General features: G+C 51.0%; 3 protein-coding genes across 9 annotated transcripts in view; all 3 read right to left on the bottom strand.

The window, feature by feature from the left end:
* Nucleotides 1–31,983: 31,983 nt before the first annotated feature.
* On the bottom strand, nt 31,984–38,463 carry LOC140404814 (histidine N-acetyltransferase-like). The gene is made up of 4 exons (XM_072493551.1): nt 38,178–38,463; nt 36,714–36,875; nt 33,407–33,619; nt 31,984–32,648 (listed from the first exon to the last, which is right to left on the bottom strand). The coding sequence occupies exons 2-4, from the start codon at nt 36,744–36,746 to the stop codon at nt 32,067–32,069; spliced, it is 828 nt and encodes a 275-aa protein (XP_072349652.1). The 5' UTR covers nt 36,747–36,875; nt 38,178–38,463; the 3' UTR covers nt 31,984–32,066.
* Nucleotides 38,464–50,595: 12,132 nt separating this feature from the next.
* On the bottom strand, nt 50,596–58,269 carry LOC140404701 (histidine N-acetyltransferase-like). Of its 3 annotated transcripts, none has more exons than XM_072493375.1 (5): nt 57,998–58,269; nt 56,497–56,590; nt 55,323–55,484; nt 52,028–52,240; nt 50,596–51,260 (listed from the first exon to the last, which is right to left on the bottom strand). In XM_072493375.1, exons 1-5 carry the CDS (start codon nt 58,024–58,026, stop codon nt 50,679–50,681), a joined length of 1,080 nt encoding a protein of 359 aa, XP_072349476.1. In that variant the 5' UTR covers nt 58,027–58,269; the 3' UTR covers nt 50,596–50,678. The 3 variants fall into 3 exon arrangements, with proteins under 3 accessions (XP_072349476.1, XP_072349477.1, XP_072349478.1); XM_072493376.1 differs by having other exon boundaries at nt 56,497–56,750; nt 57,998–58,268; XM_072493377.1 differs by lacking the exon at nt 56,497–56,590 and having other exon boundaries at nt 57,998–58,268.
* Nucleotides 58,270–70,356: 12,087 nt separating this feature from the next.
* LOC140404700 (histidine N-acetyltransferase-like) overlaps nt 70,357–71,207 on the bottom strand; it is a 15,520-nt gene continuing 14,669 nt past the window's right edge. For all 5 annotated transcript variants that reach the window (XM_072493371.1, XM_072493368.1, XM_072493373.1 and 2 more), the window contains one exon: nt 70,357–71,021. In XM_072493371.1, the coding sequence (XP_072349472.1) occupies nt 70,440–71,021 (582 nt within the window). In that variant the 3' untranslated portion in view covers nt 70,357–70,439. The remainder of the gene's footprint in view (nt 71,022–71,207) is intronic.

The raw sequence follows: 71,207 nt of genomic DNA, 5'->3' as shown, positions 1-71,207 counted from the left end.
CTCCTCCACAGCTCACACCACCACTGCTTAGCCCTGTTGTGGATTCTCCTGGAGCTCACACCACCACTGCTTTGTCCTGTTGTGGATTCTCCTGAACAGCTCACACCACCACTGCTTTGTCCTGTTGTGGACTCTCCTGACCAGCTCACACCACCACTCCTTTGTCCTGTTGTGGATTCTACTGGAGCTCACACCACCACTGCTTTGTCCTGTTGTGGATTCTCCTGAACAGCCCACACCACCACTGATTTTTCCTGTTGTGGAACCTCCTGAACAGCTCACACCACCACTGCTTTGTCCTGTTGTGGACTTTCCTGAACAGCTCACACCACCACTGCTTTGTCCTGTTGTGGACCCTACTAAACAGCTCACACCAATACTGCTTTGTCCTGTTGTGGATTCTCCTGAACAGCTCACACCACCACTGCTTTGTCCTGTTGTGGAATCTTCAGGAGCTCACTGCACCTCTGCTTTGTCCTGTTGTGGATTCTCCTGAACAGCTCACACCACCACTGCTTTGTCCTGTTGTGGATCCTCCAGGAGCTCACACCACCACTGCTTTGCCCTGTTGTGTATTCTCCTGCACAGCTCACACCACCACTTCTTTGTCCTGTTGTGGAATCTTCAGGAGCTCACACCACCACTGCTTTGTCCTGTTGTGGAATCTCCAGGAGCTCACACCACCACTGCTTTGTCCTGTTGTGGATTTTCCTGAACAGCTCACACCACCACTGCTTTGTCCTGTTGTGGACCCTACTAAACAGCTCACACCATCACTGCTTTGTCCTGTTGTGTATTCTCCTGAACAGCTCACACCACCACCGCTTTGTCCTGTTGTGGATTCTCCTGAACAGCTCACACCACCACCGCTTTGTCCTGTTGTGGACTCTCCTGAACAGCTCACACCACCACTGCTTTGTCCTGTTGTGGACCCTCCTGACCAGCTCACACCACCACTCCTTTGTCCTGTTGTGGATTCTACTGGAGCTCACACCACCACTGCTTTGTCCTGTTGTGGATTCTCCAGGAGCTCACACCACCACTGCTTTGTCCTGTTGTGGATTTTCCTGAACAGCTCACACCACCACTGCTTTGTCCTGTTGTGGACCCTACTAAACAGCTCACACCACCACCGCTTTGTCCTGTTGTGGATTCTCCTGAACAGCTCACACCACCACCGCTTTGTCCTGTTGTGGACTCTCCTGAACAGCTCACACCACCACTGCTTTGTCCTGTTGTGGACCCTCCTGAACAGCTCACACCACGACTGCTTTGTCCTGTTGTGGATTGTCCTGAACAGCTCACACCACCACTGCTTTGTCCTGTTGTGGATCCTCCAGGAGCTCACACCACCACTGCTTTGCCCTGTTGTGTATTCTCCTGCACAGCTCACACCACCACTTCTTTGTCCTGTTGTTGAATCTTCAGGAGCTCACACCACCTCTGCTTTGTCCTGTTGTGGATTCTCCAGGAGCTCACACCATCACCGCTTTGTCCTGTTGTATATTCACCTGAACAGCTCACACCACCACTGCCTTGTCCTGTTGTGGATTCTCCTGGAGCTCACACCACCACTGCTTTGTCCTGTTGTGGATTCTCCAGGAGCTCACACCACTGCTTTGTCCTGTTGTGGACTCTCCTGTGCAGCTCACACCACCACTGCTTTGTCCTGTTGTGGATTCTCCTGAACAGCTCACACCACCACTGCTTTGTCCTGTTGTGGATTCTCCTCCACAGCTCACACCACCACTGCTTAGCCCTGTTGTGGATTCTCCTGGAGCTCACACCACCACTGCTTTGTCCTGTTGTGGATTCTCCTGAACAGCTCACACCACCACTGCTTTGTCCTGTTGTGGACTCTCCTGACCAGCTCACACCACCACTGCTTAGCCCTGTTGTGGATTCTCCTGGAGCTCACACCACCACTGCTTTGTCCTGTTGTGGATTCTCCTGAACAGCTCACACCACCACTGCTTTGTCCTGTTGTGGACTCTCCTGACCAGCTCACACCACCACTCCTTTGTCCTGTTGTGGATTCTACTGGAGCTCACACCACCACTGCTTTGTCCTGTTGTGGATTCTCCTGAACAGCCCACACCACCACTGATTTTTCCTGTTGTGGAACCTCCTGAACAGCTCACACCACCACTGCTTTGTCCTGTTGTGGACTTTCCTGAACAGCTCACACCACCACTGCTTTGTCCTGTTGTGGACCCTACTAAACAGCTCACACCAATACTGCTTTGTCCTGTTGTGGATTCTCCTGAACAGCTCACACCACCACTGCTTTGTCCTGTTGTGGAATCTTCAGGAGCTCACTGCACCTCTGCTTTGTCCTGTTGTGGATTCTCCTGAACAGCTCACACCACCACTGCTTTGTCCTGTTGTGGATCCTCCAGGAGCTCACACCACCACTGCTTTGCCCTGTTGTGTATTCTCCTGCACAGCTCACACCACCACTTCTTTGTCCTGTTGTGGAATCTTCAGGAGCTCACACCACCACTGCTTTGTCCTGTTGTGGAATCTCCAGGAGCTCACACCACCACTGCTTTGTCCTCTTGTGGATTCTCCTGAACAGCTCACACCACCACTGCTTTGTCCTGTTGTGGATTCTCCAGGAGCTCACACCACCACTGCCTTGTCCTGTTGTGGACTCTCCTGTGCAGCTCACACCAGCACTGCTTTGTCCTGTTGTGGATTCTCCAGGAGCTCACACCACCACTGCTTTGTCCTGTTGTGGATTCCCCTGCACAGCTCACACCACCACTGCCTTGTCCTGTTGTGGAATCTCCTGAACAGCTCACACCACCACTGCTTTGTCCTGTTGTGGATTCTCCTGAACAGCCCACACCACCACTGATTTTTCCTGTTGTGGACTCTCCAGAACAGCTCACACCACCACTGATTTTTCCTGTTGTGGACTCTCCAGAACAGCTCACACCACCACTGCTTTGTCCTGTTGTGGAATCTTCAGGAGCTCACAGCACCTCTGCTTTGTCCTGTTGTGTATTCTCCTGAACAGCTCACACCACCACTTCTTTGTCCTGTTGTGGATTCTCCAGGAGCTCACACCACCACTGCTTTGTCCTGTTGTGGATTCTCCAGGAGCTCACACCATCACCGGTTTGTCCTGTTGTGGATTCTCCAGGAGCTCACACCACCATTGCTTTGTCCTGTTGTGGACTCTCCAGAACAGCTCACACCAATACTGCTTTGTCCTGTTGTGGATTCTCCTGAACAGCTCACACCACCACTGCTTTGTCCTGTTGTGGAATCTTCAGGAGCTCACTGCACCTCTGCTTTGTCCTGTTGTGTATTCTCCTGAACAGCTCACACCACCACCGCTTTGTCCTGTTGTGGATTCTCCTGAACAGCTCACACCACGACTGCTTTGTCCTGTTGTGGATTGTCCTGAACAGCTCACACCACCACTGCTTTGTCCTGTTGTGGATCCTCCAGGAGCTCACACCACCACTGCTTTGCCCTGTTGTGTATTCCCCTGCACAGCTCACACCACCACTGCTTTGTCCTGTTGTGGAATCTTCAGGAGCTCACACCACCTCTGCTTTGTCCTGTTGTGTATTCTCCTGCACAGCTCACACCACCACTGCTTTGTCCTGTTGTGCACTCTCCTGCACAGCTCACAACCCCACTGCTTTGTCCTGTTGTGGATTCTCCTGAACAGCTCACACCACCACTGCTTTGTCCTGTTGTGGACTCTCCTGAACAGCTCACACCACCACTGCTTTGTCCTGTTGTGGATTCTCCAGGAGCTCACACCACCAATGCTTTGTCCTGTTGTGGATTCTCCAGGAGCTCACACCACCACTGCTTTGTCTTGTTGTGGATTCTCCTGAACAGCTCACACCACCACTGCTTTGTCCTGTTGTGGATTCTCCTGAACAGCTCACACCACCACTGCTTTGTCCTGTTGTGGGCTCTCCTGACCAGCTCACACCATCACTGCTTTGTCCTGTTCTGGATTCTCCAGGAGCTCACAACACCACTGCTTTGTCCTGTTGTGGATTCTCCTGAACAACTCACACCACCACTGCTTTGTCCTGTTGTGGATTCCCTGAACAGCTCACACCACCAATTCTTTGTCCTGATGTGGATTCTCCTGGAGCTCACACCACCACTGCTTTGTCCTGTTGTGGATTCTCCTGAACAGCTCACACCACCACTGCTTTGTCCTGTTGTGGATTCCCTGAACAGCTCACACCACCACTGCTTTGTCCTGTTGTGGAATCTCCTGGAGCTCACACCACCACTGCTTTGTCCTGTTGTGGATTCCCTGAACAGCTCACACCACCACGGCTTTGTCCTGTTGTGGATTCTCCAGGAGCTCACACCATCACCGCTTTGTCCTGTTGTATATTCACCTGAACAGCTCACACCACCAATGCTTTGTCCTGTTGTGGATTCTCCAAGAGCTCACACCACCACTGCTTTGTCTTGTTGTGGATTCTCCTGAACAGCTCACACCCCCACTGCTTTGTCCTGTTGTGGATTCTCCTGAACAGCTCACACCACCACTGCTTTGTCCTGTTGTGGACTCACCCGGAGCTCACAACACCACTGCTTTTTCCTTTTGTGGACTCTCCTGAACAGATCACACCACCACTGCTTTGTCCTGTTGTCGATTCTCCAGGAGCTCACACCACCACCGCTTTGTCCTGTTTTGGATTTTCCTGAACAGCTCACACCACCACTGCTTTGTCCTGGTGTGGACGCTCCTGAACAGCTCACACCACCACTGCTTTATCCTGTTGTGGACTCTCCTGGAGCTCACACCACCACCACTTTGTCCTGTTGTGTAATCTCCTGAACAGCTCACACCACCACTGCTTTGTCCTGTCGTGGATTCTCCTGAACAGCTCACACCACCACTGCTTTGTCCTGTTGTGGATTCCCTGAACAGCTCACACCACCACTGCTTTGTCCTGTTGTGGAATCTCCTGGAGCTCACACCACCACTGCTTTGTCCTGTTGTGGATTCCCTGAACAGCTCACACCACCACTGCTTTGTCCTGTTGTAGATTCTCCAGAAGCTCACACCATCACCGCTTTGTCCTGTTGTATATTCAGCTGAACAGCTCTCACCACCAATGCTTTGTCCTGTTGTGGATTCTCCAGGAGCTCACACCACCACTGCTTTGTCTTGTTGTGGATTCTCCTGAACAGCTCACACCCCCACTGCTTTGTCCTGTTGTGGATTCTCCTGAACAGCTCACACCACCACTGCTTTTTCCATTTGTGGACTCTCCTGAACAGATCACACCACCACTGCTTTGTCCTGTTGTCGATTCTCCTGAACAGCTCACACCACCACTGCTTTGTCCTGTTGTGGATTCCCTGAACAGCTCACACCACCACTGCTTTGTCCTGTTGTGGATTCTCCTGGAGCTCACACCACCACTGCTTTGTCCTGTTGTGGATTCCCTGAACAGCTCACACCACCACTGCTTTGTCCTGTTGTAGATTCTCCAGAAGCTCACACCATCACCGCTTTGTCCTGTTGTATATTCACCTGAACAGCTCTCACCACCAATGCTTTGTCCAGTTGTGGATTCTCCTGGAGCTCACACCACCACTGCTTTGTCCTGTTGTGGATTCCCTGAACAGCTCACACCACCACCACTTTGTCCTGTTGTGTATTCTCCTGCACAGCTCACACCACCACTGCTTTGTCCTGTTGTGCACTCTCCGGCACAGCTCACAACCCCACTGCTTTGTCCTGTTGTGGATTCTCCTGAACAGCTCACACCACCACTGCTTTGTCCTGTTGTGGACTCTCCTGAATAGCTCACACCACCACTGCTTTGTCCTGTTGTGGATTCTCCTGAACAGCTCACACCACCACTGCTTTGTCCTGTTGTGGACTCTCCTGACCAGCTCACACCACCACTGCTTTGTCCTGTTCTGGATTCTCCAGGAGCTCACACCACCAGTGCTTTGTCCTGTTGTGGATTCTCCTGAACAACTCACACCACCAATTCTTTGTCCTGATGTGGATTCTCCTGGAGCTCACACCACCACTGCTTTGTCCTGTTGTGGATTCCCTGAACAGCTCACACCACCAATTCTTTGTCCTGATGTGGATTCTCCTGGAGCTCACACCACCACTGCTTTGTCCTGTTGTGGATTCTCCTGAACAGCTCACACCACCACTGCTTTGTCCTGTTGTGGATTCCCTGAACAGCTCACACCACCACTGCTTTGTCCTGTTGTGGAATCTCCTGGAGCTCACACCACCACTGCTTTGTCCTGTTGTGGATTCTCCAGGAGCTCACACCATCACCGCTTTGTCCTGTTGTATATTCACCTGAACAGCTCACACCACCAATGCTTTGTCCTGTTGTGGATTCTCCAGGAGCTCACACCACCACTGCTTTGTCTTGTTGTGGATTCTCCTGAACAGCTCACACCACCACTGCTTTGTCCTGTTGTGGATTCTCCTGAACAGCTCACACCACCACTGCTTTGTCCTGTTGTGGGCTCTCCTGACCAGCTCACACCATCACTGCTTTGTCCTGTTCTGGATTCTCCAGGAGCTCACAACACCACTGCTTTGTCCTGTTGTGGATTCTCCTGAACAACTCACACCACCACTGCTTTGTCCTGTTGTGGATTCCCTGAACAGCTCACACCACCAATTCTTTGTCCTGATGTGGATTCTCCTGGAGCTCACACCACCACTGCTTTGTCCTGTTGTGGACTCACCCGGAGCTCACAACACCACTGCTTTTTCCTTTTGTGGACTCTCCTGAACAGATCACACCACCACTGCTTTGTCCTGTTGTCGATTCTCCAGGAGCTCACACCACCACTGCTTTGTCCTGTTTTGGATTTTCCTGAACAGCTCACACCACCACTGCTTTGTCCTGGTGTGGATTCTCCTGAACAGCTAACACCACCACTGCTTTGTCCTGTTGTGGACTCTCCTGGAGCTCACACCACCACCACTTTGTCCTGTTGTGTAATCTCCTGAACAGCTCACACCATCACCGCTTTGTCCTGTTGTATATTCACCTGAACAGCTCTCACCACCAATACTTTGTCCTGTTGTGGATTCTCCAGGAGCTCACACCACCACTGCTTTGTCTTGTTGTGGATTCTCCTGAACAGCTCACACCCCCACTGCTTTGTCCTGTTGTGGATTCTCCTGAACAGCTCACACCACCACTGCTTTTTCCTTTTGTGGACTCTCCTGAACAGATCACACCACCACTGCTTTGTCATGTTGTCGATTCTCCTGAACAGCTCACACCACCACTGCTTTGTCCTGTTGTGGATTCCCTGAACAGCTCACACCACCACTGCTTTGTCCGGTTGTGGATTCTCCTGGAGCTCACACCACCACTGCTTTGTCCTGTTGTGGATTCCCTGAACAGCTCACACCACCACTGCTTTGTCCTGTTGTAGATTCTCCAGAAGCTCACACCATCACCGCTTTGTCCTGTTGTATATTCACCTGAACAGCTCTCACCACCAATGCTTTGTCCTGTTGTGGATTCTCCAGGAGCTCACACCACCACTGCTTTGTCTTGTTGTGGATTCTCCTGAACAGCTCACACCCCCACTGCTTTGTCCTGTTGTGGATTCTCCTGAACAGCTCACACCACCACTGCTTTGTCCTGTTGTGGACTCTCCTGAACAGCTCACACCACCACTGCTTTATCCTGTTGTGGACTCTCCTGGAGCTCACACCACCACCACTTTGTCCTGTTGTGTATTCTCCTGCACAGCTCACACCACCACTGCTTTGTCCTGTTGTGCACTCTCCGGCACAGCTCACAACCCCACTGCTTTGTCCTGTTGTGGATTCTCCTGAACAGCTCACACCACCACTGCTTTGTCCTGTTGTGGACTCTCCTGAATAGCTCACACCACCACTGCTTTGTCCTGTTGTGGATTCTCCTGAACAGCTCACACCACCACTGCTTTGTCCTGTTGTGGACTCTCCTGACCAGCTCACACCACCACTGCTTTGTCCTGTTCTGGATTCTCCAGGAGCTCACAACACCACTGCTTTGTCCTGTTGTGGATTCTCCTGAACAACTCACACCACCACTGCTTTGTCCTGTTGTGGATTCCCTGAACAGCTCACACCACCAATTCTTTGTCCTGATGTGGATTCTCCTGGAGCTCACACCACCACTGCTTTGTCCTGTTGTGGATTCTCCTGAACAGCTCACACCACCACTGCTTTGTCCTGTCGTGGATTCCCTGAACAGCTCACACCACCACTGCTTTGTCCTGTTGTGGAATCTCCTGGAGCTCACACCACCACTGCTTTGTCCTGTTGTGGATTCTCCAGGAGCTCACACCATCACCGCTTTGTCCTGTTGTATATTCACCTGAACAGCTCACACCACCAATGCTTTGTCCTGTTGTGGATTCTCCAGGAGCTCACACCACCACTGCTTTGTCTTGTTGTGGATTCTCCTGAACAGCTCACACCCCCACTGCTTTGTCCTGTTGTGGATTCTCCTGAACAGCTCACACCACCACTGCTTTTTCCTTTTGTGGACTCTCCTGAACAGATCACACCACCACTGCTTTGTCCTGTTGTCGATTCGCAGGAGATCACACCACCACTGCTTTGTCCTGTTTTGGATTTTCCTGAACAGCTCACACCACCACTGCTTTGTCCTGGTGTGGACTCTCTTGGAGCTCACAACACCACTGCTTTGTCCTGTTGTGGACTCTCCTGAACAGCTCACACCACCACTGCTTTATCCTGTTGTGGACTCTCCTGGAGCTCACACCACCACCACTTTGTCCTGTTGTGTATAATCCTGAACAGTTTACACCACCACGGTTTTGTCCTGTTGTGGACCCTCCTGAACAGCTCACACCACTACCGCTTTGTCCTGTTGTGGATTCTCCTGCACAGCTCACACCACCACTGCTTTGTCCTGTTGTGGATTCTCCAGGAGCTCACACCACCACTGCTGTGTCCTGTTGTGTATTCTCCTGCACAGCTCACACCACCACTCCTTTGTCCTGTTGTGGATTCTCCAGGAGCTCACACCACCACTGCTTTGTCCTGTTGTATATTCACCTGAACAGCTCACACCACCACCGCTTTGTCCTGTTGTGTAATCTCCTGAACAGCTCACACCACCACTCATTTGTCCTGTTGTGGATTCTCCTGGAGCTCACACCACCACTGCTTTGTCCTGTTGTGGACTCTCCTGTGCAGCTCACACCACCACTGCTTTGTCCTGTTGTGGATTCTCCTGGAGCTCACACCATCACTGCTTTGTCCTGTTGTGGATTCTCCTGAACAGCTCACACCGCCACTGCTTTGTCCTGTTGTGGACTCTCCTGAACAGCTCACACCACCACTGCTTTGTCCTGTTGTGGACTCTCCTGTGCAGCTCACACCACCACTGCTTTGTCCTGTTGTGGATTCTCCAGGAGCTCACACCACCACTGCTTTGTCCAGTTGTGGATTTTCCTGAACAGCTCACACCACCACTGCTTTGTCCTGTTGTGGATTCTCCTGAACAGCCCACACCACCACTGATTTTTCCTGTTGTGGACCCTCCTGAACAGCTCACACCACCACCGCTTTGTCCTGTTGTGGACTCTCCTGAACAGCTCACACCAGCACTGCTTTGTCCTGCTGTGGACCCTGCTGAACAGCTCACACCACGACTGCTTTGTCCTGTTGTGGATTCCCCTGAACAGCTCACACCACCACTGCTTTGTCCTGTTGTGGAATCTTCAGGAGCTCACAGAACCTCTGCTTTGTCCTGTTGTGTATTCTCCTGAACAGCTCACACCACCACTTCTTTGTCCTGTTGTGGATTCTCCAGGAGCTAACACCACCACTGCTTTGTCCTGTTGTGGATTCTCCAGGAGCTCACACCATCACCGGTTTGTCCTGTTGTGGATTCTCCAGGAGCTCACACCACCATTGCTTTGTCCTGTTGTGGACTCTCCAGAACAGCTCACACCAATACTGCTTTGTCCTGTTGTGGAATCTTCAGGAGCTCACTGCACCTCTGCTTTGTCCTGTTGTGTATTCTCCTGAACAGCTCACACCACCACCGCTTTGTCCTGTTGTGGATTCTCCTGAACAGCTCACACCACCACCGCTTTGTCCTGTTGTGGACTCTCCTGAACAGCTCACACCACCACTGCTTTGTCCTGTTGTGGACCCTCCTGAACAGCTCACACCACCACCGCTTTGTCCTGTTGTGGATTCTCCTGAACAGCTCACACCACCACCGCTTTGTCCTGTTGTGGACTCTCCTGAACAGCTCACACCACCACTGCTTTGTCCTGTTGTGGACTCTCCTGAACAGCTCACACCACCACTGCTTTGTCCTGTTGTGGATCCTCCAGGAGCTCACACCACCACTGCTTTGCCCTGTTGTGTATTCCCCTGCACAGCTCACACCACCACTGCTTTGTCCTGTTGTGGAATATTCAGGAGCTCACACCACCTCTGCTTTGTCCTGTTGTGTATTCTCCTGCACAGCTCACACCACCACTGCTTTGTCCTGTTGTGCACTCTCCTGCACAGCTCACAACCCCACTGCTTTGTCCTGTTGTGGATTCTCCTGAACAGCTCACACCACCACTGCTTTGTCCTGTTGTGGACTCTCCTGAACAGCTCACACCACCACTGCTTTGTCCTGTTGTGGATTCTCCAGGAGCTCACACCACCAATGCTTTGTCCTGTTGTGGATTCTCCAGGAGCTCACACCACCACAGCTTTGTCCTGTTGTGGATTCTCCTGAACAGCTCACACCACCACTGCTTTGTCTTGTTGTGGATTCTCCTGAACAGCTCACACCACCACTGCTTTGTCCTGTTGTGGATTCTCCTGAACAGCTCACACCACCACTGCTTTGTCCTGTTGTGGGCTCTCCTGACCAGCTCACACCATCACTGCTTTGTCCTGTTCTGGATTCTCCAGGAGCTCACAACACCACTGCTTTGTCCTGTTGTGGATTCTCCTGAACAACTCACACCACCACTGCTTTGTCCTGTTGTGGATTCCCTGAACAGCTCACACCACCAATTCTTTGTCCTGATGTGGATTCTCCTGGAGCTCACACCACCACTGCTTTGTCCTGTTGTGGATTCCCTGAACAGCTCACACCACCACTGCTTTGTCCTGTTGTGGATTCCCTGAACAGCTCACACCATCACCGCTTTGTCCTGTTGTATATTCACCTGAACAGCTCACACCACCAATGCTTTGTCCTGTTGTGGATTCTCCAGGAGCTCACACCACCACTGCTTTGCCTTGTTGTGGATTCTCCTGAACAGCTCACACCCCCACTGCTTTGTCCTGTTGTGGATTCTCCTGAACAGCTCACACCACCACTGCTTTGTCCTGTTGTGGACTCACCCGGAGCTCACAACACCACTGCTTTTTCCTTTTGTGGACTCTCCTGAACAGATCACACCACCACTGCTTTGTCCTGTTGTCGATTCTCCAGGAGCTCACACCACCACTGCTTTGTCCTGTTTTGGATTTTCCTGAACAGCTCACACCACCACTGCTTTGTCCTGGTGTGGACTCTCCTGAACAGCTCACACCACCACTGCTTTATCCTGTTGTGGACTCTCCTGGAGCTCACACCACCACCACTTTGTCCTGTTGTGTAATCTCCTGAACAGCTCACACCACCACTGCTTTGTCCTGTTTTGGATTTTCCTGAACAGCTCACACCACCACTGCTTTGTCCTGTCGTGGATTCTCCTGAACAGCTCACACCACCACTGCTTTGTCCTGTTGTGGAATCTCCTGGAGCTCACACCACCACTGCTTTGTCCTGTTGTGGATTCCCTGAACAGCTCACACCACCACTGCTTTGTCCTGTTGTAGATTCTCCAGAAGCTCACACCATCACCGCTTTGTCCTGTTGTATATTCACCTGAACAGCTCTCACCACCAATGCTTTGTCCTGTTGTGGATTCTCCAGGAGCTCACACCACCACTGCTTTGTCTTGTTGTGGATTCTCCTGAACAGCTCACAACACCACTGCTTTGTCCTGTTGTGGATTCCCTGAACAGCTCACACCACCACTGCTTTGTCCTGTTGTAGATTCTCCAGAACAGCTCACATCACCACTGCTTTGTCCTGTTGTGGATTCCCTGAACAGCTCTCACCACCACTGCTTTGTCTTGTTGTGGATTCTCCTGAACAGCTCACACCACCACTGCTTTGTCTTGTTGTGGATTCTCCTGAACAGCTCACAACACCACTGCTTTGTCCTGTTGTGGATTCCCTGAACAGCTCACACCACCACTGCTTTGTCCTGTTGTAGATTCTCCAGAAGCTCACACCATCACCGCTTTGTCCTGTTGTATATTCACCTGAACAGCTCACACCACCAATGCTTTGTCCTGTTGTGGATTCTCCAGGAGCTCACACCACCACTGCTTTGTCTTGTTGTGGATTCTCCTGAACAGCTCACACCACCACTGCTTTATCCTGTTGTGGACTCTCCTGGAGCTCACACCACGACTGCTTTGTCTTGTTGTGGATTCTCCTGAACAGCTCACACCCCCACTGCTTTGTCCTGTTGTGGATTCTCCTGAACAGCTCACACCACCACTGCTTTTTCCTTTTGTGGACTCTCCTGAACAGATCACACCACCACTGCTTTGTCCTGTTGTGGATTCCCTGAACAGCTCACACCACCACTGCTTTGTCCTGTTGTGGATTCTCCTGGAGCTCACACCACCACTGCTTTGTCCTGTTGTGGATTCCCTGAACAGCTCACACCACCACTGCTTTGTCCTGTTGTAGATTCTCCAGAAGCTCACACCATCACCGCTTTGTCCTGTTGTATATTCACCTGAACAGCTCTCACCACCAATGCTTTGTCCTGTTGTGGATTCTCCAGGAGCTCACACCACCACTGCTTTGTCTTGTTGTGGATTCTCCTGAACAGCTCACACCCCCACTGCTTTGTCCTGTTGTGGATTCTCCTGAACAGCTCACACCACCACTGCTTTTTCCTTTTGTGGACTCTCCTGAACAGATCTCACCACCACTGCTTTGTCCTGTTGTGGATTCTCCTGAACAGCTCACACCACCACTGCTTTGTCCTGTTGTGGACTCTCCTGAACAGCTCACACCACCACTGCTTTATCCTGTTGTGGACTCTCCTGGAGCTCACACCACCACCACTTTGTCCTGTTGTGGATTCTCCTGCACAGCTCACACCACCACTGCTTTGTCCTGTTGTGCACTCTCCGGCACAGCTCACAACCCCACTGCTTTGTCCTGTTGTGGATTCTCCTGAACAGCTCACACCACCACTGCTTTGTCCTGTTGTGGACTCTCCTGACCAGCTCACACCACCACTGCTTTGTCCTGTTCTGGATTCTCCAGGAGCTCACAACACCACTGCTTTGTCCTGATGTGGATTCTCCTGAACACCTCACACCACCACTGCTTTGTCCTGTTGTGGATTCCCTGAACAGCTCACACCACCAATTCTTTGTCCTGATGTGGATTCTCCTGGAGCTCACACCACCACTGCTTTGTCCTGTTGTGGATTCTCCTGAACAGCTCACACCACCACTGCTTTGTCCTGTTGTGGATTCCCTGAACAGCTCACACCACCACTGCTTTGTCCTCTTGTGGAATCTCCTGGAGCTCACACCACCACTGCTTTGTCCTCTTGTGGAATCTCCTGGAGCTCACACCACCACTGCTTTGTCCTGTTGTGGATTCTCCAGGAGCTCACACCATCACCGCTTTGTCCTGTTGTATATTCACCTGAACAGCTCACACCACCAATGCTTTGTCCTGTTGTGGATTCTCCAGGAGCTCACACCACCACTGCTTTGTCTTGTTGTGGATTCTCCTGAACAGCTCACACCCCCACTGCTTTGTCCTGTTGTGGATTCTCCTGAACAGCTCACACCACCACTGCTTTTTCCTTTTGTGGACTCTCCTGAACAGATCACACCACCACTGCTTTGTCCTGTTGTCGATTCTCCAGGAGCTCACACCACCACTGCTTTGTCCTGTTGTCGATTCTCCAGGAGCTCACACCACCACTGCTTTGTCCTGTTTTGGATTTTCCTGAACAGCTCACACCACCACTGCTTTGTCCTGGTGTGGACTCTCTTGGAGCTCACAATACCACTGCTTTGTCCTGTTGTGGACTCTCCTGAACAGCTCACACCACCACTGCTTTATCCTGTTGTGGACTCTCCTGGAGCTCACACCACCACCACTTTGTCCTGTTGTGTATAATCCTGAACAGCTCACACCACCACGGCTTTGTCCTGTTGTGGACCCTCCTGAACAGCTCACACCACTACCGCTTTGTCCTGTTGTGGATTCTCCTGCACAGCTCACACCACCACTGCTTTGTCCTGTTGTGGATTCTCCAGGAGCTCTCACCACCACTGCTTTGTCCTGTTGTGTATTCTCCTGCACAGCTCACACCACCACTGCTTTGTCCTGTTGTGGATTCTCCAGGAGCTCACACCACCACTGCTTTGTCCTGTTGTATATTCACCTGAACAGCTCACACCACCACCGCTTTGTCCTGTTGTGTAATCTCCTGAACAGCTCACACCACCACTGCTTTGTCCTGTTGTGGATTCTCCTGGAGCTCACACCACCACTGCTTTGTCCTGTTGTGGATTCTCCAGGAACTCACAACACCACTGCTTTGTCCTGTTGTGGATTCTCCTGGAGCTCATACCACCACTGCTTTGTCCTGTTGTGGATTCTCCTGAACAGCTCACACCGCCACTGCTTTGTCCTGTTGTGGACTCTCCTGAACAGCTCACACCACCACTGCTTTGTCCTGTTGTGGATTCTCCAGGAGCTCACACCACCACTGCTTTGTCCAGTTGTGGATTTTCCTGAACAGCTCACACCACCACTGCTTTGTCCTGTTGTGGATTCTCCTGAACAGCCCACACCACCACTGATTTTTCCTGTTGTGGACCCTCCTGAACAGCTCACACCACCACCGCTTTGTCCTGTTGTGGACTCTCCTGAACAGCTCACACCACCACTGCTTTGTCCTGCTGTGGACCCTGCTGAACAGCTCACACCACGACTGCTTTGTCCTGTTGTGGATTCCCCTGAACAGCTCACACCACCACTGCTTTGTCCTGTTGTGGATTCTCCAGGAGCTCACACCACCACTGCTTTGTCCTGTTGTTGATTCTCCAGGACCTCACACCACCACTGCTTTGTCCTGTTGTGGATTCTCCTGAACAGCTCACACCACCACTGCTTTGTCCTGCTGTGGATTCTCCTGAACAGCTCACACCACCACTGCCTTGTCCTGTTGTGGACTCTCCAGAACAGCTCACACCACCACTGCTTTGTCCTGTTGTGGACTCTCCAGAACAGCTCACACCACCACTGCTTTGTCCTGTTGCGGATTCTCCTGGAGCTCACACCACCACTGCTTTGTCCTGATGTGGATTCTCCTAAACAGCTCACACCACCACTGCTTTGTCCTGTTGTGGATTCTCCTGAACAGCTCACACCACCACTGCTTTGTCCTGTTGTGGATTCTCCTGAACAGCTCACACCACAAACGCTTTGTCCAGTTGTGGATTCTCCTGAACAGTTCACACCACCACTGCTTTGTCCTGTTGTGGATTCTCCTCCACAGCTCACACCACCACTGCTTTGCCCTGTTGTGGATTCTCCTGGAGCTCACACCACCACTGCTTTGTCCTGTTGTCGATTCTCCTGAACAGCTCACACTACCACTGCTTTGTCCTGTTGTGGACTCTCCTGAACAGCTCACACCACCACTGCTTTGTCCTGTTGTGGACTCTCCTGACCAGCTCACACCACCACTCCTTTGTCCTGTTGTGGATTCTACTGGAGCTCACACCACCACTGCTTTGTCCTGTTGTGGATTCTCCAGGACCTCACACCACCGCTTCTTTGTCCTGTTGTGGATTCTCCAGGAGCTCACACCACCACTGCTTTGTCCTGTTGTGGACTCTCCTGTGCAGCTCACACCACCACTGCTTTGTCCTGTTGTGGATTTTCCTGAACAGCTCACACCACCACTGCTTTGTCCTGTTGTGGATTCTCCTGAACAGCCCACACCACCACTGATTTTTCCTGTTGTGGAATCTCCTGAACAGCTCACACCACCACCGCTTTGTCCTGTTGTGGACTCTCCTGAACAGCTCACACCACCACTGCTTTGTCCTGTTGTGGACCCTACTGAACAGCTCACACCAATACTGCTTTGTCCTGTTGTGGATTCTCCTGAACAGCTCACACCACCACTGCTTTGTCCTGTCGTGGAGTCTTCAGGAGCTCACAGCACCTCTGCTTTGTCCTGTTGTGTATTCTCCTGAACAGCTCACACCACCACCACTTTGTCCTGTTGTGGAGTCTCCTGAACAGCTCACACCACCACTGCTTTGTCCTGTTTTGGATTTTCCTGAACAGCTCACAACACCACTGCTTTGTCCTGTTGTGGACTCTCCTGAACAGCTCACACCACCACTGCTTTGTCCTGTTGTGGATTCTCCAGGAGGTAACATCACCACTGCTTTGTCCTGTTGTTGATTCTCCAGGACCTCACACCACCACTGCTTTGTCCTGTTGTGGTTTCTCCTGGACCTCACACCACCACTGCCTTGTCCTGTTGTGGACTCTCCAGAACAGCTCACACCACCACTTCTTTGTCCTGTTGTGGACTCTCCAGAACAGCTCACACCACCACTTCTTTGTCCTGTTGTGGATTCTCCAGGAGCTCACACCACCACTGCTTTGTCCTGATGTGGATTCTCCTAAACAGCTCACACCACCACTGCTTTGTCCTGTTGTGGACTCTCCTGAACAGCTCACACCACCACTGCTTTGTCCTGTTGTGGACTCTCCTGCACAGCTCACACCACCACCGCTTTGTCCTGCTGTGGATTCTCCTGGAGCTCACACCACCACTGCTTTGTCCTGTTGTGGATTCTCCTGAACAGCTCACACCACCACTGCTTTGTCCTGTTGTGGACTCTCCTGAACAGCTCACACCACCACTCCTTTGTCCTGTCGTGGTTTCTCCTGGAGCTCACACCACCATTGCTTAATCCTGTTGTGGATTCTCCTGGAGCTCACACCACCACTGCTTTGTCCTGTTGTGGACTCTCCAGGAGTTCACACCACCACTGCTTTGTCCTGTTGTGGATTCTCCTGAACAGCTCACACCTCCACTGCTTTGTCCTGCTGTGGACTCTCCTGAACAGCTCACACCACCACTGCTTTGTCCTGTTGTGGATTCTCCTGGAGCTCACACCACCACTGCTTTGTCCTGTTGTGGACTCTCCAGGAGTTCACACTACCAATGCTTTGTCCTGTTGTGGATTCTCCTGAACAGCTCACACCACCACTCCTTTGTCCTGTTGTGGATTCTCCTGGAGCTCACGCCACCATTGCTTAGTCCTGTTGTGGATTCTCCAGGAGCTAACACCACCACTGCTTTGTCCTGTTGTGGATTCTCCAGGAGCTCACACCATCACCGGTTTGTCCTGTTGTGGATTCTCCAGGAGCTCACACCACCATTGCTTTGTCCTGTTGTTGATTCTCCAGGTCCTCACACCACCACTTCTTTGTTCTGTTGTGGATTCTCCTGGAGCTCACACCACCACTGCTTTGTCCTGTTGTGGACTCTCCTGAACAGCTCACACCACCACTGCTTTGTCCTGTTGTGGACTCTCCTGAACAGCTCACACCACCACTCCTTTGTCCTGTTGTGGATTCTCCTGGAGCTCACACCACCATTGCTTAATCCTGTTGTGGATTCTCCTGGAGCTCACACCACCACTGCGTTGTCCTGTTGTGGACTCTCCAGGAGTTCACACCACCACTGCTTTGTCCTGTTGTGGATTCTCCTGAACAGCTCACACCATCACTGCTTTGTCCTGTTGTGGATTCTCCTGGAGCTCACACCACCACTGCTTTGTCCTGTTGTGGATTCTCCTGAACAGCTCACACCACCACTGCTTTGTCCTGTTGCGGACTCTCCAGGAGTTCACACCACCACTGCTTTGTCCTGTTGTGGATTCTCCTGAACAGCTCACACCACCACTCCTTTGTCCTGTTGTGGATTCTCCTGAACAGCTCACACCACCACTGCTTTGTCCTGTTGTGGACTCTCCTGAACAGCTCACACCACCACTGCCTTGTCCTGTTGTGGACTCTCCAGAACAGCTCACACCACCACTTCTTTGTCCTGTTGTGGATTCTCCTGAACAGCTCACACCACCACTGCTTTGTCCTGTTGTGGATTCTCCTGAACAGCTCACACCACCACTGCTTTGTCCTGCTGTGGATTCTCCTGAACAGCTCACACCACCACTGCCTTGTCCTGTTGTGGACTCTCCAGAACAGCTCACACCACCACTTCTTTGTCCTGTTGTGGATTCTCCAGGAGCTCACACCACCACTGCTTTGTCCTGATGTGGATTCTCCTAAACAGCTCACACCACCACTGCTTTGTCCTATTGTGGACTCTCCTGAACAGCTCACACCACCACTGCTTTGCCCTGTTGTGGATTCTCCTGGAGCTCACACCACCACTGCTTTGTCCTGTTGTGGACTCTCCTGAACAGCTCACACCACCACTCCTTTTTCCTGTTGTGGATTCTACTGGAGCTCACACCACCACTGCTTTGTCCTGTTGTGGATTCTCCAGGAGCTCACACCACCACTGCTTTGTCCTGATGTGGATTCTCCTAAACAGCTCACACCACCACTGCTTTGTCCTGTTGTGGATTCTCCTGAACAGCTCACACCACCACTGCTTTGTCCTGTCGTGGAATCTTCAGGAGCTCACAGCACCTCTGCCTTGTCCTGTTGTGTATTCTCCTGAACAGCTCACACCACCACCGCTTTGTCCTGTTGTGGATTCTCCTGAACAGCTCACACCACCACCGCTTTGTCCTGTTGTGGACTCTCCTGAACAGCTCACACCACCACTGCTTTGTCCTGTTGTGGACCCTCCTGAACAGCTCACACCACGACTGCTTTGTCCTGTTGTGGATTGTCCTGAACAGCTCACACCACCACTGCTTTGTCCTGTTGTGGATTCTCCAGGAGCTCACACCACCACTGCTTTGCCCTGTTGTGTATTCTCCTGCACAGCTCACACCACCACAGCTTTGTCCTGTTGTGGAATCTTCAGGAGCTCACACCACCTCTGCTTTGTCCTGTTGTGGACTCTCCTGCACAGCTCACACCACCACTGCTTTGTCCTGTTGTGGATTCTCCAGGAGCTCACACCACCACTGCTTTGTCCTGATGTGGATTCTCCTAAACAGCTCACACCACCACTGCTTTGTCCTGTTGTGGATTGTCCTGAACAGCTCACACCACCACTACTTTGTCCTGTTGTGGATTCTCCAGGAGCTCACACCACCACTGCTTTGCCCTGTTGTGTATTCTCCTGCACAGCTCACACCCCCACTGCTTTGTCCTGTTGTGGAATCTTCAGGAGTTCACACCACCTCTGCTTTGTCCTGTTGTGTATTCTCCTGCACAGCTCACACCACCACTGCTTTGTCCTGTTGTGCACTCTCCTGCACAGCTCACACCACCACTGCTTTGTCCTGTTGTGGATTCCCCAGGACCTCACACCACCACTGCTTTGTCCTGTTGTGGACTCTCCTGAACAGCTCACACCACCACTGCTTTGTCCTGTTGTGGATTCTCCTGGAGCTCACACCACCACTGCTTTGTCCTGTTGTGGATTCTCCTGAACAGCTCACACCACCACTGCTTTGTCCTGTTGTGGACTCTCTTGACCAGCTCACACCATCACTGCTTTGTCCTGTTCTGGATTCTCCAGGAGCTCACAACACCACTGCTTTGTCCTGTTGTGGATTCTCCTGAACAACTCACACCACCACTGCTTTGTCCTGTTGTGGATTCCCTGAACAGCTCACACCACCAATTCTTTGTCCTGATGTGGATTCTCCTGGAGCTCACACCACCACTGCTTTATCCTGTTGTGGATTCTCCTGAACAGCTCACACCACCACTGCTTTGTCCTGTTGTGGTTCCCTGAACAGCTCACACCACCTTTTTCCTTTTGTGGACTCTCCTGAACAGATCACACCACCACTGCTTTGTCCTGTTGTGGATTCTCCTGGAGCTCACACCACCACTGCTTTGTCCTGTTGTGGATTCTCCAGAACAGCTCACACCCCCACTGCTTTGTCCTGTTGTGGATTCTCCTGAACAGCTCACACCACCACTGCTTTTTCCTTTTGTGGACTCTCCTGAACAGATCACACCACCACTGCTTTGTCCTGTTGTCGATTCTCCAGGAGCTCACACCACCACTGCTTTGTCCTGTTGTGGACTCTCCTGCACAGCTCACACCACCACCGCTTTGTCCTGTTGTGGGCTCTCCTGATCAGCTCACACCACCACTGCTTTGTCCTGTTGTGGATTCCCCTGCACAGCTCACACCACCACCGCTTTGTCCTGTTGTGGATTCTCCTGAACAGCTCACACCACCACTGCTTTGTCCTGTTGTGGATTCTCCTGCACAGCTCACACCACCACTGCTTTGTCCTGTTGTGGATTCTCCTGAACAGCTTACACCACCACTGCTTTGTCCTGTTGTGGACTCTCCTGAACAGCTCACACCACCACTGCTTTGTCCTGTTGTGGACTCTCCTGAACAGCTCACACCACCACTCCTTTGTCCTGTTGTGGATTCTCCTGGCGCTCACACCACCATTGCTTAATCCTGTTGTGGATTCTCCTGGAGCTCACACCACCACTGCTTTGTCCTGTTGTGGATTCTCCTGAACAGCTCACACCATCACTGCTTTGTCCTGTTTTGGATTCTCCTGGAGCTCACACCACCACTGCTTTGTCCTGTTGTGGATTCTCCTGAACAGCTCACACCACCACTGCTTTGTCCTGTTGTGGACTCATTAGGAGTTCACACCACCACTGCTTTGTCCTGTTGTGGATTCTCCTGAACAGCTCACACCACCACTGCTTTGTCCTGTTGTGGACTCTCCAGGAGTTCACACCACCATTGCTTTGTCCTCTTGTGGATTCTCCTGAACAGCTCACACCACCACTGCTTTGTCCTGTTGTGGACTCATTAGGAGTTCACACCACCACTGCTTTGTCCTGTTGTGGATTCTCCTGAACAACTCACACCACCACTGCTTTGTCCTGTTGTGGACTCTCCTGACCAGCTCACACCAGCACTGCTTTGTCCTGTTGTGGATTCTCCAGGAGCTCACATCACCACTGCTTTGTCCTGTTGTGGATTCTCCTGAACAGCTCACACCACCACTGCTTTGTCCTGTTGTGGATTCTCCTGAACAGCGCACAACACCACCGCTTTGTCCTGTTGTGGATTCTCCTGATCACCTCACACCACCACTGCTTTGTCCTGTTGTGGATTCTCCTGAACAGCTCACACCACCACTGCTTTGTCCTGTTGTGGATTCTCCAGGAGCTCACATCACCACTGCTTTGTCCTGTTGTGGATTCTCCTGAGCAGCTCACACCACCACTGCTTTGTCCTGTTGTGGATTCTCCTGAACAGCTCACACCACCACTGCTTTGTCCTGTCGTGGAATCTTCAGGAGCTCACAGCACCTCTGCCTTGTCCTGTTGTGTATTCTCCTGAACAGCTCACACCACCACCGCTTTGTCCTGTTGTGGATTCTCCTGAACAGCTCACACCACCACCGCTTTGTCCTGTTGTGGACTCTCCTGAACAGCTCACACCACCACTGCTTTGTCCTGTTGTGGACCCTCCTGAACAGCTCACACCACGACTGCTTTGTCCTGTTGTGGATTGTCCTGAACAGCTCACACCACCACTGCTTTGTCCTGTTGTGGATTCTCCAGGAGCTCACACCACCACTGCTTTGCCCTGTTGTGTATTCTCCTGCACAGCTCACACCACCACTGCTTTGTCCTGTTGTGGAATCTTCAGGAGCTCACACCACCTCTGCTTTGTCCTGTTGTGTATTCTCCTGCACAGCTCACACCACCACTGCTTTGTCCTGTTGTGGATTCTCCAGGAGCTCACACCACCACTGCTTTGTCCTGATGTGGATTCTCCTAAACAGCTCACACCACCACTGCTTTGTCCTGTTGTGGATTGTCCTGAACAGCTCACACCACCACTGCTTTGTCCTGTTGTGGATTCTCCAGGAGCTCACACCACCACTGCTTTGCCCTGTTGTGTATTCTCCTGCACAGCTCACACCACCACTGCTTTGTCCTGTTGTGGAATCTTCAGGAGTTCACACCACCTCTGCTTTGTCCTGTTGTGTATTCTCCTGCACAGCTCACACCACCACCGCTTTGTCCTGTTGTGGATTCCCCAGGACCTCACACCACCACTGCTTTGTCCTGTTGTGGACTCTCCTGAACAGCTCACACCACCACTGCTTTGTCCTGTTGTGGATTCTCCTGAACAGCTCACACCACCACTGCTTTGTCCTGTTGTGGACTCTCTTGACCAGCTCACAACACCACTGCTTTGTCCTGTTGTGGATTCTCCTGAACAGCTCACACCACCACCGCTTTGTCCTGTTGTGGATTCCCCAGGACCTCACACCACCACTGCTTTGTCCTGTTGTGGACTCTCCTGAACAGCTCACACCACCACTGCTTTGTCCTGTTGTGGATTCTCCTGAACAGCTCACACCACCACTGCTTTGTCCTGTTGTGGACTCTCTTGACCAGCTCACAACACCACTGCTTTGTCCTGTTGTGGATTCTCCTGAACAACTCACACCACCACTGCTTTGTCCTGTTGTGGATTCCCTGAACAGCTCACACCACCAATTCTTTGTCCTGATGTGGATTCTCCTGGAGCTCACACCACCACTGCTTTATCCTGTTGTGGATTCTCCTGAACAGCTCACACCACCACTGCTTTGTCCTGTTGTGGTTCCCTGAACAGCTCACACCACCTTTTTCCTTTTGTGGACTCTCCTGAACAGATCACACCACCACTGCTTTGTCCTGTTGTGGATTCTCCTGGAGCTCACACCACCACTGCTTTGTCCTGTTGTGGATTCTCCTGAACAGCTCACACCCCCACTGCTTTGTCCTGTTGTGGATTCTCCTGAACAGCTCACACCACCACTGCTTTTTCCTTTTGTGGACTCTCCTGAACAGATCACACCACCACTGCTTTGTCCTGTTGTCGATTCTCCAGGAGCTCACACCACCACTGCTTTGTCCTGTTGTGGACTCTCCTGCACAGCTCACACCACCACCGCTTTGTCCTGTTGTGGGCTCTCCTGATCAGCTCACACCACCACTGCTTTGTCCTGTTGTGGATTCCCCTGCACAGCTCACACCACCACCGCTTTGTCCTGTTGTGGATTCTCCTGAACAGCTCACACCACCACTGCTTTGTCCTGTTGTGGATTCTCCTGCACAGCTCACACCAACACTGCTTTGTCCTGTTGTGGACTCTCCTGAACAGCTCACACCACCACTGCTTTGTCCTGTTGTGGACTCTCCTGAACAGCTCACACCACCACTCCTTTGTCCTGTTGTGGATTCTCCTGGCGCTCACACCACCATTGCTTAATCCTGTTGTGGATTCTCCTGGAGCTCACACCACCACTGCTTTGTTCTGTTGTGGACTCTCCAGGAGTTCACACCACCACTGCTTTGTCCTGTTGTGGATTCTCCTGAACAGCTCACACCATCACTGCTTTGTCCTGTTTTGGATTCTCCTGGAGCTCACACCACCACTGCTTTGTCCTGTTGTGGATTCTCCTGAACAGCTCACAACACCACTGCTTTGTCCTGTTGTGGACTCATTAGGAGTTCACACCACCACTGCTTTGTCCTGTTGTGGATTCTCCTGAACAGCTCACACCACCACTGCTTTGTCCTGTTGTGGACTCTCCAGGAGTTCACACCACCATTGCTTTGTCCTCTTGTGGATTCTCCTGAACAGCTCACACCACCACTGCTTTGTCCTGTTGTGGACTCATTAGGAGTTCACACCACCACTGCTTTGTCCTGTTGTGGATTCTCCTGAACAGCTCACACCACCACTGCTTTGTCCTGTTGTGGACTCTCCTGACCAGCTCACACCAGCACTGCTTTGTCCTGTTGTGGATTCTCCAGGAGCTCACATCACCACTGCTTTGTCCTGTTGTGGATTCTCCTGAACAGCTCACACCACCACTGCTTTGTCCTGTTGTGGATTCTCCTGAACAGCGCACAACACCACCGCTTTGTCCTGTTGTGGATTCTCCTGATCACCTCACACCACCACTGCTTTGTCCTGTTGTGGATTCTCCTGAACAGCTCACACCACCACTGCTTTGTCCTGTTGTGGATTCTCCTGGAGCTCACACCACCACTGCTTTGTCCTGTTGTGGATTCTCCTGGAGCTCACACCACCACTACTTTGTCCTGTTGTGGATTCTCCAGGAGCTCACATCACCACTGCTTTGTCCTGTTGTGGATTCTCCTGAGCAGCTCACACCACCACTGCTTTGTCCTGTTGTGGATTCTCCAGCAGCTCACACCACCACTGCTTTGTCCTGTTGTGGATTCTCCTGGAGCTCACACCACCACTGCTTTGTCCTGTTGTGGATTCTCCAGGAGCTCACTCCACCACTGCTTTGTCCTGTTGTGGACTCTCCAGGTGCTCACACCACCACTGCTTTGTCCTGTTGTGGATTCTCCAGGAGCTCACATCACCACTGCTTTGTCCTGTTGTGGATTCTCAAGGAGCTCACACCACCACTGCTTTGTCCTGTTGTGGATTCTCCTGGAGCTCACATCACCACTGCTTTGTCCTGTTGTGGATTCTACTGTACAGCTCACACCACCACTGCTCTGTCCTGTTGTGGATTCTCCTGAACAGCTCACACCACCACAGCTTTGTCCTGTTGTGGATTCTCCTGGACAGCTCACACCACCACTGCTTTGTCCTGTTATGGATTCTCCAGGAGCTCACATCACCACTGCTTTGTCCTGTTGTTTATTCTCCAGGAGCTCACACCACCACTGCTTTGTCCTGTTGTGGATTCTCCAGGAGCTCACACCACCACTGTTTTGTCCTGTTGTGGATTCTCCAGGAGCTCACACCACCACTGCTTTTTCCTTTTGTGGATTCTCCTGAACAGCTCACACCACCACTGCTTTGTCCTGTTGTGGATTCTCCTGGAGCTCTCACCACCACTGCTTTGTCCTGTTGTGGATTCTCCAGGAGCTCACTCCACCACTGCTTTGTCCTGTTATGGATTCTCCTGAACAGCTCACACCACCACTGCTTTGTCCTGTTGTGGATTCTCCAGGAGCTCACACCATCACTGCTTTGTCCTGTTCTGGATTCTCCAGGAGCTCACAACACCACTGCTTTGTCCTGTTGTGGATTCTCCTGAACAGCTCACACCACCACTGCTTTGTCCTGTTGTGGATTCCCTTAACAGCTCACACCACCACTGCTTTGTCCTGTTGTGGATTCTCCAGGAGCTCACACCACCACTGCTTTTTCTTGTTGTGGATTGTCCTGAACAGCTCAGACCCCCACCGCTTTGTCCTGTTGTGGACTCTCTTGGAGCTCACAACACCACTGCTTTGTCCTGTTGTGGACTCTCCTGAACAGCTCACACCACCACTGCTTTGTCCTGTTGTCGATTCTCCAGGAGCTCACACCACCACTGCTTTGTCCTGTTTTGGATTTTCCTGAACAGCTCACACCACCACTGCTTCGTCCTGTTGTGGACTCTCTTGGAGCTCCCAACACCACTGCTTTGTCCTGTTGTGTAATCTCCTGAACAGCTCACACCACCACGGCTTTGTCCTGTTGTGGATTCTCCTGAACAGCTCACACCACCACCGCCTTGTCCTGTTGTGGATTCTCCTGCACAGCTCACACCACAACCGCTTTGTCCTGTTGTGGACTCTCCTGCACAGCTCACACCACCACTGCTTTGTCCTGTTGTGGATTCCCCTGCACAGCTCACACCACCACCGCTCTGTCCTGTTGTGGATTCTCCTGCACAGCTCACACCACCACTGCTTTGTCCTGTTGTGGATTCTCCTGCACAGCTCACACCACCACCGCTCTGTCCTGTTGTGGATTCTCCTGCACAGCTCACACCACCACTGCTTTTTCCTTTTGTGGACTCTCCTGAACAGATCACACCACCACTGCTTTGTCCTGTTGTCGATTCTCCAGGAGCTCACACCACCACTGCTTTGTCCTGTTGTGGACTCTCCTGCACAGCTCACACCACCACCGCTTTGTCCTGTTGTGGGCTCTCCTGATCAGCTCACACCACCACTGCTTTGTCCTGTTGTGGATTCCCCTGCACAGCTCACACCACCACCGCTTTGTCCTGTTGTGGATTCTCCTGAACAGCTCACACCACCACTGCTTTGTCCTGTTGTGGATTCTCCTGCACAGCTCACACCACCACTGCTTTGTCCTGTTGTGGATTCTCCTGAACAGCTTACACCACCACTGCTTTGTCCTGTTGTGGACTCTCCTGAACAGCTCACACCACCACTGCTTTGTCCTGTTGTGGACTCTCCTGAACAGCTCACACCACCACTCCTTTGTCCTGTTGTGGATTCTCCTGGCGCTCACACCACCATTGCTTAATCCTGTTGTGGATTCTCCTGGAGCTCACACCACCACTGCTTTGTTCTGTTGTGGACTCTCCAGGAGTTCACACCACCACTGCTTTGTCCTGTTGTGGATTCTCCTGAACAGCTCACACCATCACTGCTTTGTCCTGTTTTGGATTCTCCTGGAGCTCACACCACCACTGCTTTGTCCTGTTGTGGATTCTCCTGAACAGCTCACACCACCACTGCTTTGTCCTGTTGTGGACTCATTAGGAGTTCACACCACCACTGCTTTGTCCTGTTGTGGATTCTCCTGAACAGCTCACACCACCACTGCTTTGTCCTGTTGTGGACTCTCCAGGAGTTCACACCACCATTGCTTTGTCCTCTTGTGGATTCTCCTGAACAGCTCACACCACCACTGCTTTGTCCTGTTGTGGACTCATTAGGAGTTCACACCACCACTGCTTTGTCCTGTTGTGGATTCTCCTGAACAGCTCACACCACCACTGCTTTGTCCTGTTGTGGACTCTCCTGACCAGCTCACACCAGCACTGCTTTGTCCTGTTGTGGATTCTCCAGGAGCTCACATCACCACTGCTTTGTCCTGTTGTGGATTCTCCTGAACAGCTCACACCACCACTGCTTTGTCCTGTTGTGGATTCTCCTGAACAGCGCACAACACCACCGCTTTGTCCTGTTGTGGATTCTCCTGATCACCTCACACCACCACTGCTTTGTCCTGTTGTGGATTCTCCTGAACAGCTCACACCACCACTGCTTTGTCCTGTTGTGGATTCTCCTGGAGCTCACACCACCACTGCTTTGTCCTGTTGTGGATTCTCCTGGAGCTCACACCACCACTACTTTGTCCTGTTGTGGATTCTCCAGGAGCTCACATCACCACTGCTTTGTCCTGTTGTGGATTCTCCTGAGCAGCTCACACCACCACTGCTTTGTCCTGTTGTGGATTCTCCAGCAGCTCACACCACCACTGCTTTGTCCTGTTGTGGATTCTCCTGGAGCTCACACCACCACTGCTTTGTCCTGTTGTGGATTCTCCAGGAGCTCACTCCACCACTGCTTTGTCCTGTTGTGGACTCTCCAGGTGCTCACACCACCACTGCTTTGTCCTGTTGTGGATTCTCCAGGAGCTCACATCACCACTGCTTTGTCCTGTTGTGGATTCTCAAGGAGCTCATACCACCACTGCTTTGTCCTGTTGTGGATTCTCCTGGAGCTCACATCACCACTGCTTTGTCCTGTTGTGGATTCTACTGTACAGCTCACACCACCACTGCTCTGTCCTGTTGTGGATTCTCCTGAACAGCTCACACCACCACAGCTTTGTCCTGTTGTGGATTCTCCTGGACAGCTCACACCACCACTGCTTTGTCCTGTTATGGATTCTCCAGGAGCTCACATCACCACTGCTTTGTCCTGTTGTTTATTCTCCAGGAGCTCACACCACCACTGCTTTGTCCTGTTGTGGATTCTCCAGGAGCTCACACCACCACTGTTTTGTCCTGTTATGGATTCTCCAGGAGCTCACACCACCACTGCTTTTTCCTTTTGTGGATTCTCCTGAACAGCTCACACCACCACTGCTTTGTCCTGTTGTGGATTCTCCTGGAGCTCTCACCACCACTGCTTTGTCCTGTTGTGGATTCTCCAGGAGCTCACTCCACCACTGCTTTGTCCTGTTATGGATTCTCCTGAACAGCTCACACCACCACTGCTTTGTCCTGTTATGGATTCTCCTGAACAGCTCACACCACCACTGCTTTGTCCTGTTGTGGATTCTCCAGGAGCTCACACCACCACTGCTTTTTCTTGTTGTGGATTGTCCTGAACAGCTCAGACCCCCACCGCTTTGTCCTGTTGTGGACTCTCTTGGAGCTCACAACACCACTGCTTTGTCCTGTTGTGGACTCTCCTGAACAGCTCACACCACCACTGCTTTGTCCTGTTGTCGATTCTCCAGGAGCTCACACCACCACTGCTTTGTCCTGTTTTGGATTTTCCTGAACAGCTCACACCACCACTGCTTCGTCCTGTTGTGGACTCTCTTGGAGCTCCCAACACCACTGCTTTGTCCTGTTGTGTAATCTCCTGAACAGCTCACACCACCACGGCTTTGTCCTGTTGTGGATTCTCCTGAACAGCTCACACCACCACCGCCTTGTCCTGTTGTGGATTCTCCTGCACAGCTCACACCACAACCGCTTTGTCCTGTTGTGGACTCTCCTGCACAGCTCACACCACCACTGCTTTGTCCTGTTGTGGATTCCCCTGCACAGCTCACACCACCACCGCTCTGTCCTGTTGTGGATTCTCCTGCACAGCTCACACCACCACTGCTTTGTCCTGTTGTGGATTCTCCTGCACAGCTCACACCACCACCGCTCTGTCCTGTTGTGGATTCTCCTGCACAGCTCACACCACCACTGCTTTGTCCTGTTGTGGATTCTCCTGAACAGCTCACACCACCACTGCTTTGTCCTGTTGTGGATTCTCCTGCACAGCTCACACCACCACCGCTCTGTCCTGTTGTGGATTCTCCTGCACAGCTCACACCACCACTGCTTTGTCCTGTTGTGGATTCTCCTGAACAGCTCACACCACCACTGCTTTGTCCTGTTGTGGATTCTCCGGAACAGCTCACACCACCACTGCTTTGTCCTGTTGTGGATTCTCCTGAACAGCTCACACCACCACTGCTTTGTCCTGTTTTGGATTCTCCTGGCGCTCGTGGTCGCAGCGACCAGCAGCAGTAGAGTAGGACAATGTCCCATATGGGAAGAAGAAATCAGGAAGTACCTCAAAGGGAAAGGAAGCGAATTCTGTAACAATGAGGAAACAGGTCCCTGGAGTATAGGACATACTTGGTGGGAGAACCTGAGCGAGATTCACAAGAAGAGCTGAGGAAAAGCTCGCAAGCCGATGGAAACCGTGTCCTGCTTGGCACAGTTGCGAGGCACAGAGGTGGTCATCTGCGATGCCTCACCGTACAGCATCGGAGCAGTGTTGTCCCGCCACATGGCTGATGGAAGAGAGCGACCAATCGCATTGGCATCCTGGACATTGGCCAAGGCGGAGCGGAAATACGCTCGGCTCGAAAAAGAGGGATTGATCGTTGTTTTAATGGTGAAGAAATCTCACCAGTACGTATACGGGCGTCGGTTCACTATCGTGATGGACGACAGGCCTGCTTCCAATCGACAAGCACTTGCTGGTGCTGTGAGGATAAAGCAATTCCACCGCTAGCGTCTGCCAGGATTCGGAGATGGGCCCTGTTACTAGCAGCGCAGAAACACGCCTTCAAGCATCGCCTATGCCCATAAATTGCAAATGCAGATGTGTTGAGCAGGCTGCCGACGCCGTTCCTGTCGCCGCCGAGAGCAAGTGCAGTCATCTCCACGCTGAACTTTATGGATACCTTGCCGCAGTACAGATACGTGCTTGGAAGCAGCAAGAACCCATATGGGTGAACGTCTGCCATATTGCCGTGTATGTGGGACGGCACCAGAAGCTGCTCGAAGAGCTGCGTGTCTTTGCGGCCAGAGTGTTGGAGCTCAGCGTGGACGATGACATTCTTTTGTTGGCGCTCGCATCATCCGGGGGTTTCAAGGATGAAGATGCGAGCCCATAGCAATGCATGGTGGCCAGGCCTCGCTGGCGAAAGAGAAAGACCGGCCTAACGGTATGCCAGCTGCCAAGAGGAGCAAAGAATTCCCGCCTGCGGTGCCGTTACATCCATGGGAATGGTCAGGCCGGCCATGGCTTTGATTACACGCTGATTTCTCCAGGCCTTTCCAGGGGTCCAGGATTCTGCTCACTGTGGACGCCCATTCTAATTGGAAGTCCACGAAATGTCATCCACCACATCGAGGTTGATGTTTGAGAAACTCCGTCTCTCCTTAAGACCTCAGCATTCCGGAAGTGCTGGTCACGGGTAATGGCACCTTCTTCACCAGCGAAGAGTTCCGACAATTCCATGTCGCATACCACAACCGGCGTAGCACCGACGAACCTGTTAATGTTCCAATGACTCAGGGCCTGCCTCAGCCTTAGCCTCGCGTTCACTGATATTGGCGGGAAAGTGACGACAGAGCCAGGAACAGTCGAGGCGTGGCCCAGACAGATGAACACGGACCAGACAGTTCCAACCAAGAGACGCATTTCACGTCCGGAACTTTGGGGAGGGCGACAAGTGGGTTCCTGGGAGGCATGCCACAGTCGGGGCCAGTCTCGCACCAAACACGGACACAGGAGTGTACAATGCGTGAGCACCTGAACCAACCCCGATGCCCCTCTGGGACAACCGGCATCCAGTCCCTTCACTTCGACTCATGGGGGTCTGGGGCGTTGCCGTCTGAGGGTCTCGATACCAGCATGCGGGAGATCATCGACTCGGAAATGGAGAACCAGGCTTTGGAGATTTCCCACTTCGATGTGGTTGAGGATCGGTCACCAGTGCTAATAGGCACCCCCCCCCCCCCCTCCAAGTCGGTCCTCCAGCAAATGGCGTTCCCCAACGCGCTACCTGTCTCCGACCCAGCCCCATAGCTACCTGAAGCACAGCTGGGTGCAAAGTAGAGCAGGCAAGCACCCTACTCCACTTTCAACAGAGGGGCCTACGGACTTTGGTGTGGGACGCATGTTATCACCCCCACGGGTGATGAACCGATTAATCCCCGCATGAGCTTCGTGGGGGTCGAGCTATCGCGCTGAGGGGCGGAGACCCATCAACAGGATATTGGGCTTGGGACATATAGACTGGCCCAGGGAAAAGACGGACCATTGTGTGGAGGCCCAGCTGGAACTTCATTTACTTTGACGATGACACCTATCGTTCAAATCTCTTATCGGTCTCCTGTGACCATTAAATATCCCCAACCTTATTCTGTGTCCCATGAAGGGTCATTGGCCTGCGATGTGTAACGTTGCACTTTCAGAGACCCCATTAGAGAAAACAAAGTATTTATGAATAAGAAATGATCATCAGTCTGCAGCAGTAACATGGCTGCACCAAGGGCCCTCACAGGTCTCCTGCCTAAGGAACGATCCACCAACTGTGTAATGACCCCTTGGTGAGGGTGCAGTCAATTCCAGCCCCCCTTGGGCCGGAATCGCAATGTAAGTGAATCAATGAATAATTCCTATAAATTCTTCGAGATCCTTGGCCCTCGATTGCTCCAATGCATCTGGGGCTGGTTTAGCACAGAGCTAAATCACTGGCTTTGAAAGCAGACCAAGGCAGGCCAGCAGCGCGGTTCAATTCCCGTACCAGCCTCCCCAACAGGCGCCGGAATGTGGCGACTAGGGGCTTTTCACAGTAACTTCATTTGAAGCCTACTTGTGACAATGAGCGATTTTCATTTCATTTCAATGACTTATATGCACTAGATTTGTAAGTAAAACACAAAAAACTTTATTCATAACAAGAAAAGATTTGAAACGTGCAGCAATTAAGCGAGAATAATGGTCTGCTTATCTATTTCTTTCACCATCCCACAAGTTTTGCAAAATATCATCCTCTATTATAATCTCATCATTCCAGTATTGCTTCCCTTTCTCAAGCCCCATTTCATTGACACAGAATTCCCACATCTGTGGGGACAGTGATGGATTTACAGACAGGAGACAGATTACATTGTCTTGTAAAGGAGGCAGGCTTTGTAGCTGAGCAAGGAAGACACTTTTCACAGCTGATAACTCTTCCCCAAACATGTTGATCCCGAAAACACGGTTTCCCATGGGATCTCTGTAAGGAGCTGCGCCCAAACTCAGAGCCCGTGGGTTCCCCTTTCGATCAGCTCTCCAGACGATATCTCGTTTCAGTAAAATATCCAGGTTACTCTCCAACGGTTTGAACTGGGATCCTCTCTGAATGATTCTCCCGCCCGGCAGCAATGTGTCGATCACGGTTCGGTTCAGGAATATCGACTGCACATCGTCCGGCTGGAGAGGAATTGGTTCGTAATATTCATCCCCACGTTTCTTCATGTTACTGATCACCTCGCTGATCAGAGTGGGGACATTTATCGATGGAACTCGAAGAGAAATCAGGGACTGGTAATGAAAAAAATCAGGAAAAGTGAGGACAATGTGAAATGAGGATGAAATATTTTGCCTTAACCTCCGCACGGAAATGAATGACTCCCTCTTTTTAGTGGATTAGCTGCCATGAAGGGGAGGGTTGAAGGGACAAATTTACAGGAACTGGGTAAATTATAAGTTTAAGGAATTTTGTGGGGGAGGCCAGGAGCAGATCGGTCAGTCCGGTTGGAAAGGAGGAAGGGGGGCCAGCCCGGAAGGCGGTTTTGTTCAGGAGGGACATCTGCTTGGGAGGGTGGTAAGTTTGAGAAGGGGGGGTCAGTGGGAAGGGGAGGCGCCTGTCAGTCTGGGAGGAAGGGAGCTCAGTGCAGGAAGGAGGTGCCTCAAGCCTGGCGGGGGCAGTCCTGGAGAGTTGGCCTTCAGTGAGGGTGAGGGCGGGGTCAGATTTGGTCACACCTGGAGTGGCGGATCTGGCCGGAGCGGGGTTGGGGTGTGAGGTCGGGTCACATCGGGGGCAGGGGTCTGTCAAGGGGGGCGTGGTGGGGGTCAGGTCAGATACGGGATCCAATGTCTGATCAGATACTTGGGGTATCAGCGCACTGTCATCCAAAAAGACAGCATCACTCTCTCCGTATTGTGCTGCCAGTGTCAGCTTTGGTTTTAATGATCCAGTTCTGGTAGGATCTCGAACTCAGAACCTTACAGCTCAGAGGGAAGAGTCAAACCCAATGAATCACAGCTGGTGTGAGAGTATCACTGCACGCGAATTGTACCTGTTTGCCTAATACACAAAGTCCTCTGTTGAGCTTGGGATCTGTGATCAAACTTTGCTTCTTCACCTCCGGATACCTCGCTCTCACAAGCTCAGCCACATGTCTGTAAATCAGCCGTGCAGCTCCTTTGCCTCTCTCTGAAGCAGCAACCTTCATACCTTCCATCAGCACCGACTGCCCGTCATCCACGATGTGAGAAGAACACAGACCAATCTGGAAATAGAGAGGTAAGTAAAAAAGGTGAAGTCGCCATCATCACACATGATCGTTGGCTGCTTTCCCCTTTGAGGGGGGAGAGCTGACCTTTGGTGATTTAACTTGAGGATCACCACACCTCACTCGAGGACCGAGGTTGAGGAGGCATGGGTGAGGCCTTCATGAATAACCACAACCGGTACAGGAATTGAATCCACACTGTCCGATCTGCTATGCATCATGAACTAGCTGTCCAGCCAACTGAGCTAAACTCGAGCATAAATAATAGCTAATCTGCAATGAGGAATGGAGATTCAAAGAATCTAAGAGGACAGGAGGTCATTCAGTCCATCGTGCCTCTGCCAGCTCGGGGAGTTGTCTCGTTGCTCTTCCCCACAGCTCTGCTATTCTCCCTTTTAAGCAGATATCTGAATTCCGTTTGGATCTTCCGATTGAACCTGCTTCCGTTGGCCTTTCAGACGACGTGTTCCACATCATAACAATCTGTTACTTCAAAAGAATTGCCCCTCCCCTCACAGCTGGCTCTCCCGACAATGAACTTAACTTCAAAACCGCTGGTTACCGATCATTCAATCATTGTAAAACAGCTTTTCGTTATTCACCCTTATCAAAATGCTTGACAAATTTTAAAACCTCTGTTCATTTTTTCCGTCAATCTGCTTTGCTCAAAGATTGACACCCCCAGGGTTCCAGCACCTTCTTCTATCCTAAATCTCTCATCTCCAAATTCCAGTTGAATCTCCTCGGCACCTTCTCCATAACCTCCTCCAACACGGTGCCCAGAATTGGGCCTAATTCTCCAGCTGAGCCCTAACCAGCGATTTAGAAAGGTTCGCCTTAACTTGCCAATTTTTCCAGTCGAAGCCTCTATTTATAACAATCGGGATGTTCACAGTGGGATAAATGGGACAGTAACAGAATGAATACAGATTTGGCTTGGGGACCCCACCCTGTTTAAGTCAAAGACACTTCTGGAGCATACAGAAGTTGATTGCCATCTCCAGTCGAGACAATGGGAGATGAGCATCATCTCAACAAGAAACATCCTATGCGTAATGTCCCAGACGCTTTTGTGTGTTGTGTGTTTGTGCTGTTTATGTGATGTATGTGGTTGTTTGTGTGACTTGTTGGATGTGATCTGCGTGTGATTGTATGTATGCTGTGTCTTTATATATGTGTGATTTTGTGTGTGTGTGTCTATTTGTGTGCTGTATCGGATTTGTGTGTGTGTTCTATGTGATTGTGTGTGTTCTATGTGATTCTGTGTTTGTGTTGTGTGCCATTCTGTGTGTTGTGTGTGATTCTGAATGTATGTTGTGTGTGTTTCTGTATGTATGTTGTGTGTGATTCTGTGTGTGTGTTGTGTATGATTCTGTGTGATTCTGTGTGTGTTGTGTGTGATTCTGTGTGTGTTGTGTGATTCTGTGTGTACGATTATGTGTATATTGTGTGTGGGTGTGTGATTGTGTGTGTGTTTTGTGTGATTCTGTGCACGGCCGTGTGGGTCTTTGTGTTGTGTGTAATTCTGTGCATGGGTTCATGTGTTGCGTGTGACGCTGTTACTGTGTGTTGTGTATGACTCTGTGTGTGTATGTTGTGTATGATTCTGTGTGTGTGTATGATTCTGTGTGTTGCGTATGATTCTTTGTGTGTGATTCTGTGAGTTGCGCGTGTATGATTGTGTGTGTGTGAGAGATTCTGCGTGTGTTGTGTTATTCTGTGAGTATGTGATTCTGTGTGTTATCATATATGTGTTTGTTGTGTCTGATCTCTGTGTGCTATGTGGTTATGTGCGTGATTTTGTGTGTGGCTGTATGTGTATTTGTTATGTGGAGATGCCGGCGTTGTGTGTGATTCTGTGTGTGTGTTCTGCGATTGTCTGCGTGTGTTATCTTTGTGAGTGCTGTGTGCGATTCTGTGTGTGTTGTGTATAATTCTGTGCATGTGTTGTGTGTTTGTGATTCTGGGTGTGTGTTGCGTGCGATTCTTTGCATGTCTTTGTTTGTGATTGTGTGTTTGGGTGCATGTGTTGGATGTCAGAGTGTTTGTGACACTGAACATCTGTAACTATGGTGACTTTAATCTGCATATAGTTTGGGCAAACCAAATTAGTCACAAGACGATCATGGAGGAATCCCAGGAGTCTATATGGGATGGTTTCCTGGACCAAGATGTTGAGGAAACAACTGGAGAATAGGCCGTTCTAGACTGGGTACTATGGTAATGAGAAAGGAATTATTGGCAATCTAGTTGCGTGAGACCCCTTGGGGTTGAGTAACCATAACATGAAAGATTTATTCATCAAGATAGAGAGTGATCTGGTTGATTCTGAGCTGAGACCTGAATCTTAATAAAGGAAACTGCGATGGTATGAGGTTCGAGTTGGCTTTGATGGACTGAGAAACGTTACTTAAAAGGATGATGATTGCCAGGCAATGGCAAACATTCAAAGAGTGCATGGGTGAACTGCAAGAATGTCCTTATCTGAGGAAGGATGTACTTGCTATTGAGGGAGTGCAGATTTGGTTTACCAGGCTGATTCCAGGGATGGCGGGACTGATGTATGGGGAGGGATTTAGTTGGTTAGGATCGTACACGCTGGAGTTCAGAAGAATGAAGGGGGATCTCATAGAAACCTATAAAATTCTAACAGAACTAGACAGGGTAGATGCAGGAAGGATGTGCCCGAAGGTGGGGGGTGTCCAGAACCAGGGGTCATAGGCTCAGGATAGGGGATAAACCTTTAAAGGACTGTGATGAAAGGGTTTTCCACCCAGAGAATGGCGAGCTTGTAGAATTCATTACCAATGAAAGTGGTTTAAGCCATATCATCGCATGTGTTCAAGAAGGAGTAAGATATAGCTCTTGGGCGGAAGTGACCAAAAGATGGGGCAAGGCTGGATTAGGCTATTGAGTTGGAAGATCTGCCATGATGATAATGAATGGCACAGCAGGCTGGAAGGGCTGAATGGTCACCTCCTAGTTTCTGTGAGAGAATCGGAATGGATTGAGGCAAAATGTAAATGATTTTGAAAATGTCAATTTCCACAATTCGAGAAGTGAATCGGCCTCTGATTTCAATGGAACTCACCAGTTGACCCTGCCGTTTTGCCAAAATGACCATGCGGTTTCTCTCTCGCAGCCAGGAATGGTAGACGCTCGGTATGTAATCTGCCTCTCGGTTGTAAAGGGATTGAACTTGTCCGAAATCCTTTTCTGTAGCCAGGCAAAAATCCAGGTCCGATTCTGAGTACTTGACAGATCAGCAAAGGAGAACGATTAAAATCATTGGTGAATGTGTCATGAGGTTTGGATTTTAATTTCTAACTGCCCAGTGGCACAACTGGACAGGAACTGACATTGAAACATAGAAGGATAATTCAGGAGGAGAGGGAGATTGGACAAAGAGGAGGGTTTCCAAAGATGTCTCTGAAGGAAGAGACAGAGGTTAAGGGGAAAGTGTCTGGATGGCGGACGCACTGTCACCAATGGTCGGGCAGAGGATGAGGAGACGCACAAGAGGCTCGAGTTGTAGGAACAGAGGTTTCCTGGAGGGATGTTGGGCTGGAGGAGGTGACCAGGATAGGAACAGACACACCCAGGAAGAGACTGAACGTGAGGATCTGAACTTTAAACTGGAGAACTTGGAGCGAACATCGATCTGCCAAGGTGGGTGCCAGACCTGCTGAGATTTTCCAGCATTTTCTTTTTGGTTGCTGCTCTGTCCCTACCTAACCACCCCCCGCCCCCACCTCCCCCCCGCCCCGCTCTCAAACATGGGACTCAGATGCTTCAGGGAGCAGCTGCTCTTTCGCATCAAATTATTTTAGTCTAAAAAAAAACAAGCGAGTCTCAAACCAATCGTCCAAGAGTCAGTTACGGCGGACAAACGCACACCTCCTCTTCGCGGGAGATGAATAGAAAATTTCCGCTCACTACTCACTGGATTACCCTGTGGAGCAGCGCTTGGCGTTATCAAAGGAATAGCCGTGTGCTCGAAGTCCAAACTGACATTGTTTAAAGGGAGCAGAAAATAGTGGAGAAAGTGAGGGAGAAAGATAAAATGTAGAGCTCCGAGAAAAAGAGAGAAAGACTGAAAGAACCGAGCAGATAGAGTGTGCGGAGACGATGTGTGAAAAAACACACGGGTATATTGATAATGCACAATGAGTTTTCATTGAATTACAATAGAAAGATGGATGGATGGACGGCCATTATCATGGTGTTAAGTGGCAGATGGTGGTGAGGATACAAAGAAAACAAGAATTCATCATTCACGGCATAGTTAGAGACAATCATTAAAATTACAGTAAAGTTTAAAGTAAAAAAAGATTGCACCGTAATGAACGTTTTAGTACAAATAATAATAAATTGCTAAATACAGAGTAACAAATGAAAGGTCCACAAGACTCTGTATTCTCTATTAAATCCACAGATCATCTATTGTGAGGCTGAGTTCATTCAATATCTCAATCATTGATACACTATTTAGGAGTTTATAAAGTTAGCAGAGGAACGGATAGAAACAACTCAGGCACAGCAACCGGTTCATTACCTGTTACAAGTCGAGAGAGACAGACCCATATCCTGGAGTTCTGGTTCTGCCTGTGTTTCAGGTACTGACCAGAACAACCCAACTGGTGGAAGAGAATCGGATGTTGGGATTTCCCCTCACACACGACAGGAATCCTTCCGTCAGAGTAGGAGACGGAATTGAGACGTGTCACAGCAGACCTCCAACGTGCAGGTGAACAGAAATTGCCCAGACTGCCTTCACATACCCGAAGGCGCTATCCTATTTGCAACTATCTGAGTGACATTTGCATGTGGATAAGTGTGGGGAGGGATTGAAGTAATTTGTCGGAGGTTGGAGAAGCAGGCTGCAGCATTCAGACAAACTGCCAGCTGTGGTTCAATTGGTCGCACTTTGGCCTCTGAGTCTCACAATTTCTGGTTCAAGTCTCGCTCACTCACTCAGTGTGCTGAGGGGGTGCCGCACTGTCAGAGACGCTGTCTCTCTGACGAGACGTTCACCTGAGGCCCTCGTCTGCCTGCTCGAGAGGACGGAAAGAATTTCATGACTGAATGAAGAGCAGGGGAGTTTACCGTATCTAAAACAACATCCCCAGAAACATCTTACCTGCTTGTTATTGTTGGTTGTGGGATCTTGCTGTGCACAGAGTGGCTACTGGTTTTCCACGTTACAAAGATTCAAAAGTAGTTCATTGACTTGAAAGTGCATTGGGACATCCGTTGGGATGTGAACCTCTCTATATCAATGAAAGTCCATTTTATTCGAGGTGAACAAAGCAAGGTGCTCGTGGGATTGCGAGAGACAAACATGGTTTAAGTAAAGGGTGGTATTCCTCGCTGGCTTTTAAAGCAGACCAAGGCAGGCCAGCAGCACGGTTCAATTCCTGTAACAGCCTCCCCGAACAGGCGCCGGAATGTGGCGACTAGGGGCTTTTCACAGTAACTTCATTGAAGGCTACTTGTGACAATAAGCGATTTTCATTTCATTTTTCATTTCATTTCGCAGGGATGCTGTATTCAGACAGTTGGGGGTTGAAATGTGAGGTTGTCACCAGAGCCACGGTGTAGAACGGACTTTAGTTGGTGGATTAGTTGCCTTAATACCCTGTATTCATTTTAACTAGCTGCTTGACTATATTTCATGGAAATCGGCACTTGGCAAAGCATGATGGATGTATTAGCCTTATTTCAGTCAAGAAGTTCTGTATGTAATAGGCAGAAGGTCAGACCATGTAACCAAGTGCACAACTGCACATTGTTGCTGACAGCAGACAATTATTATTTTCCTTAGACTAGGAATTCAAAGCCTGTTGTTTTACACTGCTCGCTTTTCTGTCTCTGGGCTTATCAAAGGAATGCCTCGTTTTTCTAAATATTGCTTGTATCATATAAATTACTGCCTTATCTTTTGTAAAGGGGGGACAATTAGAAGTACTGTGGTCACTCTAACTCCCTCCACGAAATTCGTGTACAAATAAAGGACCTTTGGCGAAAACTCAAAGTGCTGGTATATTTTTCTTCGACGATTGGCGTAGTTGGGCAGTTTTCCCAATTTAACGGGAAGTGAACCCTGAAAATAATCTCTAAACAGAACTCTCTCAGCTGAAAGGGAGAGAGCCATAGTGCGACCCCAGCTGAAAAGGGGGGTCTGCGGATCGGCAGCCTTAATTATTGGCCAGTGACTCATGCTTGGAGAGTTATCTTAATTAATAAATTACTGATAGCTGCATGAGAAGAACAAAGGTGCCTTAGAGACTGATAAAGAAAAACAAACTGACCAATCAGCAAGCTTCGAGATTCGCAAAAGGACTAACACCGGTGAGTGCTCCTTATAGTTTTTGTTACTTTGCCGCGGCCCTGTTGTTACATGTGTGTGTTTTCCAGAAGCCACGATGGGCAATAAACTCGGACGCCCCCTTACAGGTCACCCTGAAGCCACGGTACAGACATCCGGAGCGATACGTAAAGCAGACTCTGCAAAGGAGAAGGATAAGGGAGTGAAAATGAGTAAGATAACGGAACAGAGGATAAAAATAATTGTAAGGCAATGGAGGAAGGTAGGAGATCCCCTTGTTCCGCCGGGATCGCCAGCTAATACTGTGATAAGAGAAACCGGAGAACTTCATTATGTGGTAACATTCAGTAGCGATTTGTATGGATGGTCCCACGGGGCTTGGCCGTACCGGGGTAGTTTTAAAATACAGCTGATTGAAACATGGGAAGCTTCGACACGAGATGGGAGTGGAGACCCTATTATGGGGGGGGGGGGGGGGGGAGGGGGGGGGTTGAATGGTTGAAAATTTTTGTTGAAAATTCTGAATAAGCATATTTAAAGAAAAAGAAAATAGACTACGAGAGTAAGCTTGCAGGGAACATAAAATTAAAAAAAGACTGCAAAAGATTCCATAGTTGCGTGAAGAGAAAAAGATTGGTGAAGACAGTTAAAAACAGGGGAATCTTTAATGGGGAACAAAGAAATGACTGACCAACTAAATACATACTTTGGTTCTGTCTTCACAAAGGAAGACACAAATAAATACCAGAAATGTTGGGGAGCGCAAGGTTTAGTGAGAGAGGAACAGGAAGAGATCAATCTTAGTAGAGAAATGGTATTGGGGAAATTGATGGAATTGAAGGGTGATAAATCCCCAGGGTTGATAATCTACATCCCAGAGTACTTACGAAAGTGACTCTAGAAACAGTTGCTGCATTGGCAGTCGTCTTCCAAGATTCTTTAGACTCTGGAACAGTTCAGACAGATTATAGGATAGCTAGTATAACCCTACTATTTAAAAATGGAGGTAAAGACTACTGGAATTCTTCGAGGATTGAACTGGCAGAGTTGTTGACGGGGAGCCAGTGGACATGGTTTATTTGGACTGCCAGAATGCTTTCGACAAGGTCCCATAGAAGTGATTAGTATGTAATATTAAAGTGCATGGGTTTGGGGGTAGTGTATTGGGGTGGTAGAACACTGGTTAGCAGACAGGAAACAAAGGGTAGGAATAAACGGGTCTTTCTCCAAATGGCAGGTGGTTGCTTTGTCCTGTTGTGGATTCTCCAGGAGCTCACACCACCACTGCTTTGTCCTGTTGTGGACTCTCCTGGAGCTCACACCAGCACTGCTTTGTCCTGTTGTGGATTCTCCAGGAGCTCACACCACCACTGCTTTGTCCTGTTGTGGACTCTCCTGAACAGCTCAAACCACCACCGCTTTGTCCTGTTGTGGATTCTCCTGAACAGCTCACACCACCACTGCTTCATCCTGTTGTGGACTCTCCTGTGCAGCTCACACCACCACTGCATTGTCCTGTTGTGGTCTCTCCTGAACAGCTCACACCACCACTGCTTCGTCCTGTTGTGGACTCTCCTGGAGCTCATACCACCACTGCTTTGTCCTGTGGTGGATTCTCCTGGAGCTCACACCACCACTGCTTTGTCCTGTGGTAGATTCTCCTGAACAGCTCACACCACCACTGCTTCGTCATGTTGTGGACCCTCCTGGAGCTCACACCACCACTGCTTTGTCCTAATGTGGGTTCTCCAGAAGCTCACACCACCACTGCTTTGTCCTGTTGTGATCTCTCCAGGAGCTCACACCACCACTGCTTTGTCCTGTTGTGGATTCTCCTGAACAGCTCACACCACCACTGCTTTGTCCTGTTGTGGATTCTACTGAACAGCTCAAATTGTAGCGCACAATGACTTACGAGAGAGACGAGCAGTGATGAAGTCGATTCAGGCTTTATTAAGCGAGACTTGTCCCCAGCAGTTCAGCAACAGAATGAAGCGGCGGGTAGAAGCTCGGGTTCTTATACTCCACCTTCAGGGCGGAGCCAGGAGTCAGCAGCCAACCAGGACCCGGGATCTGTCAGCCAATAGCATCACGGCTTCACAGTCCCACATGACCCCTAATACATACCACCACATTCACCCCTTGTTAAAAAGGAACCCGGCGGGGTGGTGGTTCGCATGGTGGTAGGGGTTTACAAGGCTGGCCCTGGAAGGAAAATTTCGGACATGTTACTACAGTTTTAGCCCGACACTGGACTATGTACAAGTTTGTGAAACTATTTACAATATTAGCAAGAAAAAAAAATGTTTTTGTTACAATACAACAACATTCTTGGTGTCACGCGGATGCCACGAGTCGAGCGGGCGGTCTGGTCTTCCTCGTCGATCGCCTCAGCCCCGGTGGTGGTGCAGGTGCTTGTTCAGGCGTTGTCGTCTCCGGGAACGTTTTGGTGTTTGTTCCTGTTTTACTCCTGGGCGGGCACGGGAGGAGGACCGATCCCCCCGGGAAGGGGGCGGTCGCGGGATGCGCCGGTGGCAGGGAGGGGATGATCGGTGTCGGGGGGGGGTGTGTGTGTTGCCGGCGGGCGCCAGGTCCCGCAGGGAGACCGTGTCCTGTCGGCCGTCGGGGTACGCCACGTAGGCGTACTGCAGGTTCGTGTGGAGAAGTTGAACCCTCTCGACCAACGGGTCAGATTTGTGCGCCCGCACATGTTTCCGGAGCAAGATGGGTCCTGGGGCCGCCAGCCAGGTCGGCAGCGACGTTCCGGAGGAGGACTTCCTGGGGAAGACAAGGAGGCGCTCATGGGCGTTTGGTTAGTGGTGGTACACAGCAGCGACCGGATGGAGTGGAGAGCATCCGGGAGGACCTCCTGCCTCCGGGAAACTGGGAGATCCCTGGACCGTAGGGCCAGCAGGACGGTCTTCCAGACCGTGCCGTTCTCCCTCTCTACTTGCCCGTTCCCCCGGGGGTTGTAGCTGGTTGTCCTGCTCGAGGCTATGCCCTTGCTGAGCAGGAACTGGCGCAGCTCGTCACTCATGAAGGAGGACCCCCTGTCGCTATTGATATACGCGGGGCAACCGAACAGTGTGAATATGGTGCCAAGGGCTTTAATGACTGTGGCCGCTGTCATGTCGGGGCAGGGGATGGCGAAGGGGAAACGAGAGTACTCGTCCACCACATTCAGGAAGTATGCGTTGCGGTCAGTGGAGGGGAGGGGCCCTTTGAAATCCAAACTGAGGCGTTCAAAGGGGCGGGAAGCCTTGATCAGGTGCGCTCTATCCGGCCTGAAAAAGTGCGGTTTGCACTCTGCGCAGATGTGGCAGTTCCTGGTGACTGTACGGACCTCCTCCACAGAGTAGGGGAGGTTGCGGGACTTTACGAAATGGTAGAATCGAGTGACCCCCGGGTGGCAGAGGTCCTCGTGGAGGGCTTGGAGGCGGTCTATTTGTGCGTTGGCACATGTGCCGCGGGATAGGGCATCGGACGGCTCGTTCAGCTTTCCGGGACGGTACAAGATCTCATAGTTGAAGGTGGAGAGCTCGATCCTCCACCTTAAGATCTTGTCATTTTTAATTTTGCCCTGCTGTGCATTATCGAACATGAAGGCTACCGACCGTTGGTCGGTGAGGAGAGTGAATCTCCTGCCGGCCAGGTAATGCCTCCAATGTCGCACAGCTTCCACTATGGCTTGGGCTTCCTTTTCCACTGAGGAGTGGCGGATTTCTGAGGCGTGGAGGGTCCGGGAAAAAAAGGCCACGGGTCTGCCCGCTTGGTTAAGGGTGGCCGCCAGAGCTACGTCGGATGCGTCGCTCTCGACCTGGAAGGGGAGTGACTCGTCGATGGCGCGCATCGTGGCCTTTGCGATATCCGCTTTGATGCGGCTGAAGGCCTGGCGAGCCTCTGTCGACAGGGGGAAGGTAGTGGACTGTATTAGCGGGCGGGCCTTGTCTGCATACTGGGGGACCCACTGGGCGTAATATGAAAAGAAACCCAGGCAACGTTTCAGGGCTTCGGAGCAGTGGGGGAGGGGAAATTCCATAAGGGGGCGCATGCGTTCGGGGTCGGGGCCTATTATCCCATTGCGCACTACGTATCCCAGGATGGCCAACCGGTTTGTGCTAAAAACGCACTTTTCCTCGTTGTATGTGAGGTTCAGGGCGTTAGCGGTCTGGAGGAATTTTTGGAGGTTGGTGTCGTGGTCCTGCTGATCGTGGCCGCAGATGGTTACATTGTCGAGATACGGGAACGTGGTCTGCAACCCGTGCTGGTCAACCATTTGGTCCATCTCCCGTTGGAAGACCGAGACCCCGTTTGTGACACCAAATGGGACCCTTAGGAAGTGGTTTAGACGCCCGTCTGCCTCGAAGGCTGTGTACTTGCGGTCACCTGGGCGGATGGGGAGCTGGTGGTAGGCGGACTTGAGGTCCACGGTGGAGAAAACCTTATACTGGGCAATCCGATTTACCATGTCGGATATGCGGGGGAGAGGGTACGCATCTAGCTGTGTGTACCTGTTGATGGTCTGACTATAGTCTACGACCATCCTTTGCTTCTCCCCGGTCTTTACTACTACCACCTGGGCTCTCCAGGGACTATTGCTGGCCTGGATTATGCCTTCCTTCAGCAACCGCTGGACTTCAGACCGAATAAATATCCGGTCCTGGGCGCTGTGCCGTCTGCTCCTAGTGGCGACGGGTTTGCAATCCGGGGTGGGGTTTGCAATCCGGGGTGAGGTTTGCAAACAAGGACGGCGGTTCAACCTTGAGAGTTGCGAGGCCGCAGATAGTGAGTGGGGGTATTGGGCCGCCGAATTGAAATGTTAGGCTCTGCAGGTTACACTGGAAATCTAATCCCAGTAATGTGGGCACGCAGAGTTGGGGAAGGACGTAGAGCCTGTGGTTCTTAAACTCCCTCCCTTGCACCGTTAGGTTCGCGAAGCAGAACCCTTTGATCTCTACGGAGTGGGATCCTGCAGCTAGGGAAATCTTTTGCGTGCTTGGATGGATGGTCAGAAAACAGCGTCTTACCGTGTCTGGGTGAATAAAACTTTCAGTGCTCCCGGAGTCGATCAGGCATGGTGTTTCATGTCCGTTGATCAGCACCGTTGTTGTTGTCGTCTGGAGCGTCCGGGGCCGTGATTGATCCAGTGTCACCGAAGCCAGTCGTGGTAGTAGTGTCGCGGCGTCTTCTTCGGACCCCGTGGAGCCGTCGATGCTGGGGTCCTTTGTTGTCAACCAAGATGGCCGCCCCATGAATCGCACGCGGCCGGGGGTGGACAAAATGGCCGCCCCATGGATCGCACGTGGTCGGGGTGGACAAAATGGCCACCCCCATGAATCACACGTGGCTGGGGGGTCACAAGATGGCGGCGCCCATCCTCCCCTCGTGGTGCCCGGGACCCAAAATGGCGGCACCCGCGGGCCGCACATGGGGCGCTGGGGGGGGGTTAGGGAGCGTTTGGGATAAGCTGGGCTCGTTCTTCTCCGGGGATTGCGGCGACCCCCCGGGATCAGCACACTGCCGCGTAATGGCCCTTCTTGCCGCAGCTTTTACAAATAGCTGCGCGGGCCGGGCAGCGCTGCCGGGGGTGTTTCGCTTGCCCGCAGAAAAAGCAGCGGGCCCCCCCGGGATGGTCTGGCGCTTTAACTGCGCAAGCCTGCGAGGGGAGGGGGGGGGTGGTTTGTCACGACGGGGGTCCACGGAGCCCAAGGGGCTGCTGCGCAGTCGGGGCCGTAGGCGCGGGCGTTTTGCGAGGCCACATCTAGTGAAGCTGCAAGGGCCCGTGCCTCTGAGAGTCCTAGCGACTCTCTTTCTAAAAGTCTTCGGCGGATTTGGGGAGAGTTCATACCTGCCACAAAAGCATCGCGAATTAGCATGCCCGTGTGTTCGATCGCGTTCACCGGCGGGCAGCTGCAGCCCCGTCCCAAAATTAGCAGCGCGGCGTAGAATTCTTCTAGCGATTCTCCGGGACTTTGCCGTCTCGTTGCGAGTTGGTGGCGCGCGTAGACCTGGTTCACGGGCCGAACGTAGATGCCCTTCAGTAATGCGAGCGCCGTCGGGAAATCCTCTGCGTCTTCTATGAGAGGGTAAATTTCCGGGCTTACCCTCGAATGCAGGACCTGCATTTTCTGGTCTTGTGTGATCCGGCCGGGGTCCGTTCGGAGGTAGCCTTCAAAACATGCTTGCCAGTGTTTAAATACTGCTGCCGAGTTCGCTGCGTGGGGGCTGATCCGCAGGCATTCCGGGGCGATCCGGAGCTCCATAGTCTTTTAAGCTCGCTTAATAAATTGTAGCGCACAATGACTTACGAGAGAGACGAGAAGTGATGAAGTCGATTCAGGCTTTATTAAGCGATACTTGTCCCCAGCAGTTCAGCAACATAATGAAGCGGCGGGGAGAAGTTCGGGCTCTTACACTCCGCCTTCAGGGCGGAGCCAGGAGTCAGCAGCCAACTAGGACCCGGGATCTGTCAGCCAATAGCATCACGGCTTCACAGTCCCACATGACCCCGAATACATACCACCACAAACCACCACTACTTTGTCCTGTTGTGGACTCTCTTGGAGCTCACACCACCACTGCTTTGTTCTGTTGTGGACTCTCCTGAACAGCTCACACCACCACTGCTTTGTCCTGTTGTGGACTCTCTTGGAGCTCACACCACCACTGCTTTGTCCTGTTGTGGACTCTCTTGGAGCTCACACCACCACTGCTTTGTCCTGTTGTGGACTCTCCTGAACAGCTCACACCACCACTGCTTTGTCCTGTTGTGGACTCTCTTGGAGCTCACACCACCACTGCTTTGTCCTGTTGTGGACTCTCGTGAACAGCTCACACCACCACTGCTTTGTCCTGTTGTGGATTCTCCTGGTGCTCACACCACTGCTTTGTCCTGATGTGGATTCTCCTGAACAGCTCACACCACCACTGCTTTGTCCTGTTGTGAACTCTCCAGGAGCTCACACCACCACTGCTTTGTCCTGCTGTGGACTCCCCTGAACAGCTCACACCACCACTGCTTTGTCCTGCTGTGGACTCCCCTGAACAGCTCACACCACCACTGCTTTGTCCTGTTGTGGATTCTCCTGAACAGCTCACACCAACACTGATTTGTCCTGTTGTGGACTCTCCTGAACAGCTCACACCACCACTGCTTTGTCCTGTTGTGGATTCCCCAGGACCTCACACCACCACTGCTTTGTCCTGTTGTGGACTCTCCTGTACAGCTCACACCACCACTGCTTTGTCCTGTTGTGGACTCACCCGGAGCTCACACCACCACTGCTTTGTCCTGTTGTGGATTCTTCTGAACAGCTCACACCACCACTGCTTTGTCCTGTTGTGGATTCTCCTGAACAGCTCACACCACCACTGCTTTGTCCTGTTGTGGACTCACCCGGAGCTCACACCACCACTGCTTTGTCCTGTTGTGGATTCTTCTGAACAGCTCACACCACCACTGCTTTGTCCTGTTGTGGATTCTTCTGAACAGCTCACACCACCACTGCTTTGTCCTGTTGTGGATTCTTCTGAACAGCTCACACCGCCACTGCTTTGTCCTGTTGTGGACTCTCCTGTTCAGCTCACACCACCACTGCTTTGTCCTGTTGTGGACTCTCCTGTACAGCTCACACCACCACTGCTTTGTCCTGTTGTGGACTCTCCTGTACAGCTCACACCACCACTGCTTTGTCCTGTTGTGGATTCTTCTGAACAGCTCACACCGCCACTGCTTTGTCCTGTTGTGGACTCTCCTGAACAGCTCACACCACCACTGCTTTGTCCTGTTGTGGATTCCCCAGGACCTCACACCACCACTGCTTTGTCCTGTTGTGGACTCTCCTGAACAGCTCACACCACCACTACTTTGTCCTGATATGAACTCTCCAGTAGCTCACACCACCACTGCTTTGTCCTGTTGTGAATTCTCCTGAACAGCTCACACCACCACTGCTTTGTCCTGTTTTGGATTCTCTTGGCGCTCGTGGTCGCAGCGACCAGCAGCAGTAGAGTAGGACAATGTCCCATATGGGAAGAAGAAATCAGGAAGTACCTCAAAGGGAAAGGAAGCGAATTCTGTAACAATGAGGAAACAGGTCCCTGGAGTATAGGACATACTTGGTGGGAGAACCTGAGCGAGATTCACAAGAAGAGCTGAGGAAAAGCTCGCAAGCCGATGGAAACCGTGTCCTGCTTGGCACAGTTGCGAGGCACAGAGGTGGTCATCTGCGATGCCTCACCGTACAGCATCGGAGCAGTGTTGTCCCGCCACATGGCTGATGGAAGAGAGCGACCAATCGCATTGGCATCCTGGACATTGGCCAAGGCGGAGCGGAAATACGCTCGGCTCGAAAAAGAGGGATTGATCGTTGTTTTAATGGTGAAGAAATCTCACCAGTACGTATACGGGCGTCGGTTCACTATCGTGATGGACGACAGGCCTGCTTCCAATCGACAAGCACTTGCTGGTGCTGTGAGGATAAAGCAATTCCACCGCCAGCGTCTGCCAGGATTCGGAGATGGGCCCTGTTACTAGCAGCGCAGAAACACGCCTTCAAGCATCGCCCATGCCCATAAATTGCAAATGCAGATGTGTTGAGCAGGCTGCCGACGCCGTTCCTGTCGCCGCCGAGAGCAAGTGCAGTCATCTCCACGCTGAACTTTATGGATACCTTACCGCAGTACAGATACGTGCTTGGAAGCAGGAAGAACCCATATGGGTGAACGTCTGCCATATTGCCGTGTATGTGGGACGGCACCAGAAGCTGCTCGAAGAGCTGCGTGTCTTTGCGGCCAGAGTGTTGGAGCTCAGCGTGGACGATGACATTCTTTTGTTGGCGCTCGCATCATCCGGGGGTTTCAAGGATGAAGATGCGAGCCCATAGCAATGCATGGTGGCCAGGCCTCGCTGGCGAAAGAGAAAGACCGGCCTAACGGTATGCCAGCTGCCAAGAGGAGCAAAGAATTCCCGCCGTTACATCCATGGGAATGGTCAGGCCGGCCATGGCTTTGATTACACGCTGATTTCTCCAGGCCTTTCCAGGGGTCCAGGATTCTGCTCACTGTGGACGCCCATTCTAATTGGAAGTCCACGAAATGTCATCCACCACATCGAGGTTGATGTTTGAGAAACTCCGTCTCTCCTTAAGACCTCAGCATTCCGGAAGTGCTGGTCACGGGTAATGGCACCTTCTTCACCAGCGAAGAGTTCCGACAATTCCATGTCGCATACCACAACCGGCGTAGCACCGACGAACCTGTTAATGTTCCAATGACTCAGGGCCTGCCTCAGCCTTAGCCTCGCGTTCACTGATATTGGCGGGAAAGTGACGACAGAGCCAGGAACAGTCGAGGCGTGGCCCAGACAGATGAACACGGACCAGACAGTTCCAACCAAGAGACGCATTTCACGTCCGGAACTTTGGGGAGGGCGACAAGTGGGTTCCTGGGAGGCATGCCACAGTCGGGGCCAGTCTCGCACCAAACACGGACACAGGAGTGTACAATGCGTGAGCACCTGAACCAACCCCGATGCCCCTCTGGGACAACCGGCATCCAGTCCCTTCACTTCGACTCATGGGGGTCTGGGGCGTTGCCGTCTGAGGGTCTCGATACCAGCATGCGGGAGATCATCGACTCGGAAATGGAGAACCAGGCTTTGGAGATTTCCCACTTCGATGTGGTTGAGGATCGGTCACCAGTGCTAATAGGCACCCCCCCCCCCCCCCCCTCCAAGTCGGTCCTCCAGCAAATGGCGTTCCCCAACGCGCTACCTGTCTCCGACCCAGCCCCATAGCTACCTGAAGCACAGCTGGGTGCAAAGTAGAGCAGGCAAGCACCCTACTCCACTTTCAACAGAGGGGCCTACGGACTTTGGTGTGGGACGCATGTTATAACCCCCACGGGTCTCACGATGATGAACCGATTAATCCCCGCATGAGATTCGTGGGGGTCGAGCTATCGCGCTGAGGGGCGGAGACCCATCAACAGGATATTGGGCTTGGGACATATAGACTGGCCCAGGTAGGAGGCGGACCATTGTGTGGAGGCCCAGCTGGAACTTCATTTACTTTGGCAATGACACCTATCGTTCAAATCTCTTATCGGTCTCCTGTGACCACTAAATATCCCCAACCTTATTCTGGGTCCCATGAAGGGTCATTGGCCTGAGATGTGTACTGTTGCACTTTCAGAGACCCCATTAGAGAAAACAAAGTATTTATGAATAAGAATTGATCATCAGTCTGCAGCAGCAACATGGCTGCACCAAGGGCCCTCACAGGTCTCCTGCCTAAGGAACGATCCACCAACTGTGTTATGACCCCTTGGTGAGGGTGCAGTCAATTCCAGCCCCCCTTGGCCCGGAATCGCAATGTAAGTGAATCAATCAATAATTCCTATAAATTCTTCGAGATCCTTGGCCCTCGATTACTCCAATGCATCTGGGACTGGTTTAGCACAGAGCTAAATCACTGGGTTTGAAAACAGACCAAAGCAGGCCAGCAGCACGGTTCAATTCCCGTACCAGCCTCCCCAACAGGTGCCGGAATGTGGTGACTAGGGGCTTTTCACAGTAACTTTATTTGAAGCCTACTTGTGACAATGAGCGATTTTCATTTCATTTCAATGACTTATATGCACTAGATTTGTAAGTAAAACACAAAAAACTTTATTCATAACAAGAAAAGATTTGAAACGTGCAGCAATTAAGCGAGAATAACGGTCTGCTTATCTATTTCTTTCACCATCCCACAAGTTTTGCAAAATATCATCCTCTATTATAATCTCATCATTCCAGTATTGCTTCCCTTTCTCAAGACCCATTTCATTGACACAGAATTCCCACATCTGTGGGGACAGTGATGGATTTACAAACAGGAGACAGATTACATTGTCTTGTAAAGGAGGCAGGCTTTGTAGCTGAGCAAGGAAGACACTTTTCACAGCTGATAACTCTTCCCCAAACATGTTGATCTCGAAAACACGGTTCCCCATGGGACCTCTGTAGGGAGCTGCGCCCAAACTCACAGCCCGTGTGTTATCCTTTCGATCAGCTCTCCAGACGATATCTCGCTTCAGTAAAATATCCAGGTTACTCTCCAACGGTTTGAACACGGATCCATTCACAATGATTCTCCCGCCCGGCAGCAATGTGTCGATCACGGTTCGGTTCAGGAATATCGACCGCACATCGTCCGGCTGGAGAGGAATCGGTTCGTAATATTCATCCCCACGTTTCTTCATGTTACTGATCACCTCGCTGATCAGAGTGGGGACATTTATCGATGGAACTCGAAGAGAAATCAGGGACTGGGAATGAAAGAAATCAGGAAAAGTGAGGAAAATGTGAAATGAGGATGAAATATTTTGCCTTAACCTCCGCACGGAAATGAATCACTCCCTCTTTTTAGTGGATTAGCTGCCATGAAGGTGGAGGGTTGAACGGACAATTTACAGGAACTGGGTAAATTATAAGTTTAAGGAATTTTGTGGGGGAGGTCGGGAGCAGATCGGTCAGTCCGGGATGAAGAGGAGGAAGGAGTACAGCCCGGGAGGCGGTTTTGTTCAGGAGGGACATCTGCTTGGGAGGGTGGTAAGTTTGAGAAGGGGGGGGGGGGGGGGGTCAGTGGGAAGGGGAGGCGCCTGTCAGTCTGGGAGGAAGGGAGCTCAGTGCAGGAAGGAGGTGCCTCAAGCCTGGCGGGGGCAGTCCTGGAGAGTTGGCCTTCAGTGAGGGTGAGGGCGGGGTCAGATTTGGTCACACCTGGAGTGGCGGATCTGGCCGGAGCGGGGTTGGGATGTGAGGTCGGGTCACATCGCGGGCAGGGGTCTGTCAAGGGGGGAAGGGTGGGGGTCAGGTCAGATACGGGATCCAACGTCTGATCAGATACTTGGGGTATCAGCGCACTGTCATCCAAAATGACAGCATCGCTCTCTCCGTACTGTGCTGCCAGTGTCAGCTTTGGTTTTAATGATCCAGTTCTGGTAGGAATCGAACCCAGAACCTTACAGCTCAGAGGGAAGAGTCAAACCCAGTGAATCACAGCTGGTGTGAGAGTATAACTGCACGCGAATTGTACCTGTTTGCCTAATACACAAAATCCTCTGTTGAGCTTGGGATCTGTGATCAAACTTTGCTTCTTCACCTCCGGATACCTCGCTCTCACAAGCTCTATAAGGTGTTTGTACATCAGCCGTGCAGCTCCTTTGCCTCTCTCCGAAGCAACAACCTTAATTTCTTCCATCAGCGCCGACTGCCCGTCATCCACGATGTGAGAAGAACACAGACCAATCTGGAAATAGAGAGGTAAGTAAAAAAGGTGAAGTTGCCATCATCACACATGATCGTTGGCTGCTTTCCCCTTTGAGGGGGGAGAGCTGACCTTTGGTGATTTAACTTGAGGATCACCACACCTCACTCGAGGACCGAGGTTGAGGACGCATGGGTGAGGCCTTCATGAATAACCACAACCGGTACAGGAATTGAATCCACACTGTCCGATCTGCTTCGCATCATGAACCAGCTGTCCAGCCAACTGAGCTAAACTCGAGCATAAATAATAGCTAATCTGCAATGAGAAATGGAGATTCAAAGAATCTAAGAGGTCATTCAGTCCATCGTGCCTCTGCCAGTTCGGGGAGTTGTCTCGTTGCTCTTCCCCACAGCTCTGCTATTCTCCCTTTTAAGCAGATATCTGAATTCCGTTTGGATCTTCCGATTGAACCTGCTTCCGTTGGCCTTTCAGACGACGTGTTCGAGATCATAACAATCTGTTACTTCAAAAGAATTGCCCCTCCCCTCACAGCTGGCTCTCCCGACAATGAACTTAACTTCAAAACCACTGGTTACCGATCATTCAATCATTGTAAAACAGCTTTTCCTTATTCACCCTTATCAAAATGCTTGACAAATTTTAAAACCTGTTCATTTTTTCCGTGAATCTGCTTTGCTCAAAGATTGACACCCCCAGGGTTCCAGCACCTTCTTCTATCCTAAATCTCTCATCTCCAAATTCCAGTTGAATCTCCTCGGCACCGTCTCCATAACCTCCTCCAACACGGTGCCCAGAATTGGGCCTAATTCTCCAGCTGGGCCCTAACCAGCGATTTAGAAAGGTTCGCCTTAACTTGCCAATTTTTCCAGTCGAAGCCTTTATTTATAACAATCGGGATGTTCACAGTGGGATAAATGGGACAGTAACAGAATGAATACAGATTTGGCTTGGGGACCCCACCCTGTTTAAGTCAAAGACACTTCTGGAGCATACAGAAGTTGATTGCCATCTCCAGTCGAGACAATGGGAGATGAGTATCATCTCAACAAGAAACATCCTATGCGTAATGTCCCAGACGCTTTTGTGTGTTGTGTGTTTGTGCTGTTTATGTGATGTATGTGGTTGTTTGTGTGACTTGTTGGATGTGATCTGCGTGTGATTGTATGTATGCTGTGTCTTTATATATGTGTGATTCTGTGTGTGTGTCTATTTGTGTGCTGTATCAGATTTGTGTGTGTGTTCTATGTGATTGTGTGTGTTCTATGTGATTCTGTGTTTGTGTTGTGTGCCATTCTGTGTGTTGTGTGTGATTCTGAATGTATGTTGTGTGTGTTTCTGTATGTATGTTGTGTGTGATTCTGTGTGTGTGTTGTGTATGATTCTGTGTGATTCTGTGTGTGTTGTGTGTGATTCTGTGTGTGTTGTGTGATTCTGTGTGTACGATTATGTGTATATTGTGTGTGGGTGTGTGATTGTGTGTGTGTTTTGTGTGATTCTGTGCACGGCCGTGTGGGTCTTTGTGTTGTGTGTAATTCTGTGCATGGGTTCACGTGTTGCGTGTGATGCTGTATATGTGTGTTGTGTATGACTCTGTGTGTGTATGTTGTGTATGATTCTGTGTGTGTGTATGATTCTGTGTGTTGCGTATGATTCTTTGTGTGTGATTCTGTGAGTTGCGCGTGTATGATTGTGTGTGTGTGAGAGATTCTGCGTGTGTTGTGTTATTCTGTGAGTATGTGATTCTGTGTGTTATCATGTATGTGTTCGTTGTGTCTGATCTCTTTGTGCTATGTGGTTATGTGCGTGATTTTGTGTGTGGCTGTATGTGTATTTGTTATGTGGAGATGCCGGCGTTGTGTGTGATTCTGTGTGTGTGTTCTGCGACTCTCTGCGTGTGTTATCTTTGTGAGTGCTGTGTGCGATTCTGTGTGTGTTGTGTATAATTCTGTGCATGTGTTGTGTGTTTGTGATTCTGGGTGTGTATTGCGTGCGATTCTTTGCATGTCTTTGTTTGTGATTGTGTGTTTGGGTGCATGTGTTGGGTGTCAGAGTGTTTGTGACACTGAACATCTGTAACTATGGTGACTTTAATCTGCATATAGTTTGGGCAAACCAAATTAGTCACAAGACGATCATGGAGGAATCCCAGGAGTCTATATGGGATGGTTTCCTGGACCAAGATGTTGAGGAAACAACTGGAGAATAGGCCGTTCTAGACTGGGTACTATGGTAATGAGAAAGGAATTATTGGCAATCTAGTTGCGTGAGACCCCTTGGGGTTGAGTAACCATAACATGAAAGATTTATTCATCAAGATAGAGAGTGATCTGGTTGATTCTGAGCTGAGACCTGAATCTTAATAAAGGAAACTGCGATGGTATGAGGTGCGAGTTGGCTATGATGGACTGAGAAACGTTACTTAAAAGGATGATGATTGCCAGGCAATGGCAAACATTCAAAGAGTGCATGGGTGAACTGCAAGAATGTCCTTATCTGAGGAAGGATGTACTTGTTATTGAGGGAGTGCAGAGGTGGTTTACCAGGCTGATTCCAGGGATGGCGGGACTGATGTATGGGGAGGGATTTAGTTGGTTAGGATCGTACACGCTGGAGTTCAGAAGAATGAAGGGGGATCTCATAGAAACCTATAAAATTCGAACAGAACTAGACAGGGTAGATGCAGGAAGGATGTGCCCGAAGGTGGGGGGTGTCCAGAACCAGGGGTCATAGGCTCAGGATAGGGGATAAACCTTTAAAGGACTGTGATGAAAGGGTTTTCCACCCAGAGAATGACGAGCTTGTAGAATTCATTACCAATGAAAGTGGTTTAAGCCATATCATCGCATGTGTTCAAGAAGGAGTAAGATATAGCTCTTGGGCGGAAGTGACCAAAAGATGGGGCAAGGCTGGATTAGGCTATTGAGTTGGAAGATCTGCCATGATGATAATGAATGGCACAGCAGGCTGGAAGGGCTGAATGGTCACCTCCTAGTTTCTGTGAGAGAATCGGAATGGATTGAGGCAAAATGTAAATGATTTTGAAAATGTCAATTTCCACAATTCGAGAAGTGAATCGGCCTCTGATTTCAATGGAACTCACCAGTTGACCCTGCCGTTTTGCCAAAATGACCATGCGGTTTCTCTCTCGCAGCCAGGAATGGTAGACGCTCGGTATGTAATCTGCCTCTCGGTTGTAAAGGGATTGAACTTGTCCGAAATCCTTTTCTGTAGCCAGGCAAAAATCCAGGTCCGATTCTGAGTACTTGACAGATCAGCAAAGGAGAACGATTAAAATCATTGGTGAATGTGTCATGAGGTTTGGATTTTAATTTCTAACTGCCCAGTGGCACAACTGGACAGGAACTGACATTGAAACATAGAAGGATAATTCAGGAGGAGTGGGAGATTGGACAAAGAGGAGGGTTTCCAAAGATGTCTCTGAAGGAAGAGACAGAGGTTAAGGGGAAAGTGTCTGGATGGCGGACGCACTGTCACCAATGGTCGGGCAGAGGATGAGGAGACGCACAAGAGGCTCGAGTTGTAGGAACAGAGGTTTCCTGGAGGGATGTTGGGCTGGAGGAGGTGACCAGGATAGGAACAGACACACCCAGGAAGAGACTGAACGTGAGGATCTGAACTTTAAACTGGAGAACTTGGAGCGAACATCGATCTGCCAAGGTGGGTGAGCAGCACTTTGTTACGGGTTAGATTACAGAGGGCTAGCCTCAGCTGACACCCATGGAGGGTGGATCCGGCCAGGAAAGGGTTGGAGTAGTCGGGTCTGGAGCTGACAGAAACATGGGTGAATGTTTCAGCAGCTGCTGGAGTCTGAGGCCAGTGCAGAGACTGGTGAAGTTACAGAGGTGGAAGAATTCCCTTTGGGCATTACAATTGAATGTGCCTCCTCCACACTCCTAACGACTCACTGAGTAAAAACGCTTTCCTTGTGTCGTCTCTGTTTCTTTTACCAATCCCCTCTGATTTCTGATCCTTCCACCAATGGGAGCACTTTTTCCACCTCGACTAGGTCCAGACCCCACATGGTTTTCCTCAAACTTCACTTCTCCAGTAACAATCCCAGCTTATCCAGTCTGTCCACGTGTCTGAAGTCCCACATCCCCGGAAACATTCTGGTCAATCTTTACCCCACACTCTCTGAATCCTCTACATCCCACCCGAAGTGCGGTGCTGGGATTTGGACACCATTTACATTTGGTTGATCACGTCTGGGTCACGAGGTGACAGTTCTGAGTTAAAAAGCTCACACTACCCACCTGTCTGGTCGTGTAGCTCCTCACTCCGGGCCTCCCCATCGGTCGCCCGCCTGGTGCTCTCAGGTAACTGTGGATCGCAAAAGCCCTCATCGCCCTGGATTCAGGGTGGTGTGAAGATGGGATGACAGAACAGGAGAAGCCAAATTAAATGGAAAATATTTCTCCAGTGAGGTTGGTTGAGTGACAAGTTTTTCCCAGGCACCAGGAGAACGGATCAACTCTTTAAATATTGACCGAGGGACAGTTCCATCCACCTGAGAGAGCAAATGGGACTCACGTTAACATCACACCCAACTTGTTCTGGTTCTGCCTGTGTCTCCGACAGTGCTGCACTCAGTGTAGCACAGGAGGATCAGAGCCTAGATTATATGCTCCCTTTTAACGGTCATGTTGACAGGACCAAAGAGCTGGCGGCCATGTTGGTGACGACGGCGACTCCAGAACAAAACATGAAGTAGCCGCCGAAGGTGAATTATTGAGCAGTTTGATTGTTGGATTTTATTTTTTATACACCGTTTCCAAGCGGTGCGAAATGTGTCAGGACAAGGGAGTTTAGAGGGAGTTTAGAGGGTTGCTGCTGCTTTGACAAAGGGTCATCTGGGCTCGAAACGTTAGCTCTTTTCTCTCCCTACAGATGCTGCCAGACCTGCTGAGATTTTCCAGCATTTTCTTTTTGGTTGCTGCTCTGTCCCTACCTAACCACCCCCGCCCCGCTCTCAAACCCGGGACTCAGATGCTTCAGGGAGCAGCTGCTCTTTCGCATCAAATTATTTTAGTCTCAAAAAAAACAAGCGAGTCTCAAACCAATCGTTCAAGAGTCAGTTACTGCGGACAAACGCACACCTCCTCTTCGCGGGAGATGAATAGAAAATTTCCGCTCACTACTCACTGGATTACCCTGTGGAGCAGCGCTTGGCGTTATCAAAGGAATAGCCGTGTGCTCGAAGTCCAAACTGACATTGTTTAAAGGGAGCAGAAAATAGTGGAGAAAGGGAGGGAGAAAGATAAAAAGTAGAGCTCCGAGAAAAAGAGAGAAAGACTGAAAGAACCGAGCAGATAGAGTGTGCGGAGACGATGTGTGAAAAAACACACGGGTATATTGATAATGCACAATGAGTTTTCATTGAATTACAATAGAAAGATGGATGGATGGACGGCCATTATCATGGTGTTAAGTGGCAGATGGTGGTGAGGATACAAAGAAAACAAGAATTCATCATTCACGGCACAGTTAGAGACAATCATTAAAATTACAGTAAAGTTTGAAGTAAAAAAATATTGCACCGTAATGAACGTTTTAGTACAAATAATAATAAATTGCTAAATACAGAGTAACAAATGAAAGGTCTACAGGATTCTGTATTCTCTATTAAATCCACAGATCATCTATTGTGAGGCTGAGTTCATTCAATATCTCAATCATTGATACACTATTTAGGAGTTTATAAAGTTAGCAGAGGAACGGATAGAAACAGCTTTGTCACAGCAACCGGTTCATTACCTGTTACAAGTCGAGAGAGACAGACCCATATCCTGGAGTTCTGGTTCTGTCTGTGTTTCAGGTACTGACCAGAACAACCCAACCTGGTGGAAGAGAATCGGATGTTGGGATTTTCCCCTCACACACGACAGGAATCCTTCCGTCAGAGTAGGAGACAGGTCTGAGACGTGTCACAGCAGACCCTCCAACGTGCAGGTGAACAGAAATTGCCCAGACTGCCTTCACATACCCGAAGGCGCTATCCTATTTGCAACTATCTGAGTGACATTTGCATGTGGATAAGTGTGGGGAGGGATTGAAGTAATTTGTCGGAGGTTGGAGAAGCAGGCTGCAGCATTCAGACAAACTGCCAGCTGTGGTTCAATTGGTCGCACTTTGGCCTCTGAGTCACACAATTTCTGGTTCAAGTCTCGCTCACTCACTCAGTGTGCTGAGGGGGTGCCGCACTGTCAGAGACGCTGCCTCTCTGACGAGTCGTTAACCTGAGGCCGTCGTCTGCCTGCTCGAGAGGACGGAAATAATTTCATGACCGAATGAAGAGCAGGGGAGTTTACCTTATCTAAAACAACATCCCCAGAAACATCTTACCTGCTTGTTATTGTTGGTTGTGGGATCTTGCTGTGCACAGACTGGCTACTGGTTTTCCACGTTACAAAGATTCAAAAGTAGTTCATTGACTTGAAAGTGCATTGGGACATCCGTTGGGATGTGAACCGCTCTATATCAATGAAAGTCCATTTTATTCGAGGTGAACAAAGCAAGGTGCTCGTGGGATTGCGAGAGACAAACATGGTTTAAGTAAAGGGTGGTATTCCTCGCTGGCTTTTAAAGCAGACCAAGGCAGGCCAGCAGCACGGTTCAATTCCTGTAACAGCCTCCCCGAACAGGCGCCGGAATGTGGCGACTAGGGGCTTTTCACAGTAACATCATTGAAGGCTACTTGTGACAATAAGCGATTTTCATTTCATTTCACAGGGATGCTGTATTCAGACAGTTGGGGGTTGAAATGTGAGGTTGTCACCAGAGCCACGGTGTAGAACGGACTTTAGTTGGTGGATTAGTTGCCTTAATACCCTGTATTCATTTTAACTAGCTGCTTGACTATATTTCATGGAAATCGGCACTTGGCAAAGCATGATGGATGTATTAGCCTTATTTCAGTCAAGAAGTTCTGTATGTAATAGGCAGAAGATCAGACCATGTAACCAAGTGCACAACTGCACATTGTTGCTGACAGCAGACAATTATTATTTTCCTTAGACTAGGAATTCAAGGCCTGTTGTTTTACACTGCTCGCTTTTCTGTCTCTGGGCTTATCAAAGGAATGCCTCGTTTTTCTAAATATTGCTTGTTGTATCATATAAATTACTGCCTTATCTTTTGTAAAGGGGGGACAATTCGAAGGACTGTGGTCACTCGAACTCCCTCCACGAAATTCGTGTACAAATAAAGGACCTTTGGCGAAAACTCAAAGTGCTGGTATATTTTTCTTCGACGATTGGTGTAGTTGGGCAGTTTTCCCAATTTAACGGGAAGTGAACCCTGAAAATAATCTCTAAACAGAACTCTCTCAGCTGAAAGGGAGAGAGCCATAGTGCGACCCCAGCTGAAAAGGGGGGTCTGCGGCTCGGCAGCCTTAATTATTGGCCAGTGACTCATGCTTGGAGAGTTATCTTAATTAATAAATTACTGATAGCTGCATGAGAAGAACAAAGGTGCCTTAGAGACTGATAAAGAAAAACAAACTGACCAATCAGCAAGCTTCGAGATTCGCAAAAGGACTAACACCGGTGAGTGCTCCTTATAGTTTTTGTTACTTTGCCGCGGCCCTGTTGTTACATGTGTGTGTTTTCCAGAAGCCACGATGGGCAATAAACTCGGACGCCCCCTTACAGGTCACCCTGAAGCCACGGTACAGACATCCGGAGCGATACGTAAAGCAGACTCTGCAAAGGAGAAGGATAAGGGAGTGAAAATGAGTAAGATAACGGAACAGAGGATAAAAATAATTGTAAGGCAATGGAGGAAGGTAGGAGATCCCCTTGTTCCGCCGGGATCGCCAGCTAATACTGTGATAAGAGAAACCGGAGAACTTCATTATGTGGTAACATTCAGTAGCGATTTGTATGGGTGGTCCCACGGGGCTTGGCCGTACCGGGGTAGTTTTAAAATACAGTTGATTGAAACATGGGAAGCTTCGACAAGAGATGGGAGTGGAGACCCTATTATGGGGGGGTGGGGGGGGGGGGGGGGGGAGGGGGGGTGGGTTGAATGGTTGAAAATTTTTGTTGAAAATTCTGAATAAGCATATTTAAAGAAAAAGAAAATAGACTATGAGAGTAAGCTTGCAGGGAACATAAAATAAAAAAAAGACTGCAAAAGATTCTATAGTTGCGTGAAGAGAAAAAGATTGGTGAAGACAGTTAGAAACAGGGGAATCTTTAATGGGGAACAAAGAAATGACTGACCAACTAAATACATACTTTGGTTCTGTCTTCACAAAGGAAGACACAAATAAATACCAGAAATGTTGGGGAGCGCAAGGTTTAGTGAGAGAGGAACAGGAAGAGATCAATCTTAGTAGAGAAATGGTATTGGGGAAATTGATGGAATTGAAGGGTGATAAATCCCCAGGGTTGATAATCTACATCCCAGAGTACTTAAGAAAGTGACTCTAGAAACAGTTGCTGCATTGGCGGTCGTCTTCCAAGATTCTTTAGACTCTGGAACAGTTCAGACAGATTATAGGATAGCTAGTATAACCCTACTATTTAAAAATGGAGGTAAAGACTACTGGAATTCTTCGAGGATGTAACTGGCAGAGTTGTTGAGGGGGAGCCAGTGGACATGGTTTATTTGGACTGCCAGAATGCTTTCGACAAGGTCCCATAGAAGTGATTAGTGTGTAATATTAAAGTGCATGGGTTTGGGGGTAGTGTATTGGGGTGGTAGAACACTGGTTGGCAGACAGGAAACAAAGGGTAGGAATAAACGGGTCTTTTTCCAAATGGCAGGTGGTTGCTTTGTCCTGTTGTGGATTCTCCTGAACAGCTCACACCACCACTGCTTTGTCCTGTTGTGGACTCTCCTGAACAGCTCAAACCACCACTGCTTCATCCTTTTGTGGACTCTCCTGTGCAGCTCACACCACCACTGCTTCATCCTTTTGTGGACTCTCCTGTGCAGCTCACACCACCACTGCTTCATCCTTTTGTGGACTCTCCTGTGCAGCTCACACCACCACTGCTTCATCCTTTTGTGGACTCTCCTGTGCAGCTCACACCACCACTGCTTCGTCCTGTTGTGGTCTCTCCTGAACAGCTCACACCACCACTGCTTCGTCCTGTTGTGGACTCTCCTGGAGCTCATACCACCACTGCTTTGTCCTGTTGTGGATTCTCCTGGAGCTCACACCACCACTGCTTTGTCCTGTTGTGGATTCTCATGAACAGCTCACACCACCACTGCTTTGTCCTGTTGTGGATTCTCCTGGAGCTCACACCACTACTGCTTTGTCCTGTTGTGGATTCTCCTGAACAGCTCACACCACCACCGCTTTGTCCTGTTGTGGATTCTCCTGAACAGCTCACACCCCCACTGCTTTGTCCTGTTGTGGACTCTCCTGAACAGCTCAAACCACCACCGCTTTGTCCTGTTGTGGATTCTCCAGAAGCTCACACCACCACTGCTTTGTCCTGTTGTGGATTCTCCTGAACAGCTCACACCACCACTGCATTGTCCTGTTGTGGTCTCTCCTGAACAGCTCACACCACCACTGCATTGTCCTGTTGTGGATTCTCCAGGAGCTCACACCACCACTGCTTTGTCCTGTTGTGGATTCTCCTGGAGCTCACACCACCACTGCTTTGTCCTGTTGTGGGTTCGCCAGAAGCTCACACCACCACTGCTTTGTCCTGTTGTGGACTCTCTTGGAGCTCACACCACCACTGCTCTGTCCTGTTGTGGACTCTCCTGAACAGCTCACACCACCACTGCTTTGTCCTGTTGTGATCTCTCCAGGAGCTCACACCACCACTGCTTTGTCCTGTTGTGGATTCTCCTGAACAGCTCACACCACCACTGCTTTGTCCTGTTGTCGATTCTCCTGAACAGCTCACACCACCACTGCTTTGTCCTGTTGTGGATTCTCCTGAACAGCTCACACCACCACCGCTTTGTCCAGTTGTGGATTCTCCTGAACAGCTCACACCACCACTGCTTTGTCCTGTTGTGGATTCTACTGAACAGCTCAAATTGTAGCGCACAATGACTTACGAGAGAGACGAGAAGTGATGAAGTCGATTCAGGCTTTATTAAGCGAGACTTGTCCCCAGCAGTTCAGCAACAGAATGAAGCGGCGGGTAGAAGCTCGGGTTCTTATACTCCGCCTTCAGGGCGGAGCCAGGAGTCAGCAGCCAACCAGGACCCGGGATCTGTCAGCCAATACCATCACGGCTTCACAGTCCCACATGACCCCTAATACATACCACCACATTCACCCCTTGTTAAAAAGGAACCCGGCGGGGTGGTGGTTCGCATGGTGGTAGGGGTTTACAAGGCTGGCCCTGGAAGGAAAATTTCGGACATGTTGCTGCAGTTTTAGCCCTACACTGGGCGATGTACAAGTTTGTGAAACTATTTACAATATTAGCAAGAAAAAAAAAGGTTTTTGTTACAATACCACAACATTCTTGGTGTCACGCGGATGCCACGAGGCGAGCGGGCGGTCTGGTCTTCCTCGTCGATCGCCTCAGCCCCGCTGGTGGTGCAGGTGCTTGTTCAGGCGTTGTCGTCTCCGGGAGCGTTTTGGTGTTTGTTCCTGTTTTACTCCTGGGCGGGCACGGGAGGAGGACCGATCCCCCCGGGAAGGGGGCGGTCGCGGGATGCGCCGGTGGCAGGGAGGGGATGATCGGTGTCGGGGGGGGTGTGTGTGTTGCCGGCGGGCGCCAGGTCCCGCAGGGAGACCGTGTCCTGTCGGCCGTCGCGGTACGCCACGTAGGCGTACTGCAGATTCGCGTGGAGAAGTTGAACCCTCTCGACCAACGGGTCAGATTTGTGCGCCCGCACATGTTTCCGGAGCAAGATGGGTCCTGGGGCCGCCAGCCAGGTCGGCAGCGACGTTCCGGAGGAGGACTTCCTGGGGAAGACAAGGAGGCGCTCCTGGGGCGTTTGGTTAGTGGTGGTACACAGCAGCGACCGGATGGAGTGGAGAGCATCCGGGAGGACCTCCTGCCACCGGGAAACTGGGAGATCCCTGGACCGTAGGGCCAGCAGGACGGTCTTCCAGACCGTGCCGTTCTCCCTCTCTACTTGCCCGTTCCCCCGGGGGTTGTAGCTGGTTGTCCTGCTCGAGGCTATGCCCTTGCTGAGCAGGAACTGGCGCAGCTCGTCACTCATGAAGGAGGACCCCCTGTCGCTATGGATATACGCGGGGCAACCGAACAGTGTGAATATGGTGCCAAGGGCTTTAATGACTGTGGCCGCTGTCATGTCGGGGCAGGGGATGGCGAAGGGGAAACGAGAGTACTCGTCCACCACATTCAGGAAGTATGCGTTGCGGTCAGTGGAGGGGAGGGGCCCTTTGAAATCCAAACTGAGGCGTTCAAAGGGGCGGGAAGCCTTGATCAGGTGCGCTCTATCCGGCCTGAAAAAGTGCGGTTTGCACTCTGCGCAGATGTGGCAGTTCCTGGTGACTGTACGGACCTCCTCCACAGAGTAGGGGAGGTTGCGGGACTTTACGAAATGGTAGAATCGAGTGACCCCCGGGTGGCAGAGGTCCTCGTGGAGGGCTTGGAGGCGGTCTATTTGTGCGTTGGCACATGTGCCGCGGGATAGGGCATCGGACGGCTCGTTCAGCTTTCCGGGACGGTACAAGATCTCATAGTTGAAGGTGGAGAGCTCGATCCTCCACCTTAAGATCTTGTCATTTTTAATTTTGCCCTGCTGTGCATTATCGAACATGAAGGCTACCGACCGTTGGTCGGTGAGGAGAGTGAATCTCCTGCCGGCCAGGTAATGCCTCCAATGTCGCACAGCTTCCACTATGGTTTTGCTTCCTTTTCCACTGAGGAGTAGCGGATTTCTGAGGCGTGGAGGGTCCGGGAAAACAAGGCCACGGGTCTGCCCGCTTGGTTAAGGGTGGCCGCCAGAGCTACGTCGGATGCGTCGCTCTCGACCTGGAAGGGGAGTGACTCGTCGATGGCGCGCATCGTGGCCTTTGCGATATCCGCTTTGATGCGGCTGAAGGCCTGGCGAGCCTCTGTCGACAGGGGGAAGGTAGTGGACTGTATTAGCGGGCGGGCCTTGTCTGCATACTGGGGGACCCACTGGGCGTAATATGAAAAGAAACCCAGGCAACGTTTCAGGGCTTCGGAGCAGTGGGGGAGGGGAAATTCCATAAGGGGGCGCATGCGTTCGGGGTCGGGGCCTATTATCCCATTGCGCACTACGTATCCCAGGATGGCCAACTGGTTTGTGCTAAAAACGCACTTTTCCTCGTTGTATGTGAGGTTCAGGGCGTTAGCGGTCTGGAGGAATTTTTGGAGGTTGGTGTCGTGGTCCTGCTGATCGTGGCCGCAGATGGTTACATTGTCGAGATACGGGAACGTGGCCTGCAACCCGTGCTGGTCAACCATTTGGTCTATCTCCCGTTGGAAGACCGAGACCCCGTTTGTGACACCAAATGGGACCCTTCGGAAGTGGTATAGACACCCGTCTGCCTCGAAGGCTGTGTACTTGCGGTCACCTGGGCGGATGGGGAGCTGGTGGTAGGCGGACTTGAGGTCCACGGTGGAGAAAACCTTATACTGGGCAATCCGATTTACCATGTCGGATATGCGGGGGAGAGGGTACACATCTAGCTGTGTGTACCTGTTGATGGTCTGACTATAGTCTACGACCATCCTTTGCTTCTCCCCGGTCTTTACTACTACCACCTGGGCTCTCCAGGGACTATTGCTGGCCTGGATTATGCCTTCCTTCAGCAACCGCTGGACTTCAGACCGAATAAATATCCGGTCCTGGGCGCTGTGCCATCTGCTCCTAGTGGCGACGGGTTTGCAATCCGGGGTGAGGTTTGCAAACAAGGACGGCGGTTCAACCTTGAGAGTTGCGAGGCCGCAGATAGTGAGTGGGGGTATTGGGCCGCCGAATTGAAATGTTAGGCTCTGCAGGTTACACTGGAAATCTAATCCCAGTAATGTGGGCACGCAGAGTTGGGGAAGGACGTAGAGCCTGTGGTTCTTAAACTCCCTCCCTTGCACCGTTAGGTTCGCGATGCAGAACCCTTTGATCTCTACGGAGTGGGATCCTGCAGCTAGGGAAATCTTTTGCGTGCTTGGATGGATGGTCAGAAAACAGCGTCTTACCGTGTCTGGGTGAATAAAACTTTCAGTGCTCCCGGAGTCGATCAGGCATGGTGTCTCATGTCCATTGATCAGCACCGTTGTTGTTGTCGTCTGGAGCATCCGGGGCCGTGATTGATCCAGTGTCACCGAAGCCAGTCGTGGTAGTAGTGTCGCGGCGTCTTCTTCGGACCCCGTGGAGCCGTCGATGCCGTCAACCAAGATGGCCGCCCCATGAATCGCACGCGGCCGGGGGTAGACAAAATGGCCGCCCCATGGATCGCACGTGGTCGGGGGTGGACAAAATGGCCACCCCCATGAATCACACGTGGCTGGGGGGTCACAAGATGGCGGCGCCCATCCTCCCCTCGTGGTGCCCGGGACCCAAAATGGCGGCACCCGCGGGTCGCACATGGGGCGCTGGGGGGGGTGTTAGGGAGCGTTTGGGATAAGCTGGGCTCGTTCTTCTCCGGGGATTGCGGCGACCCCCCGGGACCGGCACACTGCCGCGTAATGGCCCTTCTTGCCGCAGCTTTTACAAATAGCTGCGCGGGCCGGGCAGCGCTGCCGGGGGTGTTTCGCTTGCCCGCAGAAATAGCAGCGGGCCCCCCCGGGATGGTCTGGCGCTTTAACCGCGCAAGCCTGCGAGGGGAGGGGGGGGGGTTTGTCGCGACGGGGGTCCACGGAGCCCAAGGGGCTGCTGCGCAGTCGGGGCCGTAGGCGTGGGCGTTTTGCGAGGCCACATCTAGGGAAGCTGCAAGGGCCCGTGCCTCTGAGAGTCCTAGCGACTCTCTTTCTAAAAGTCTTCGGCGGATTTGGGGAGAGTTCATACCTGCCACAAAAGCATCGCGAATTAGCATGCCCGTGTGTTCGATCGCGTTCACCGGCGGGCAGCTGCAGCCCCATCCCAAAATTAGCAGCGCAGCGTAGAATTCTTCTAGCGATTCTCCGGGACTTTGCCGTCTCGTTGCGAGTTGGTGGCGCGCGTAGACCTGGTTCACGGGCCGAACTTAGATGCCCTTGAGTAATGCGAGCGCCGTCGGGAAATCCTCTGCGTCTTCTATGAGAGGGTAAATTTCCGGGCTTACCCTCGAATGCAGGACCTGCATTTTCTGGTCTTCTGTGATCCGGCCGGGGTCCGTTCGGAGGTAGCCTTCAAAACATGCTTGCCAGTGTTTAAATACTGCTGCCGAGTTCGCTGCGTGGGGGCTGATCCGCAGGCATTCCGGGGCGATCCGGAGCTCCATAGTCTTTTAAGCTCGCTTAATAAATTGTAGCGCACAATGACTTACGAGAGAGACGAGAAGTGATGAAATCGATTCAGGCTTTATTAAGCGATACTTGTCCCCAGCAGTTCAGCAACAGAATGAAGCGGCGGGGAGAAGTTCGGGCTCTTACACTCCGCCTTCAGGGCGGAGCCAGGAGTCAGCAGCCAACTAGGACCCGGGATCTGTCAGCCAATAGGATCACGGCTTCACAGTCCCACATGACCCCGAATACATACCACCACAAACCACCACTGCTTTGTCCTGTTGTGGACTCTCTTGGAGCTCACACCACCACTGCTTTGTCCTGTTGTGGACTCTCTTGGAGCTCACAACACCACTGCTCTGTCCTGTTGTGGACTCTCGTGAACAGCTCACACCACCACTGCTTTGTCCTGTTGTGGACTCTCTTGGAGCTCACAACACCACTGCTCTGTTCTGTTGTGGACTCTCGTGAACAGCTCACACCACCACTTCTTTGTCCTGTTTTGGATTCTCCAGGAGCTCACACCACCACTGCTTTGTCCTGTTGTGGATTCTCCTGAACAGCTCACACCACCACTGCTTTGTCCTGCTGTGGATTCTCCTGAACAGCTCACACCACCACTGCTTTGTCCTGTTGTGGATTCCCCAGGACCTCACACCACCACTGCTTTGTCCTGTTATGGATTCTTCCGAACAGCTCACACCACCACTGCTTTGTCCTGTTGTGGATTCTCCTGAACAGCTCACACCACCACTGCTTTGTCCTGTTGTGAACTCTCCAGGAGCTCACATCACCACTGCTTTGTCCTGTTGTGGATTCTCCAGGAGCTCACACCACCACTGCTTTGTCCTGTTGTGGATTCTCCTGAACAGCTCACACCACCACTGCTTTGTCCTGTTGTGAACTCTCCAGGAGCTCACATCACCACTGTTTTGTCCTGTTGTGGGTTCTCCAGGAGCTCACACCACCACTGCTTTGTCCTGATGTGAACTCTCCAGGAGCTCACACCACCACTGCTTTGTCCTGTTGTGGATTCTCATGAACAGCTCACACCACCACTGCTTTGTCCTGTTTTGGATTCTCCTGGCGCTCGTGGTCGCAGCGACCAGCAGCAGTAGAGTAGGACAATGTCCCGTATGGGAAGAAGAAATCAGGAAGTACCTCAAAGGGAAAGGAAGCGAATTCTGTAACAATGAGGAAACAGGTCCCGGGAGTATAGGACATACTTGGTGGGAGAACCTGAGCGAGATTCACAAGAAGAGCTGAGGAAAAGCTCGCAAGCCGATGGAAACCGTGTCCTGCTTGGCACAGTTGCGAGGCACAGAGGTGGTCATCTGCGATGCCTCACCGTACAGCATCGGAGCAGTGTTGTCCCGCCACATGGCTGATGGAAGAGAGCGACCAATCGCATTGGCATCCTGGACATTGGCCAAGGCGGAGCGGAAATACGCTCGGGTCGAAAAAGAGGGATTGATCGTTGTTTTAATGGTGAAGAAATCTCACCAGTACGTATACGGGCGTCGGTTCACTATCGTGATGGACGACAGGCCTGCTTCCAATCGACAAGCACTTGCTGGTGCTGTGAGGATAAAGCAATTCCACCGCTAGCGTCTGCCAGGATTCGGAGATGGGCCCTGTTACTAGCAGCGCAGAAACACGCCTTCAAGCATCGCCTATACCCATAAATTGCAAATGCAGATGTGTTGAGCAGGCTGCCGACACCGTTCCTGTCGCCGCCGAGAGCAAGTGCAGTCATCTCCACGCTGAACTTTATGGATACCTTGCCGCAGTACAGATACGTGCTTGGAAGCAGCAAGAACCCATATGGGTGAACGTCTGCCATATTGCCGTGTATGTGGGACGGCACCAGAAGCTGCTCGAAGAGCTGCGTGTCTTTGCGGCCAAAGTGTTGGAGCTCAGCGTGGACGATGACATTCTTTTGTGGGTGCTCGCATCATCCGGGGCTTTCAAGGATGAAGATGCGAGCCCATAGCAATGCATGGTGGCCAGGCCTCGCTGGCGAAAGAGAAAGACCGGCCTAACGGTATGCCAACTGCCAAGAGTAGCAAAGAATTCCCGCCTGCGGTGCCGTTACATCCATGGGAATGGTCGGGCCGGCCATGGCTTTGATTACACGCTGATTTCTCCAGGCCTTTCCAGGGGTCCAGGATTCTGCTCACTGTGGACGCCCATTCTAATTGGAAGTCCACCAAATGTCATCCACCACATCGAGGTTGATGTTTGAGAAACTCCGTCTCTCCTTAAGACCTCAGCATTCCGGAAGTTCTGGTCACGGGTAATGGCACCTTCTTCACCAGCGAAGAGTTTCGACAATTCCATGTCGCATACCACAACCGGCGTAGCACCGACGAACCTGTTAATGTTCCAATGACTCAGGGCCTGCCTCAGCCTTAGCCTCGCGTTCACTGATATTGGCGGGAAAGTGACGACAGAGCCAGGAACAGTCGAGGCGTGGCCCAGACAGATGAACACGGACCAGACAGTTCCAACCAAGAGACGCATTTCACGTCCGGAACTTCGGGGAGGGCGACAAGTGCGTTCCTGGGAGGCATGCCACAGTCGGGGCCAGTCTCGCACCAAACACGGACACAGGAGTGTACAATGCGTGAGCACCTGGACCAACCCCGATGCCCCTCTGGGACAACCGGCATCCAGTTGCTTCACTTCGACTCATGGGGCTGTGGGGCGTTGCCGTCTGAGGGTCTCGATACCAGCATGCGGGAGATCATCGACTCCGACTCGGAAATGGAGAACCAGGCTTTGGAGATTTCCCACTTCGATGTGGTTGAGGATCAGTCACCAGTACTAATAGCCCCCCCACTCCCCCACTCCAAGTCGGTCCTCCAGCAAATGGCGTTCCCCAACGCGCTACCTGTCTCCGACCCAGCCCCATAGCTACCTGAAGCACAGCTGGGTGCGAAGTAGAGCAGGCAAGCACCCTACTCCACTTTCAACAGAGGGGCCTACGGACTTTGGTGTGGGACGCATGTTGTAACCCCCACGGGTCTCACGATGATGAACCGATTAATCCCCGCATGAGATTCGTGGGGGTCGAGCTATCGCGCTGAGGGGCGGAGACCCATCAACAGGATATTGGGCTTGGGACATATAGACTGGCCCAGGTAGGAGGCGGACCATTGTGTGGAGGCCCAGCTGGAACTTCATTTACTTTGGCAATGACACCTATCGTTCAAATCTCTTATCGGTCTCCTGTGACCACTAAATATCCCCAACCTTATTCTGGGTCCCATGAAGGGTCATTGGCCTGAGATGTGTACTGTTGCACTTTCAGAGACCCCATTAGAGAAAACAAAGTATTTATGAATAAGAATTGATCATCAGTCTGCAGCAGCAACATGGCTGCACCAAGGGCCCTCACAGGTCTCCTGCCTAAGGAACGATCCACCAACTGTGTTATGGCTCCTTGGCGAGGGCGCAGTCAATTCCAGCCCCCCTTGGCCCGGAATCGCAATGTAAGTGAATCAATCAATAATTCCTATAAATTCTTCGAGATCCTTGGCCCTCGATTGCTCCAATGCATCTGGGACTGGTTTAGCACAGAGCTAAATCACTGGGTTTGAAAGCAGACCAAAGCAGGCCAGCAGCACGGTTCAATTCCCGTACCAGTCTCCCCAACAGGTGCCGGAATGTGGTGACTAGGGGCTTTTCACAGTAACTTTATTTGAAGCCTACTTGTGACAATGAGCGATTTTCATTTCATTTCAATGACTTATATGCACTAGATTTGTAAGTAAAACACAAAAAACTTTATTCATAACAAGAAAAGATTTGAAACGTGCAGCAATTAAGCGAGAATAACGGTCTGCTTATCTATTTCTTTCACCATCCCACAAGTTTTGCAAAATATCATCCTCTATTATAATCTCATCATTCCAGTATTGCTTCCCTTTCTCAAGACCCATTTCATTGACACAGAATTCCCACATCTGTGGGGACAGTGATGGATTTACAAACAGGAGACAGATTACATTGTCTTGTAAAGGAGGCAGGCTTTGTAGCTGAGCAAGGAAGACACTTTTCACAGCTGATAACTCTTCCCCAAACATGTTGATCCCGAAAACACGGTTCCCCATGGTATCTCTGTAGGGAGCTGCGCCCAAACTCAGAGCCCGTGGGTTCCCCTTTCGATCAGCTCTCCAGACGACATCTCGTTTCAGTAAAATATCCAGGTTACTCTTCAGCGGTTTGAACAGGGATCCTCTCTGAATGATTCTCCCGCCCGGCAGCAACGTGTCGACCACGGTTCGGTTCAGGAATATCGACCGCACATCGTCCGGCTGGAGAGGAATTGGTTCGTAATATTCATCCCCACGTTTCTTCATGTTACTGATCACCTCGCTGATCAGAGTGGGGACATTTATCGATGGAACTCGAAGAGAAATCAGGGACTGGTAATGAAAGAAATCAGGAAAAGTGAGGAAAATGTGAAATGAGGATGAAATATTTTGCCTTAACCTCCGCACGGAAATGAATCACTCCCTCTTTTTAGTGGATTAGCTGCCATGAAGGGGGAGGGTTGAAGGGACAATTTACAGGAACTGGGTAAATTATAAGTTTAAGGAATTTTGTGGGGG

The sequence above is a fragment of the Scyliorhinus torazame genome, chromosome 31 (genome assembly GCF_047496885.1).
Source record: "Scyliorhinus torazame isolate Kashiwa2021f chromosome 31, sScyTor2.1, whole genome shotgun sequence".
Lineage (NCBI taxonomy): Eukaryota > Metazoa > Chordata > Chondrichthyes > Carcharhiniformes > Scyliorhinidae > Scyliorhinus > Scyliorhinus torazame.
Note: the sequence above shows the minus strand (reverse complement) of the source record. Positions and strands in the feature narration are given on the sequence as shown.

What these genes read in the sequence shown, in the direction of transcription:
- LOC140404814 (XM_072493551.1), bottom strand. Translation starts at nt 36,746, where the DNA reads ATGGTCATTTTGGCAAAACGGCAGGGTCAACTG. An exon ending in CAAAACGGCAGGGTCAACTG is followed by an intron (nt 33,620 to 36,713) that starts GTGAGTTCCATT and finishes CTCTATTTCCAG; the next exon opens with ATTGGTCTGTGTTCTTCTCA. An exon ending in TTTGTGTATTAGGCAAACAG is followed by an intron (nt 32,649 to 33,406) that starts GTACAATTCGCG and finishes TTTCATTACCAG; the next exon opens with TCCCTGATTTCTCTTCGAGT.
- LOC140404701 (XM_072493375.1), bottom strand. Translation starts at nt 58,026, where the DNA reads ATGGGTCTGTCTCTCTCGACTTGTAACAG. An exon ending in GGAGCTACACGACCAGACAG is followed by an intron (nt 55,485 to 56,496) that starts GTGGGTAGTGTG and finishes TGATCTGTCAAG; the next exon opens with TACTCAGAATCGGACCTGGA. An exon ending in CAAAACGGCAGGGTCAACTG is followed by an intron (nt 52,241 to 55,322) that starts GTGAGTTCCATT and finishes CTCTATTTCCAG; the next exon opens with ATTGGTCTGTGTTCTTCTCA.